Here is a 65149-nt window from a genome sequence, read left to right as displayed (position 1 = left end):
AGCGGCAACGACTGGGGACGGTTGGATGTTCACTTTGGTTCCGCTGAAAACGATCGTGGCCGTTGGATTTGGGTCGGATTGCATGTAGGAACGGATAGAGCTGGCGGCTTTTTCTCCGACGCCGGTGGCCGGAAGGAGGTGTGCGTCGGCGACGAGCTCTTCGCCGTTGGCGGCGGTGTTAGCTAGTATCATGCCGGCTCCGCCGGCTTCTCGGACGACGTACCCTTTTTGAACCCTTGCGTTGATGCCACGGTCGCAGAGGACGAGTTTCCCGGCGACGAGGGATGGGATTAGGGTTCCGGGCATGCAGAGGTTTCCGTTTGTGGAGTTTGAGACGTTGCCGGCGTAAACGAAAGGGAGAGGAGAGTCCGGTAAGGGTTTGCCGGAGTAGAGTGAGACACCGGAGTAGTTCTTGCGGTTGCCGAGAGAGACGTAAGCGGGGAAGTCACGGTCGAGAGTTCCGGCACCGACGGTGGTGATCCAAGGTGCGACGTTGGAGAGGGTGTTCGAGCTTGGACCAGCGTTGCCGGCCGAGCAAGAAACGAGGACCCCTTTCTCCATGGCCGTGAACGCACCGATGGCCACCGAGTCCCGGTAATAGTCCGACATCCCACCGCCAAGAGACAACGAAAGCACATGACAACCATCATCGACGGCGCGTTCCATGGCCGCAAGGATATCCGAGCTGAAACATCCACCACCCCAACAAACCTTATACACAGCCAAGCGCGCGCGCACGGCCATGCCACGAGCGTTGCCGGCGGCGTAACCAAGAAGACTAGCGGATGGCACGGCAGAACCAGCGGCGGTGCTCGAAGTATGAGTTCCATGGCCGTCATCGTCTCTCGGTGAACGTGACTCTTTGGTCTCATCCACAGGGCCCATGCTCGCTTCATAGCCTTTACAGAAGAACCGTGCGCCGATGAGTTTCCGGTTGCACGCCGCCGTGCTAAAGTTCGTACCTTGCTCACAAGCTCCCTTCCATCCGGCCGGCACCGGACCAAACCCAGCATCGTTAAAGCTCGACCGTTCCGGCCAAACTCCAGTATCAAGTACACCAACCACCACGTCAGTCTCCGTGCCAGACGCCGGCACCAAACCTTCAGTCTTATCCAACCCAAGAAACTCCGGCGTTCTAGTAGTATGAAGTTCGTAGCGGGTTTCAGGTAACACAGCTAAAACACCAGGAGTTTCTTCCAGAGCTTTAGCTTCAGCCGGAGAAAGCCGGGCGGAGAAACCATGGATAACAGTATCATAAGTGTAAAGCATCTCAGCAGAGCTAGAGATGGAAGTGAGTGAAGCTTCATACCAGTGTTGATGCTCTACAAAAGTATTTGGCATCTGAGACTTAGCCATGTGAATTATATACGTCTTCTTTATCATATTTGTTGGTGAGGAGAAGGAGAAGGAGAAGGAGATGGAGAAAAGTAACAGAAGAAGAATAGTGAGTAATAAGAGTTTGTTGTTATGGTCCATGGCTAGTATTGATGAGCTTATTCTAGTGTGATGGTGGTGTATATATAGCAATAGGAGGAGGGTGTAGTCTAGTCACATGGGAGGGTGGTGTTATTCAAAGTAGGTTGTAAGCTTTGTGGTTTTATAATGGAGTGTGAGTGTGGATGTGAGTGTGGGGTGGGGTGTTGTGGAGTGGTGGATGAGAATCTCTGGAGAGTTTTGTCGGGTTTTGGATTGGATGGGGAACAGTGAGAAAACAGAGTAGAAGGACAAAGATAAGAGTTGCAGAAATGCAGGTGGAGGTGGAGGGGGGTGAAAGATAGAGAGAGAGATGAGTGGTTTATTGGGTCACGGGTAAAGAGAAAAGAGAGAGAAGAGGATGGGGCATGGGAACATACACTTGCTTTGATGATTGTGATGAAGGACGAGGGAGTGTTTTTTTTTGTTTTTTTAGGACCATCCTATATGATTTACTCGTTTGGAAAATAAAGGACTAAATTGAGATGTTTACAATTTTTAGAAGTTTTTTTAATATAAATAAATTATTTTTAAAAACATAAAAATCATCTTATCCAAATGGTTAATGTGTTAGTGATGAGAGTTCGAATTTTTATTAAAAAAATTAACTCACTGATGATTTCATAAGTCATACATTTGTTTGGATGATTGTGCTGAAGGACGAGAGAGTGTTTTTTTGTTCTGGAGGATAATTATATATAGTTTATTTGTTTGGAAAATAATGGACTAAATTGAGATGTTTACAAATTTTAGAGTTTTCTTAATATAAATAATTTTTTTAAAAAAACATAAAAATCACTTGATTCATAACTCACTGATGATTTCACAAGTTATACTTATTTATTATAGAGACAAGTATTTGTCTTTTTTTAAAAAAAATCTAGTAATGATGATTGTAGCTGAAGAGATTTGGGTAAAATTATGAATTTGATTCTTTAATGTTGTGGTACGTGATTTGTTCATATTTTAAATTTATTTTAATTATATATTTTTTAAAATTTTATTGGTAAATAATAATAATTATAATATATTTTGTTGAAGGTTTGGGTGGACATGCTTTTTGGATATCTTCAATGAATGAGGCGTGTTACACATAGAAAGGGTGTGATTTTGTAACATTCACAAAGAATATCTTCTTGTTGGTTAAGCTAAGCATCTTTTATCATGATTCTAAGCACTCTTTTTTTCCTTTTTCTTTTTCTTTTTATCCAATTTGCTCTTTTTTCTCCACATTAGATATGTCACTTTATTTGGTTTATTAATATTATTATATTATTATTATTATTTTTATTTTTAGCAGAATTAAAATGGAGTTCAAAAGGCTAGAAATATAGCCGTTAGGCGCGTTTCCCAGTCAAATCAAACACGTGTGGCACGGGAAACGAGGTTGTTTATTTTTACTTTTTTTCCATTCACTTTTCAATTAATTTAATTATTGCAACAAAAGAAAAAAGTAATATGAAAAGATTATTATAAAATTGATTTATTTATTATTTCATTGTTTTGCTGCAACTTTCATTGACATTATTATATATTATAAAATATATTTCAGTTGTTTAAAATGTGTATATAATTATGTAAATAACTGATAATAAAATATATTAGTGCGTGTACTTCACCGTGAACCATTACTTTCACTCGTAGCATTGTGATGATGTGATTGACAGTCAATTTTTTTTTTGTTATTGTTTAAGAGTGTAAGAAAGAGGTTTTTTTTTAAAATAATCCAAATTTTTATTTAATTATGAAAATAGGTATATTTTAAATTATTTATGAATTTAGATAAACTGTAAATTTGATACGGTTTTTAATTATTTATAAAGAAAAACGGGATCATTTACACCGTTTTTAGTTGAATTTGCTAGAAAACGATAGTAATCTACCGTTTTCAATCATTACTACCATTTTCTAACAAATTCAACTAAAAACAATGTAAATGATCCCGCTTTCTTTTATAAATAATTAAAAACAATATCAAATTTACCGTTTTACCTAAATTTGTAAATAATTTAAAATATATTTATTTTAGTAATTAAATAAAAAATTTGCATTATTTAAAAAATGCCTAAGAAAGACTCTCCCAATTTTTATTGGTAAATATTTAAATTAATTAGAAAAATAATTGAAGTTATTAGGAACAATGACTTGGAGGAGTTTTGGTCGCTTTAAAAATATACATTTAAATCAAGTTTTCAATGCCAGTAAGTCGCTCTAATTTTAGATTTATATTTTAACATTCTCTTTTTTTTAATTAAATTACAATTTTACTTTAAATATTTTTTGTAAACTCAAATATTGTTTTGTGATGGTGTACATAAATATATATGATTAAAGTTTTTAATGAGATTCCTACTTAATTTTTACACAATTTATTTTATTTTTTTCTATATATTTTCTGATTATTATAAACAAAATTATTGAGAATAAAGGAATTATCGCCGAACTATGAATATAATTAATGAACAAATTACTTGAAAATTAGTTTATTGTCACATTGATGACTAGAATTAATATGAACGGATCCACCATAGACCAAAGTAATAAAAGATTATTTAAGATTAAGATGACACATGAACATCATTCTCATGTAATTAAACACCGCACTTAAGTATTGGAATTTTGAAAAAGATCATTAGCATGGAGGAATAAGTGTTTTGGAATTGGAAGATGTTATGTCTTTTTTTTTTCTTTTTTTTTAATTGAGTTTATTCACTTTACTGTTTTGCATTTATTGTGTTTGTTTTTCTCTGACCAAGATGATTGATGATAATAACAACAATAACATTATTATTGACAATATATTTTATTTAAAAAAAAATATGAAATAATATAAGAATTTTAATTTTATTTTGTCATTATTTGTTAAAGTACTAGATTGTATGAATTGAAGGTACATCATGCAAATATATATATATATATATATATATATATATATATATATATATATATATATTAATAAAAATTTAAATCATAATTTTATCTTCACATACGTACTATATAAATTACCATCTTTATAACAACCACAACAGGGTTAGTATTTTATTTTTTTCTAATTTAAAAATTAAGTGTTTGATCTAATCATGAGTATTACATAGAATGTTGTATTTAAAAAATAAAAAATAAAATTCCAAAAAGGGTTGGTTGATAAAAATTATGACAAAAAATTTAGAGTTGAATAAAAAAAAAGCATAATATACATATTTTAAAGTAAACCAAATATTTGATTGTGAATTGGAATGCATTGACTTGCAAAAAACAAACAAAGAGATTGCATGGTGGAATACAACCACTCACGTATGCATTGCCTAATCTATATGCTGTACATATCTAGGGGAAAAAAAAAACCCTTTCTAATAATTATATTTTACATTCAATAAAATCCAATATGAATATAAATGTAAATTAACAAAACTAAATTTTCATAGATAATGACATTTATTTACTTAGGGGAAAAAAAAGGGAGAGAAAGGGAGAGATTTTGGATAATTTATGAATGGAGAATGGAGAGTCGGTGATCACATGGCTTGCAATTTGCAAACAATGAAAGGCTGTCAAAGATTGCAGAGAAGGAGCAAAAGAAGAAGATAATCTTTTAACAATGGTTGGTTTGAAAAACAATGAGAGACAGCTGACTACATGCATTGCTGCTTCAATGTATTCTTGTTTCCATTATATTGATTTGTCACTTTCTTTCTTTGACTATTCTCTTCATTTTTTTATTTTAATTATAAATAAAGCTAAATATAAAAAAATGGTTATTATAAATAAATAAAATAAAAATTAACTATTTTTCATCCTTGAGAGAAAAAGAAATTTTTTATTATGTCTTTATTAAAAAAAATTTGAACAAATCACGTGTTAGAGTGATCACAAGCGGAGAGTTATTACATCAACATGTTTGTGTTCTTATCTTGTGTGAGCTGAGATTCAAATCAGTCTCCTCACTAAAACATGAGCACCTTATATCGAAAACCCAATATTTATAGATCTGTGTTTTTTATTATCATTATATGTATATATCTCATGATGTAGATATGCATGTTATATTAGTTTATTGTTATGCTTATTTGTGTAGAGGTAGAATAGGTTTTAGAGGTAGGATATGTTTCTTTGATTATTTCTATTTTCGATTGTAACTATAAACTATAGATTCAAAGAGAAAAGACAATGTGTGGGGTTGATGGAGAAATTAAACTGTGCTATGATTGTGGCATGATTGGTGATAAAATTAGTAACGTAAATAGAAATATAAGTCGTTATCTTAGTGGCCAAGATTGTTTTAGAGATTAGCATTGACCAATCTATCTAGTCAGTGTGAAATGAAAGACAACAAAAATGAAATCAACGTGATTGATGAAAAAAAATTAGGCGTGAATTCTCGTAATCATAAAATTATTTTTTTTATAAAATAAATAAATCATGTTAAAAATATATACAGACCATGGGTTCAAATATCTCTTCCGACAATGACCGCTTATCGTCATGCTTTATACATTGTTCAGTATGGGATTACTATCTTACTCATACATGTACATCCGGATTTTGAGATCTGTTCACGATCTTTGTTATATTCATATAAAAAGCGACGTAATATCTATTATTAAATAAATAAATATATATATATATATACACAGACGACGAGTTAATATTTCAACTCATCAGTGTCTTTATTCTATGTAAATTAAGATTAGAACAATTTTGTTTTGATAAAATTATGAAATACTCTACATAAGTGACCTGATACTAATGAATTTTAAACATTGATTGTGGCTAAAATAATAAAAAAATAATAGTTATCATGAATGAATAGGTTGTTCACAGGAAAAAAAATTAAAAAAATAAAATTTTTTATTACATTAACCTTTTCATTTATTTATGTATTTCTGAAATTTAAAATTTTAGAGAATGCCAATTTTCAAGTTATTTTAATTATGTGGGGCACTAATTATGCATGGAGAAATTAAGCTACGCTACAATTGTGGAAAGATTGGTGATAAAATTTTTTATATTTGAATTTTTGTATTAGTCATTTCATTTTAACATTAGCTTTGAAGAATTTATTTGAATCAATAACTAGAAATGGAAGAAGGGAAGAAGACAAAACTTAAAATTATCCACGTTGTAATGTGAATGGTGACAAAATTCTTGTTATTTTGGATATGAACCTAGACAATGTGAATAGTGAAAATTTTGTTTTTTGGATATGAACTTAGAGTCTTAGACTATCCATCTCAAGTGGTCAACACAAAAGAAAAGTAAACAAAACAAAAAACCAATGTGATTAAAAAAAATTGTGAGACATGAATTTTCCTGCTCATAAATCATTTTGACCATTTACTTCCATTGATCAACCTAAAGATTTGAAAAAAAAACAATGAAAATTAATGAAGAAATTAAACTATATTATATCCCTAAATTGATTACCAAGACTAAAATTATATTCTCAATAAGACCAAGTGAAAGAAAGTTTTATTTTCAAGTTGAATAAAATTCAAGAACTGAAACATGTGATTATATTTATTGATAGACACTCTTTGTGATATTTTATATAATTATATCCATGTTATTAAAATCTAATTAAGTACTATATCACTAATATGGCGTTAGAACATCACTTTGTGAATCAAAACTATAAATGGACTAATTCATATATTTCATTAATAATAATAATAATAATAGATATCATGGATTTTGTGGATATCTTCAAAAGAGATATGATGTATTCATGGAGTTATTTAGGTAACTAGTCATATAACTTTCATTAATACCAAAGATATTTTAAATGGACTATTAATCAAATGATGTTAATTAAGGTAGCATGTGGATATGAAGATGGAGTCAAATGGAATTCAAATTCATGAAAAAATATTTTAAAAAGAAGGAAAATTGAATAAAAACTAATTCATAAGTCATGACACTTAAAATCCTTCATTGAAAGGGACTACGTGGTGATGTTATGGATTGCCAACCATGTCACACATCTCATTTTCCACCGACTTTAATCTAACTAATTATTTTTATCAATATATATGTATATATAAAATTAGATAAACAGCCAACATGTATTAAAATGGAAAGAAAATATGAAGTACAAAGACATGCAATATGGATACATAAAGAGTTTGAGTACATGGATAAATATAGAATGTAGTAAAATAGAGTTGGAATCACATAGAATTGTTGAAAAATATTAAATGACCCTCCAATAATTAACGAAGATATGTGTTAGTATGACAAGGTTTTTTTTAGGAAATGATTGCTTAAGAAAATTATCTATCTATGGTCACTCTGTCAATTCCGATCAAAGGTCAAAGATTTTTAATCAGGTTCTTGATCGTTATGAGGAGAGCAACCACTAATATTAGAAAAAATATAAAAAAAAGTTAAGATTGTATTTGTCAGTCATCTCAGAATTGTTCAGTTTAAATCTGTTTGAGTTCGAAGCCTATGGTAAATATGTTTAACAATTTTTCACTTAAAAAAATAATATATATGTTGTCAAATCTTCAATAAAATATATGATATACTCTTGTAAATAATTATTTATAAAATCAAAGGGATTCTTATCTAAACACTATTAACCAAATAGTATTAAGATATCATATTATACCTACATTTTTTTTGTCACTATCTCAAGAAGATATATGATACATTGTTACAAACATTTATTTATAAAATCAAAAGAGATTCTAATCAAAAGAGACTATTAATGCAATGATGTCAAGATGTCATATATATGACTCATGTAGATGAGAAGATAAAAACTCAATATCACTTAAATGCATGGAAGGTAAAGAGTTCTTTGACTTGATTGTGAAGAGACATAAGGACTAAATGATGAATGATTTGGCCATCTTTTCTTCAAATGCTAGCTTGATTGAGAGTGACAATAATACACCCACAATTATTGGAGAGATGTAGAGTGGCAGTGTTCTTGTGTCTAATCACTTTTTATGTGTGTTAGTGTTTTTTAGATTGAGAATATTTTATAATTTCAAAGAATTATTAATTTGTAAGTGAAGCATTAATCAAAGGGATATAGTTACATTGAATTATTTATTTTTAAAAATAGAAATAAAAAAAAATTATAAACAATTAGAATGTTAATATGTGGAATGATATGCACTTGTCACCAAACCATAATTAAACCTTGCATTGATGATATCTTTTTTGTTAAAGAAAATTATTAACAAATTTTTATAAAAAATCAAATTTACTTATATACCTATGAAAAAAAATGTTTTGTTTATGTATATATATAATTTTATGAGCTAAAACAACTCTAATTTTATGAGAATTAATAAAGACTTCTATGATAGTATAATATATTTTTTTATAAAACTATTAATTGATTTTCAGTCAATAAAATATATAAACAAATATCATTTTTATAGAGGTATAAAAAAATTTATTTTTTAATTTTGATAGTTAATTATCACCTATGAATTATTGGAGGGGCCACAAAAGCCACATTAAATCAAGGTTAGGAAGGAACCATGCTAACAAATCTTTATTGTCTACACACCCAATTGGGCAGACCAAGAGTTGTAGAGGACTAGCCAACATTTATGAAGGTGGCTAAAACTAGTCAATCATCTTTTTTGGGTCCATTTGCATTTGTTGCCAAAAAAAAAAAAAAACATTAATTAATTCCTTATAGATCATTTTATTTATTTATGTGTTTGTTTATTTATTTAATTTTTATATTTAATTTAATTGGAATGATATCATGAAGGAATATGTTTGTCATTATATTCTTATCAACTTCATATGAGTCCAAATGCTCATGATATAATTTTGCTAGCACAAAGGATTGAGAAAAAGTGAAAGAATTTTTATCTTTATTTTAATTGTTGAGAATATTATGATTCATGAATGGATTTTAAAACAAGTTAAATTTGTCTTTGGCCATAGATGTTCTACTTTGGAAGATGCCAATATGCATGATTCATTCTTTAATTGATTTAATGTAACTATATAATAAATTATTCAAAAGCAAGAGATGTTGTAGTCTAAAGTGTTAAAGTGAAAACAACATTTAATTCCTTATCTTTTTTGACCAAAGCAATTATTTACTTTAAAAAATTGAAAAAAATCAATTCAAATTAAATTCAAATTTTTTTTTCTCAATTTTAAAAGATATGGATAAACCAATAATATCTTGATTTACTGAAATTTCATTCCCTGTGAGTTTAAACCTAAACTCACACAGGATAAGAGTAAAAATATATTGAAATATTAATTCTATATTTGTGCAGACCTCTAACATGATTTATTCACATCTCGTCAAATAAAAATAAAGATGTGGATAAACCATGTATTAAATTTTTAATCTCTAATTAAAGAGTAGTATTGGATATAAACTCCTTAGGTCGAATCTCTAATTAAAGAGTAGTATTGGATATAAACTCCCTACAACGCTATGCCTATAGACTAAATTCATGACATGCTACATAAATTTTTAAATATTATTTTTTTTTATTTTACATGATAAAGAGATATTTTATATAAAAAATTTATATAATACTTATACAGGCTTATATACAAATTTCATTTTAATTTTTATATCTATTGAAAAAATAAACCAACCATTTGCATTAATAAAAATAATATACAATATATAAGAGAGAAAAAAAAATACACCACAAAAACAAACACAAAACATTAACATTCACATAAAAAAAACACTAAATAACTTAAATTTTAGCAAACAACAGTTGACACAAAACTTTCAACCTCTTTATCTTGAATATATGAATAATTTTAGCAAATATTTTTTTTAAAAAAATATATTTATCAGCTAATTGCAAAAATTAAATTTAATTACTTTAATTAATGAGTGTAAAAATTAAAAATTAAAAATGGTTACAATCTACGTGGCGCGATCCCATGAACTGCCACGTCATCATATCAAGTTCGATGATCTCGAGATATTTTTCGTCTGAATTGAGCGCCTGCGAGTTCGAGCCGGAGCGTAGAGGATTTTCACCGGCGGTGATGGACGGCGGCGAGGAGTTCAGCGGGAAGAGCGCCTATGAGGTGCTCGGGGTCTCGGAGTCCTGCTCCGGCGCCGAGATCAAGGCCTCTTTCCGGAGACTCGCGAAGGAGACCCATCCCGATGTCTTGGCTTCTCCCGATGACTCCACTTTCCTTGAAATCCTCGCAGCTTATGAGGTTATTCGTCTTGTTAATCATCAAATTTTGAATCTAATCTTCTGATTGTTTATGTTCGATTTCATTTTCTAGTAACCCTAATGAATTCGATGCATAGTTGAATGGGAGTGGTTGAATTTCGTGTGTTTCAATAAAAAAAAAAAAACTCCATTTTTATTGAGATGTTGTACTGCCTTATTTGTGAAATGGATTAGGGTTTAAAAGAGCTTCTTTTGATAGTTTATGTTTGAGTTTACTGATAATTCTACTTGGTTGTTCGTCTTTTTTCTCCTATTTTCATTATATCAGAGATTACATCATGTAATCCTGATGAACATGAGGCATTGGTGAATGGGAATGGTTCAATTTTGTTTTGATTCAGTGAAAAATCTTCATCTTTATTCAGATGTTACTCTGCTGAATTTTTTTTGTTAATTGTGCTTCCACTGTGGGGGCAAAAATTTGTGACATAATTGATGTTGGTTTGCAGATTCTTTCCGATTCTGAGAAAAGAGCATGCTATGACAGGTATCTGCTTTCTAGGAAGGAGATTCTTCTGAAGAAATCGGAGCTTGGTTCAGCTATGTATATGTTTAATTCATCCTCAACGATGAGAAAGCAAATTGAGGCCGTGGAATGGTTGAAGTGGTATAGATCTGTTATTAATGACATTGTTAACCAGAAGAAGGTTGTCGCTGGAACTAGTTATTTAGATAGACTTGAGAATGAATTTTATTCAGCAATTTGTGCTGCATATTATGGCCCATTTATTGAGTCAATGGACCTTCTTCCAGATTGTTTTGAAGCTGAGGAGAGGTCTGTGTATGATACTCCTGAGGTGTTGCACTTGGTTTCAGGACGTGACCATTTTGGAACTGTTAATATAGTCGATAAGGTTCCTGAATTGCCATCCATTTATCATGAGAAACTTAGTCATTTTCATTCCACTGGTTCTAGATTATCTAAACATGCCAATGAGAAAACCACAGGACATAATTTTGTATCTACAAACAGGATGATCAACGATAATCTTGTAAGTCAAGGAAGCGATAATTTGTCAGATGCTTATAAAGATCTTGAACTACATATTTCAGGACGATTTGTTGCCATGGCTACAAGAGATCATCCAAAAAGTAAAGAGGCTATTCAACAGAAATTAGATTTGGAGGACCATATCAATGTATATGTTGCTCTTAGTGAATACAACACATACATGAGTGAGAGAACATCAGTACAGTTTGATTCTGCTCATTCTTTGAGATCAAGGATCTTGCTGGGAAGAATTAGTGGTTTAGGAACCAGTGCAGAAGAAGGATATTGCTCCATTTATGACAGAAGTGGGACGAAGACTCATTTGATCATGAAGCATAGGACATTAATGGTTTGTGTAATCATTTTAATCTACAATTTTCTTTTCCATTAGGTGCGTGCTGGGCTTTTGTTGGAGTTCAGTTCCAATCTGCCTTTCTTCTTTAGTGGCTCTAATAATTTGCTTATCATGAACTTTTTCTTCTTTAATGGGTCTGAAAATTTGCGCCTCGCCTGCCTTTTCTTCCTTACTAGCTCTGATAATTTACTTATCATCGGCTGCCAAAGTACTTAAATCTGCTGATTACCATCATTGTGTCATTTTGTTTGACTTCTACTGAAGATATGCTTAAACTTCATAACATCCACATAGTTGTATGCTGTTTATAATGGTGGCATCCTAATTGACTAAAATAGTTTCATTGTTCTCATTTATGCATCAATCTTTTCTTTGATCCACTTTGACAAGCTGATGGAATTCTCTGGAGGAATACAAGGAAACTTTTCTACTTTTTCATTTTTAATCTATTCATTTTTTTTTAATTATATACACCTATTTTAAAACATTCTTCTTTCATTACCTTGTTCTTAGTTTAAATTGGAAATGCTACAAGTTTTATTTTTTTCAATAAATATTCCTAAATCTGACTAAAGAATGTAACATACATCACTATAGTTATGCTTGTAATATATGCTGAATCTTTTATCTGCATAATCTGCTCATTGTTCATTTGTTTATTAGTGTGATAAACAGTTTGCTAAGGAGAGATTATTTGTGTTGCAGGACCTTTTGTGTTGTCAAACTTTCTATATTTGGCAATAATGTGCTCTATTACATTCCAGGTGAATCATATGCATTGGTATCAAGCGGGTCATGAAGTATCAGTCTGCGAATGCAGATGTAGCAGAGCTCGCTTACCACCTAGCAAGTTAGTTGAGTTGATATTCTTTTCTAATTTTATTTCTGCAATGCATGGACAATAATCCAGGAGAATTTCTGCAGATTTTGGCTTTTTGAGCCGCGATGTAGTTTGCATGACATTGGTGGCTGGTATATTGAGACATTTGGTCGAGACAAGAAAGGCAGGACAGTCCTTTCTCAAAGAAAATGGGATAGCATAACCGAACATTCAGAAAAGTAAGTTCACATGGATGAATTATTTGCAATTGATCAATTTCTTCTATTTACTTGAAGATTAACAAGTGTGGGATCTAAATAATACAAGTGATATGGCACTCAGGTAACTTGATACCTTGCAACAAATTCATAGGCACATTATTCTTATTCAACACATATCCATGATCAACCAATGACACTTTTGATTTATCCATCCAATGAGGAACATTTTATACGTCATTTTATCGGCATTGAGCTGTACTCGATTTATCATTCTGTCATCGTATGGTTTCTCATTTTCTTATCACTCTAAACTATACTTGATTTTAGGAGACTACATCCTGCGATGTATTTGATGGCTCTTGCGTATAGAACTCTAGATCTTGAAGAGGCAAAAAGGAGGAAAATAACATTTAGGAGTGTTCTGGAACCAAAACTAAATAATATTCTTCAGTGGTGTAAGAAGCTTTTGTGACTGGTTGTACTACTGTACATATACCTGGTACACTGATTTGCCTTTGCTGCTGATAAGAAGTCCACCCTTTCACTAAAGAAAAGATGGAGAGATATTATTACAATTCAATGGTGTCTCGCTTTCTGGTTTCAACATGAGTGTTACAGAGTGTTAGCTTGAAGTAAAGAAGTTACTGTTATGGAAACCAGTAACAGAAGCCTGATTGATCATCAGTCCTTGGTATCTTGAAAGCTTAGAAATATTATGGATGATCTACTAATCTTTTGATGTTGATACCAATGAAGGGTGCCTTTTCAATATGTAAGCCATGTAATCTCCTGTGAAAGGTTTGCCATCCGGCAATCAGCATGTTGCTGTCACAAGTATGATCTCTAACTTTGGCCTGTACTCTATACTTTATGCTCTTGCCTTGCTCATACATGATTTCATCTACTACCTTTGCTTTTTCATTCAGATCAGAATGTTACATGGTTCGACAAATGCCAAAAGAGAGTTCGATTGCTTACGGGGACATATTGATGCTTGGTGGATTGAATAACAGAAAATAAAACACACTGATATGCTTACTATGACTAAGATCAGCATCGTGGTCGGAATGTCATTGGCAGACGCAGTTAAAATCACCAAAATAAAATTGAGCACTTGATACCTTCAGCTGTTGTTTTGAAAGCATTGTCTATTTGCAAGGTGGTGTCATTGCTGTATCTTGCTTCTATGCTAAATGCTCTGGAAGAGGCATGAGACTCCCAGCTTCATAGTGCCATTTATGTACCATTTTTCCCCCCCAAATGAGCAGTTAGGCCACTTAAAAGGCAAGGCCGTGCATAATCTTTGGTAGAGTTGGCAAAGCTAAGGTCCACGTATATGCAGGCACTGGAATCACCTGTCCACAACCAATACTCACATTTCCAAAAATATTCTTTTATTCGCGGATTGAACACTTTTCATTTATGAAGCGTTCTTGCTGGGATCGGGGTACCAATTGATCTCTCAGTTATTGGTACAATTAACTACCTTGTAACTGTAATTGCTAAGGTCTATCTTAGATGTGTTTCATATATTATTTTATTTTATTTTCTCTTTTTTCTCCTTGCAAAAGTGTTTGTGTTTATATTGAAGCATAAACGGTTTTGATAAATTATTTACAAAATAAAAATTTTAGTATTGCTTTCATAAACATTTCCAAATGAGTCTTAATAATAAAATCTTCAGTGCTAGCCTAGTAAGAGCATATGGATAATAATAATAATAATAATAATAATCTATTTTAATTTTATGCTTTAGAAACATTGCCTTACAAATAAAAGCGGGTTGTTTATTATTAATAAATTATTATAAGATTCATATTTTGGGTTATTTACATAAATTTTTAAGTTCACATAAATTTATTTTATTTTCCCAAAATAAAAAATAGCAAGTATCTATTTATTCAAATGTAAAAACTGGTATTCTTTCTCTTCTCGGCTACATTTAATCTAGACCGTCAATCACTATCCTGCAAATGATCAACGGCAGTGAATGAACACGGCTCCAGAGCTACCGATTTCTAAGACAAAAGCTCATATACATTCAACGAGAAAACCAAGCATCGTCATTTGAGAAAGCAGCGATCTCAGCTCTCTGGTCTCTCATGAAGGGCGTTGGTCATCATCGAGAGAGGGCGCTAATGGCGATAGGGAGAACCAAGCTTGGGCTCCCTGCTGTCCTTTTTGGCTTCCTCTTCTTCATTGCTTTGCTCTTGGGACCCGTGCTTTTCATCTTCAAGGACTCATCTGGGGATGCGGCCTTGACGCGATCCAGGCTGATGGAGATGAGCGATGATGAGACTGAGTTGCGAGCAATGCCTCATGGGTTGTCCGGAGAGTCTCATGCCTCTTCAATCCCTTTCCAGGTTCTTGGATTTCTAAATTCGATTCGGTTATCTAGTGTATTTTTGGAATTTTTTTTTAAATCTTTTAGTTTTGGTTAATTCAATTCTAGGGCTTTTTGTTAGCATCTCGAGTTTCTTAAATTAGAAATTTTTGAATTTAAGGCCTTGAGGAAGCTGATTTCATTTCCGAGTTCATTGATCAGATCGCATTATTTGAGAGGTTTATTTGTTTTTTATTTTTTTTTCTCTTTTTTTTTCCGGGTGGGATGAGAAAGGCGATATCTTGATGAGAATAAAGGTAGGTGATTGTCATTCTGAACATTGTGGCACTTTGTGAATATCACACCCTTGCTTTTTTAGGATGTTGCTTGCTGATTTTGTTTTGCATTGATCTGTTTGAATCTTGTGTGCAAGTTATTGTCAACTTTATTCTTGCTTGGGTTTCTGATTATTACTGTAAAAACGGAGTTTTGTTTGTGGTTCATGAAGCAGATTTTGAGCTGGAAACCTCGTGCATTGTATTTTCCAAATTTTGCAACGCCAGAGCAATGCCAAAATGTTGTAAAGCTTGCAAAGTCGAGACTTAGGCCATCTACCTTGGCTTTACGAGCAGGTGAAACTGAAGAGGGTACCAAAGGAATAAGAACAAGGTAATTTCTTTCAGATTATGTTGAAGACAAAAAGAAAAAAGAAAAAAGAAAACATGAATGGATAATGTGTACATTCTTTTTCATAGAACCTAGTTTCTTAACTTGCAAACTAGTATTAGCTTTATTTTGATTGATTTCAACTTCCCCGTGCTGCATGATGGTTGATATTTTCAAGCAGCCCTTTGCATCAATATAAATTATAAAATTAATCATTAGGTCTATAGAAAAATCATTTTCAGTAATTTTGTGAACGTTTAAGAAATTTGGAACTGTTTCATCTTGGGATACTCTTATCTTAAAAGAAATGAGAAAATTTAGCAAATATTATAACATTCAGTAGCAGGATCAAGCAGCTTATTAAAATTTTACGATGCTTCCATGCATGATGCTCCTTCTTGTTCAGATGAGTCAATTGCAAGGTGATGGATGTTATTCACTTGTCCTCTTAATTCATTTTGTTTTTCAGTAGTTGTTAGGACATGGATAATGTAAAGCTGCAAAGTTTGGTTTTATCACTTTTGTGTTGATCACAGGGTTTATCACTTTTGTGTTGATCACAGGGCATGTATTAAAATGGAAAAATTATTTGTGAACATATATACCTGAGGTTTGGTTTTTGTTCTTGAATTCTGTAAGAATTCTGTATAAGTATTGCTGAATATACACATGGTTATAAAGTACTATAAGATATTTTGTCATATGATTTAAAACCCTTTCACTTTATAACTTAGAGGAATGCAATTTACATGCTAAAACCTCATATTAAAGTTTCAGCAATTTTTATGATAAAGTTTAGGATACCATTGTCATGGAATGAACACCTATCTTCGTTGTTTTCAAGTCCTGTTGCCACATGAGAAGCTCATTTAGATCCAGAAATCTTCGAGTATGCTTATGCTTTATTGTTACCTGCATCTGTATTGAAGTAATTGTTTTACCTTCTACTGCCAGTTCAGGCACCTTTATAAGCTCCTCTGAAGATTCAACTGGGACCTTGGGTGATATTGAAAACAAGATTGCAAGGGCTACAATGATTCCAAGAGATCATGGAGAGGTATATTTTGTTAACATGATTGTTTGAAGGATCTCTCCTTTGTCTTGTATGGTTCCTACAATCTCTTTGTTATTCTAATCTCAGGAAGTATATTATTTGGTACTATTCTCGTGTTGCAGGCATTCAATGTTCTCCGCTATGAGATTGGGCAAAGATACGCTTCTCACTATGATGCGTTTAACCCAGCTGAATATGGACCACAAAAAAGCCAAAGGGTACATTCTACTCGTTTGACACACTTTGGGCAGAAATATGCTGCTGTGAATAATTTTCTATTTAAAAGCACGAGTGAATACTGTTAATATGACTGGCAAGGACATCTCTATTATATTTAGTTTTCGAAACTGCAGTAAGGGCCCCATCTTATGATTTTCTTCATTTACATTTATTTATTCAACACGCTGCATATACAAAGAGTTAAATTGATTCCTCGAGTTATTCAATTATGGATTCATGTGACCAAGATTGACTTGTTATATGATATGTGCATGATATCTCAGCGCAAAATTTGCTATCCTTTCATAAATTTATTTTCATATGATCATCAAATATTTTCTATAAACGCTTCTTTGTTATTTTTTGACTCTACCATAATTGTATTTTCAGATAGCTTCATTTTTATTATATTTGTCTGACGTTGAGGAAGGGGGAGAAACCATGTTTCCTTTTGAGGTTAGTGAAATGGAAAAATCATGTGGTATGGCTCATTTGATCCATGATTCTCCTCCGTTGGGTTTTAAGCCTTGAGGGATCCATTTTTGTTTGCAGGGTGGATCAAATATGAATATCGGCTACGATTATGAAAAATGCATCGGCTTGAAGGTGAAGCCTCACCAAGGAGATGGTCTTCTGTTCTATTCACTCCTGACAAATGGCACCATTGACCCGGTATCTTTCCCCAAACTTTTAACTTAATTTTCATATTACCATGAGTAAATAATTCTGCCCATATAGATTAAGTCAAGCTGTTATCTTTTCTGATCATACAGAAAAGTGGTTTGGTAATTATTATTCAAACAATAAGACATGATAGGTTTACAAATTGTCTGATGTCAATAACAACTTGAGCTATCGGATGCTAATTCGAAGTAGTTTTGCATTTTCTTATTAAAGCTATACATATATGAGGCGCCATGAATTTCTGTTGCCATGGAAAACATGGAATTCTAAATTTTCTATTCCTTGTATGATGTAAAATTTTACCTTGCCATTTATCATCTTTCTTGTTATTCATGAACTGAGTGCATTTATGTAAGAACATGAATTCCTTTTTAGGATCATCTTCGTATAAAATGCTTCACTCTTACACTTCCAATAGAGAGCGAGGAGATTATTAATTAAGAGTCACTGATATATATTGATTTATGTTGTTCCCCCATCACTTGACTAAAAACTGATGTTTGTTAGACGTCTGTGTTAACAAGCAGCCGCACACCTACTCAGTCGAGACCCAGTGGGCATACAAGGCCTTTTAACCTAAACAGAGTAGAAAACACAATATATAAAACACATGGATAACAAAACCACAAATTCTTGACAACTAAAAGTTTAACGTTTGATACAAGTAAGGGTTTAGTATATAAACAAACTACCACAACAACCGGTACTAAAAACACCCACCACCCAAAAGAAATACGCGCCACTTGAATAATATTTTTAGATTAACCAGAGATACTTTTTGTATGCAGACATCACTTCATGGCAGCTGTCCAGTGATCAGAGGTGAGAAATGGGTGGCAACCAAGTGGATCAGGGATCAAGGCCAAGGTTTCATTTAATTAACCTTTGTTCATTGATCTAATTTCTTCACATTTTGTAGGTATTAATTAAACTCTTTTGATACTTTATATTTGTACAAATTAGAGTATTAGTTTAACCCAATGACTCAATCCAGATGTTTCATGGATGCAGTCTTGAGTAATATGATGTTTTTGTAATGTATTGGATTATTTTAGAATTTTTATTATTTTATGTGAGACTATAAATGAGTGTAAGAAAATTTCTCTTTATTATAGATTTTATTTTAATTTTGTAATAATATTTGATTGGTATGTTAGTGTAGTATGTAGAGGATGAGTTTTCAATTATTATTTTTCAATTGTTATATAAAACTTGTATCTATACTTTATGAACGAGTTCAAGAACATTTTTATTTTTAATGTTGATTTCACTATAATTTTGCAATCCATGTGATTTTATTTAAATTTTGCAGTGATATATTATTATTTTTCTTCCTAAATTGATTTCTCAATGGTTAAATCAGTGTGAAACTTGTTTTGTATTCTACAAACTATTGGTTGGATTTTTTTTAATTGTTATTAATAGTTAAGTTTTTAAAATTAATTTTAAAGAAAAAAATGGGTTCCGAGTCATGTCAAGTTTTACAAATTCCAATTTTTGGATTTGGATTTGGTTTCTGGCCCATGACCATGCTAATAGGCCAGTGGGAACACAAAAGCTCATTTTTAAATTGAAAGCCTAAATTGAACATTGTTAATTTTATTTATTTATTTTGGACAAATCTGACAAGCGTACTTAGTCAGGCATGTACACAGATCGGGAATTAATTATTCAGTAACGCGGAGTTTTGCATGGACTTACACGAGTCCTGTCACTATCACATTTGTCTAGCTAGAATTGAATGTAAAACACTTGAAAGTTTCACATCATATTTTTTAAAATGGGGCTAATACTATTGAGCTGAGAATTTTTTGGTCTAATTTTTTGGTGGAACTTAAACTCGAGACATTTGAAAATTTCACACAGTGGAGCTTGTACCGTTAAGTTAGAAACTCTTGGGGGCATCTTTTACCCCATTGTTTTTCTTTTGCAAGCTTTTTCTTTTTAAATAAATTTTGAGAAATAGTCAAAATAATTCTTTATTTTTTTTAATATTCCCTATCAATGCTATTTTCTATAAAACGTTGCCTTAATATTATGATTAAAGAGATTTCATACAAACAATGGGATAACAAAAAATATTTTTTAATCCTAAGTTAAAAAAAAAAAAAGCAAAATTGTTCCTGAATGGGGCGACATGTTATTTGTGACAAGTGAGGGAGTGGAAAGTAAATTTTCTATCTTTCAGCGGTGTTATATAAAAACACCTTTTTTTTAAAAAAAATAAAAATAAAAATACTAAAAACTCTACTACTATCTTGATTCAGATCAAATACTACTAGCCTCTACATAAATTAAAGTTTTGAAAATAAAAAATATGTTAGAAATTTCATAAATTTGAACATTTTTCCCGGGAATTAAAAAGTTGGAGGGATGTTTTACAAATTTGATAAATTTAAAGGATTTTTACTGGATTTAAAAAGTTGTAGTGATTTACTGTTATCTTTATTTTTACATCCTAGCCCTTAATTATTGTAATAATTATGGCAACGGATAGTTTGTATTTGAAATAGTTTCTATAAAAAGCTCAACAACGGACACTCGTTCTCTGAGAAGCGTTTCATTCTCTTCTTTGGGTTTCCATTGAATCTCTCGTCCTTTGGTTCAATCTCGTTGAGCAAATCGCCATGGAATCCACCGTGGAGACCTCGCCGGATCTGGAGAAGAAGACCTTCTTCTTGGATGCTGAAGCCTCGCCGAGGAATTCAAGCGCAAACTCCAGAAAGGTTGATTTTTTTTTCCCCTATATTAATCTCTAATCAGGTTTTTTTTTTTATATATATATATTTTCACTGCTTTTCAAGATTTGGTTTACTGTTGTTGATCTTGTTTTTATGGGTTTGTGGTTTTCTTTTTCTTAATTTCTTGCATTTAATTTAGAAATTTTGTTTCTTGTTTGGTTTGGGATTCTAGGTTTTCGTTTGATTTTAGTTGCATTTTCTTATATATGGGATTTAATTTGTGTAGCTAATTGCTGAAACGCAAATTTCAGTGATGTATGAAATCTTCAAGAAATTATCTCTGTGTGTTTTTTTTTTAAATTTCTTGCATTTAATATAGAAATTGTGCTTCTTCCTGGATGCAAAAGCATCGGCAGGAAATGCAAGGATGAACTCTAGGAACGTTGGTTTGCTTCCAATATTAATCCCTGATTAGGGTTCTTGATCCTCTGTTTTTTTCTTATGTTCACTTTTTTTTTAAGATTTGGTTTATTGGTATTTATCTCCTCTGTATTGGGTTTGGTTTCTTTTCTTTATTTCTTACATTTAATCTAGAAAAGGAATGTAATTTATGAAGCTCATTGCCACAACCCAAATTCCAGTGATGCTTGATTTCCCCAAGAAATTATAAGCCATGATCTTCTTTTATTTGATTTCTTTTGACTAGATAAAACGTTTGTTGAATTGTAAGTCATCAAACTGAATTATGGTTTGGAATGAACTTATTTGTGCAATGATATGGATTCCAGTGATGCTTGATTTCCCCAAGAAATTGTAAGTCATGATCTTCTTTTAGTTGATTTCTTTTAATGACACAAAATATTTGTTGAATTATAAGTCATCAAACTGAATTATGGTTTGGAATGAACTTATTTGTGCAATGATATGGATTCTCCAACAAACTTATTGATATTTCCATGCAATCACAGTTCAATGTATTTGTGTGTGTGTGAGTGTGTTTAATAATATAATTGTTTTAAAAGATTTTTGTCTTGCAGAATGTTGGTTCAAGAGAGTCTGGGAATTCAATGCTGAATTCTGTGAACAAACAAACTCCACAAATTAAGAAACCCCATCGTAGAAATGGTTCCCCTCTCTATTGGTTTCCTAGGAAGAAGACAGACTCATTTTTGAAGAGAAAATTGAGACGTCTGCAGGTATTGCTTTTATCTTACCTTTTTATCATTTTATCTTTTATGCTTCTAGATGATAAGGTGTTTTTGTGAAATTATCAGGAAGCTGGGGGAATGAGCTCAACTCTGGAGGAATTCCTAGATAGTGCCAACCCTCATTACTCGAGGATGATGAGGGAAAAGATTGCCGCCAGAGAGGCAGCAAATAAGGCCATGGAAGCTCGTAAAGCTGCAATGATTGAAGGTTCTTGGTGTCGAATACTGCGAGCAGCCAGGTGACACCTATGGGTTATTTGAGCTTGTTATTCTATAAGTTTAGAAACATTGAAATACTTACTCTATTGAAGTACATTCATTTATCCAGGATTCAAAGCAAAGAAGCAGAAACTAAATTGGCTGAGGCAGAGAAACATGTGGCAGAAGCTTTTGAAGCAGCAAAAGCAATGGGAGTAATGATGTATGATAGGCCTGATTGTCCAAGGGGGCCATGCAAAATTCAGACATCCTCAGCCATTGGGGGAAGATCCACTCATACAGTCACTGCCTCTTTTGAGACGGCATTTGAAGTAGACAAGGAAGTTGCTGCAGCAGTGAAAAAAGCATTTGTTCGACTAGCCAGTTGTCCCTCCTCTTCAAATAAAGAGGAGTTCAGAAATCTGCTTCTTAAGATTAGCCAGAATCCAGATTCTATTGAGGCTGATCAAGAAATCTCAGAGGTGACTTCAGAGTGTGAATTTGATCCTGGGTCAGAACTAGAGGTGGATGTGCAAAATGCTGGAGGCCTTGCTGTTGGTGATGTATGTAGGAAATCAGATATTCAAACTAAAGAAAGAAGATGTATAAACGAGCATCCTCCAACTGATCATGATGAAATTCACTCTAGTTCATCCCAAGATCTCGTTAGTGAAATGCTGGACAGGCTTAGATGTTTACAGGAAGATCAACTTGCTTCTCTTGCAGTTATCGTTGCCACTTGTGGCTTGAATGCTGCTCTCCTTGAAGCAGATAGTGGCAAAGATCATGGAATAGAGGCTGTAACTGAGAGCATTTCAGCTTCAGTGATTCCTCGCCCCAAAAATATGGCTTTACTTGGGACTAATGGAAGGCGATATTCCAGTGTAACTAAGTTCATTGGTGGTGATACAAGGAAAGAAGCTGAAGCAGAATTGCCAAGCTTAGACAAGTTTTTGGTCAAGCATGTATCTAAATTTGAAAGAGAAGTCCAAGAAGCGAGAAAGAAAGAGGATCATAGAGCTTCAGGAGCATCTGTGTTGCAGGTTGTTAAGGAACGGGAGAAAGTTCACACATCTGGCAAGATTACATCATCAGATTCCATGTCTGATCTTGGAAGTATTCTTGTAAAACATGTCTCCAGACTAGAAAGAGAAATCCAGAAAGCCAAGTCTCAGAATAATAGTCAAATGATTGCAAAAGGAAAGGATGCAGAAGGTGCAAGTGTTAAGGATGTTATGGTTGCACCCGCACCTGAAGGCAACAGAGACTCTGGAGGAGTCCTTGTAGAGCACTCCTTAAATGGGGAATTGGACACTGAAAGGGGAGGGTGCAAACAGTCAAGAAATTCAGAAAGATTGACTGAAAAATCAGAACAGCATGACTTGTTTCACGAAGCACAAGTAGACAAGGAAAACATGGACTGTAATATTGAAGAGACGCAGATGTCACGAATTCAAGGAGCTAAGGTGGAGGCACAAAGAACATTAAAAGCTCGAGATGAGCTAACTGGGCTTGAAAAGATCTTAGTAAAGCCTGTTCATAGGTTGGAGAAAGATAAAATGCAAGCCTTGGAAAAAGGAAGTCATTATATCATTAAGAAAGAGAACAGGAAGCATGGGCATGGTGTTGCAGCTTCAGAGAGTTTAGATAAGATCTTAGTAAAACATGTATCCAGACTTGAGAAGGAGAAACTGGCCCATTGCAAGAGTGAGGATTCGGTGACTGTGAAGAAAAGAGATCAGTTTGCTGACAGGAATACAGAGAGTTTAGATGAAATTTTGGTCAAACATCAATCTAAACTAGAGAAGGCCAAGATTGCAGTATCTCAACAATCAGCAGATGACCGCATTAAGACTGTGGATTCTCGTAAGCAAGCTCGGGAAAAGGAATTACTAGAAGCTTGGGGAGGATTGAGTTTAGGAAATTCTATCAGACCTCATCTTTCAAGACTTGAGCGAGATAAGGTAAGAACTTAAGATTATCATCTTTCTTAGTATTGGCATTGATTGTCATAATTTAGAACAATTGGCAAACTCATGTACACTAACTGATAGGCTGCTTGGAGGAAGGCAGAGGAGGAAGAACGAAGACAAAACACCACAATGCAGCTCTGAATCCATTGACATTCTCCACTGAACAAAATTTTTATTTGTAAATTCTCTGCTTAATTTTGTTCAGATTGACATTCTTTTCTCCTGATTGTTCTTTACATAGACAGCAAGTTATTCCAATTTCATTTCCTGTTATTCTGCCAGTTGTTCTTTGCTGCTGTTCAGTGATTTGCCTTTGAGAATTTTTGTTGCCTATAATTTCTCTGTCACATCAAAATTCTACCAGATTTGGTTCTTTTCAGGGCCACTTGATCTGTTGAAACCAAAGAGTCTAGCAAAAACAAAAGCAAATGGCCACTTGATCTGGAAACCAAGGTTACAAGCTGACTACTTTTCCAGGTAGGTATCAAGTTCTTTTCACAAAGTGAAATAGTCTTCACTGCAATGTTCTAGCTAGTAGCTACTTACATTAGTACCTCACCTTGTGGACTTTGTTTCTCATTACCTTAAATGGAATCATATACTGGGAATTTGCATGGAGAAAACCATGGGTTCAATAGATGATCTATAGTTTGTCTAGTGGCATTGAAGTTGACTAGTAACAAACATCATCCACCTACCACCATTCATTGTCAGAGGTGGGAAGCAGCTAATTTGTTAATTAACTTCACAAGTCATAAAGTGATAAAGAAGTGGAAACCAGCTGCCACTTTCTCTTTGAAATATGCCATTCATTCCCAGGCTCCACATCACCATATCTGCAATTATATCTTTTTATATATATATATATATATAATTTATAATTTTTTTTATAAATGTCTGATAAATAAAAAATTATAGACATCTAATTATCAACTGTTGGATATTGATAAACAGTATTTATTAATAATAATACTGTTTATTAATGTCAGCCATTGAATTATGACCTAATGGTTAATGAATGTCCACAGAAAATTGGTCCTCATATATATATATATATATATATATATATATTTATAAATGGATTAAAATTGTTGAGATCATTGCATCAAAATTTTTATTCAGATTTATTATTGTGTATAAATATATGTTGAAATTAAAAAAAAGGTTTATTATTGTGTATAAATATATTTTGAAAGGAAAATTTTTTAGTTATAACATAATATGTTGGAAAATTAGATAAAGGTCGGAAGCGTGACCTTCTTGTTAGTGTTCAGGTGTGATTTCTGGTTTTACAGGGGTGTATAACCAAAAATTCGAAAAGCAATCTTGGGCTTAAGAGAAATTTTTAGTTTCAATTGGGTTAAACTGTAAAAAGCCATTGGACGATATATATAGCTTTGCTTTGCCGTGTTTTCTTGGGCACTGGGCCAAGGAAGCGAGAGAGAGAGAGAGAGAAGGGGGGAGGGATCATGGGGGGCGGCAATGGCCAGAAGTCGAAGATGGCTCGCGAGCGCAACTTGGAGAAGAACAAGGGTCCCAAGGGTATTCATCTTTTGATTTAATCCGTTGTTTTGGGATGTTTATCTGATGATTTGGCTTTTCTTTGCAGGAAGCCAGCTTGAATCGAACAAGAAGGCTATGTCGATTCAGGTACTTTTCAATTTTGTTTTTTGGAGTGGATTTGATTTGATGTCATTGATTGGGTTTTGATCGGCTTGGAGTTGTTGATCTGGTTGTTAGGGTTCTGTGTTGCTTGTGTGGATTTTGGTGGAATTTAGGGCTGTGGATAGTGATCTTTATCCAGATGGTTTGTTAGGAGTTGGATGATGGGTGTTGTAAGGGTTTGGAATATTAAAGAGGTGGTTTTTGGTGCGAATTGTTGATTTTGTGATTAGGGTTTTATTTCCTTTAATGAATTGTCTTTGTGGAAATTGGGATGAAACCAAGGTTGCTGCAGAAGCCAATGATGTGAAGTAAGAAGGGGGTTTGATTTGAGGGTTTGAGTTGTTGATTTGATGGTTAATGATTAGGCTTGTATTCTAGCTGAGGATTGTCTGGATTATTTTGCATCTTTGTAATGCTTGAGAGGTTAGGTGCTGGGATGAGAAGATTAGGTTTTTCATTTATGTCAAGCTTCTGCAGCTGGTGGAAATTGTTCTTTGATGAATAAGCTTGTATTATTTCTTGATTTAAGATCTTCTTATTTTGGAAAGGGTTTGGAATGAAAGTAAAGAATTATTAGAAAGGTTTAGGAATGAAAGTAATAGTGTTGATTAGCAGATTATTGAAGAAATTTTTTACATTTCCAATATGACATAGTGTTTCTCTGGGAGTGTGTTTCAGAAAGAATTTGGACTGAAACCAAAGAGCTATTAGAACGGCATGATCTACCTTATATTTCCTATGTAATGTGGTGTTTATTGAGATTGTGTTTGGTGAGCTGGTAACATTTTTTTGTGTGGTTTTTAGTGATTTTCCACAATGACAAAGCAATCAGTTCAATAGAGATTAGAATCAATCAACCAAGTTCATTTAATAGATTTTGTGGTGGAAGTAAGTAATCAGTCTGTACTTTCTTGACAAAGCTCAGGATCAGGATGATTTGTCTGTTCATTATGTTTTGTAAAAAGTCTGTGTGTTCACATATACTTGTATATATAATTTCTATATTTACCGTGTTTCTATTGAACTCTCTCTCTCTCTCTATATATATATATATATTCACACAAGCACATATGTCAGGTTTGTTATATTTACACATGCTCTCATGTAAATGTGGTGGCACACACATCCAGTTTGCCATATTTAATATGTTTTGCTTGAATTCATCAGTTTTGCTATATTTATGATGTTTCTCTTGAATTCACACACAAACTTTTTATGATGTTTTTCTTGAATTCATCGGGTTCATATATTTTTGATGTTTCTATTGAATTCACATGCATGCACGCACACGCACTCTTATGATTTTTGATGGTATATACATGCTATAGGTTTGCTATATGTTTTATGTTTTTACTTTTTCTTGAATTGACAACAAAGACAATGTGTATATGTAGAATGAGAAAATCATCTCTCGCGCTTTAAAGGAAAGCATAAACATGTCAATGCTCTCTTTTTAGTTCCTTTATTGCCTCCTATTTGTCTAGTGCCACTGTTTCCTCAGCTTGGTCTGGGTGTTCAGGCATTTTCTTTTTCTTTTGGGTTGATCTTTCTCTGCATTGTCTCTCTTCCTTCCTTTGTAGCTGTAGGGAGCATCATGTATTAATTATACTTGATGCTTTGCTTGGGATAGGTTCCTCTTTGCTTAACTTGGTCTACTCTGGTTGAGCGACCTGTGCGCACATGCATGCTCCTTTTTGCTTCATTTATTCTGTTTTTTCTTGAATTTATTTACACATCAGTTGTTTTCTTGAATTCACACAACCCATATGTCAGGAATGCTTTATGTACACACACCCAAGTGTAGGTAGTTTCACACACACACCATCAGGCTTGCATATTTACGATTTTTTTTCTTGATTAAACACATGCATATCAGGTTTGCAACATCTGTCATGTTTTCTAAAATTCATATAAACACATACATTATGCTTTTTGTATTTGCACGTGCTTGAGCGCACACATATATCGACATTTGTGCTCATGCACACGCCAGATTTGCTAAATTCATGATGTTTTCCTTGAATTCACACAGGCACGCCTGCACACACATGCTTGCATATATCATTGGGTTTTGCTATATTTATGAATTTTATTTTGCTTGATTATATATATGTACACCCATCCGATTTGCTGTATTTATGATTTTTTTCTTGAGTTCACACACATCAGGGTTGCTATATTTATGATTTTTTTCTTGAATTCACACCTATCTGTGCTGAATTTACATTCACCATTCAGCATTCGCCTGCACACGCATCTGGTTTGCTTTATTATGATGTTTTCTTGAATTCATTCTCTGTTCACCATTCTCCATTTATAGTGGTTCACTTACACTTTGGGTTTGCTATTTTTATGATGTCTTTCTGGAATTCACACATATGAACATACATCAGATTTGCTGTTTATGATGGTTTCTTTGAATACACCCGGGATATATACACACACATCATATTTGCTGTTTATCATGGTTTTCTTGAATGCACAGATGGGGGTTGATATATATATATATATATATATATATATATATATATATATATATATATATATGCACACATGCATCAGGATTTTGCTACTTGGGATGGTTGACTTGTGAAGCGAGCAGGCTCGCGTTTATCTGTATATAATAAATCCATTAGGATTGCTATATTTATGATGTTTTTCCGTGATTACACACGAATGCCTTTATAGACACACTCAATCATCATATGTTTGCCATATTTTTAATATTTTTCTTGAATTCAAACAATCGCAGCTTTTTATATTCATTAATTTTTCAACACACACCATTTTGTTATATTTATGATGTTTTCCTTAAATTCACACACTCATACACACACATAGTTTTTCTATATTATTTTCTTCTCTCTTTTTGAATGTGTATTTTCACTGTATATGGCCAACCCTCTAATAAAGGTTGTGTATATATATATATATATATATATATGTATGTATACACGAATGCAGTGTAAGGTGTGTATGCAGACTTTCATCTGCACAACATCGGAAGTGAAATGCAGAGAACATGCTGAAGCAAAACATCCAAAATCAGATGTCTACCAATGCTTCCCCCATCTCAAAGCTTAGTAGAGCACCTGGGAAGCTGTGATGCACCACCCTCACTAGTTACTTTTGAATGTGCTAAGTTTTCATTTAGGTGTAATATGATGTTGGGTTTGCCCATCGGACTCACCATGTTATGTACTACTCTTTGTAACTATATATATATCTATTATGAACTGTTTTTATTAATTTAGAAACCTATTTTTAAAAAATTCAATCTACTATAATTTGGCTTTCTGATTGTTTCAAAGTAGTTGAAAGCCAAAAAATCTCCTATTAATATAAAATGAGAAAACTTAGATGAATTGTGATTGGTGTAATTTGTGTAGGTTATTATTGAATTTTTGACGTTTGTCTTATAATAAATAATTTAAATATATAAAATATTATATTTTAATATATTTTTGTTATGTTTGTCAAAAGCTATTTAAATTGACCTTTAAAGTAATAAAATAAAAAACTATGCATTTTCTGAATACCATTCCCCACACCGACCTGTGTTAATAAAACAAAAATCAATCAATTAGAATTTGGTCTTTTAAGTGATTTAAAGATATTCAGAGTAAAAAACTCCTACTACTAGTAAAATATTTGGTATGAGTTTTATAATATTATTATACCCCATCGATCTATATTTTACAAAGTGTGTTATATACTTTAAGCCAACCTTACACACAAATAAGAGAATAAATATAAGGTAGACAGACTGTAGCATTATACACAAAGGGTTTTTAATCATTAACAGGCGGTAACCAGCAGTTTAAACTAAAGAAGAACATGACAACACTTTAAGAACACACACGTCTGTAGCATTATAATATTTGATGATCAAATGGCTAGAGAAGATCATAATCCTTTGCTTGCAGAGTCAATCAAACACAAATTGGAAGTATGACATAATTCTTTTATTGGGTTCGCATCCTGCTGTTTTCTGCAGCTCTGACTTGTTGGAAATAAGGGTGTGCCTGCACAAACAAAAACATTTCAATCCAGGATTAACATTCTTCTTGTCAAAATCACCCAAAACACAAAAGAATGTCTAATATGCTACAGCCACAATGAATTATCTATTTGTCGAATATGCCAAATCAACTGTAATTACAAATTAATGCCATTTTGTTATATATTACATGCACTTTGTAAGTTTGTGGGTTCTGTTTGAAGAACTCTTTCTAGTGGTTGATTTGTTGATCTTTGCTCAAGGGTTTTCTTAATCACTTTGCACCCAAGAAAATAAAAAAGGCGCGAGTTGATCAAGCATTAATTTAATTAACACTAATTAAAATAAAATAATTTAAAATTTTTAAATATTTGCTAAAGAGTAAAACAGTTGAGCATATGACTTGTTAAATTACCATTGCTTCCCTGGCAGTAAGTCTGTCCTGGTGATCGTAGCGAAGAAGCTTATCAAGGAAATCTATTGCCTGCATCGAATAGAAAGTTGTGATGAGCCACCATTTGAATAGCCACAATCAATCTCTTGACATGCTTTTTATTAATAAAAGAAGTAGAACCTCAGGAGAAACAAGATGTTGGTTGTCTGCATTTATGAATTTAGACCAAGGTTTCCTACTGTGCCTGTAGGAAAATAAACACACAACATATGATGTGAATCTAGCCAGGGTAATCCTAGTCATCTACATTCTAATAAAATACTCGCCCTCGCAATCATTTGTGCAGGACAGAACTGCTAAAAAATCACATGAAGTCATTGTACCTTCCAACTAGGGCATCAAGTTGGGGATCAAGCTCCAAGCGATACTTGTTCAAGTATGCATTCAGTTCATCTGTTCCAAGCACCTGGAAAATGGGAGAAAACATGTCAGAAACTAATTCTGTTTCAATCTATGAATGTGTATGCTCGGAAAATAGAGTCCAAGAATCAAATCGCATTTCACAAAACATCCAAGTAATTGTTCCATGCTGAAATTATATTATGGAAATCTCTGCTGATCACTGCAGCCGAATTGCAAAAGATGGATAGAAATCAACATAACCACAAGTATAAGTACCTTTGCAATTTTAACAAGTTGATCATGGTTGTCATGACCATAGAAGAAGGGTTCTTTCCGAAAAATCTGCAAGCAAATAAAGATAATTTGAACAAAAAATTTTGCCAAGTGCCAGTACGGAAAAGGATATGAGCCACTTTTCCACAAGAGTGGCAAATTTTAGACTTCACACTAAGTCACTAACTTCAAACTAATTAACTGAAGCCTCAAATGGCATATCATGCTCCACTAAGAAATAAAGACACTTACCATACCAGCAAACATGCAGCCAAGACTCCACATGTCCAAGGAATAGTCATAATCTTGCAGATCAACCAAGAGTTCAGGCCCCTTGAAATATCTGGCAATATTGGAAGCAGTGGTCAAGCTTCTCTAAAGATGAAACAACCCGTACCTTTCTGCATTCTAGCGCATGGCATAGTCGGCCATGCTTCAAAATTGTCTGGGATTATGCATATTACAGATATTTGGAAAATGTAATAATGTTACATCCAACATTCACAACACTCACTTTAGGTAATCAAAACTTAAGGCTCAATAAATAATTAGCTATTTCTTTCCAAATAAAAGAAAAAGGGGTTTCATTTTATCAGATACCCAAAATTTATCATTTTATGACTCAGAAAAACTACTGAAAGATGACAAGTATGCCTGCTACAAGGCAAAAGAGTAGACATGATTTATTTATAATAAGTAATACAAAGAAATCAAAGATGAGATTAGATGGATAAATAAACAGAATGTGACAGGAAAACAATAAAACAATTTTAAGCATGTGTTATAGGCTAAACAATAGTCTTTGGGCAAAATTGAAACCAAAGGTGAAGAAAGATACATACCACAAGCCAAACAGTGCTTATGAACTGAATATGAGATGCACAAATGTCTCCATTTAATGTAATGTAGTAGGTCAGCAAGCTTTGCAGTTCCAAAATTATCACCCCCAATTGAGTATCAATGCTATGCTAGGGATCTAATCTAACCACTTAAATAAAGAGTAGATGCTAAGATCATAAGACAGATAAAGAACAGATCTAAGCTAGGCCAAGTAATTCTGATTTTGTACATGGTTCAAGAATACAACATATATACTCGCAAGATGAACAACTGATGAAGATATATATATATATCGATTCTTCCCAAACGAAGCCATAAAATAGTTCATATCTCTCACACCTTTGGATATCTTAAATCAAAAAATCTCATGCTGTAAGATTGAAACTGTTCATGAAAACATTTTACCTTGATGCTACACGAACATTATATTCCTTCCCTGGATGATAAAACTCAGCGAGCCCCCAATCAATCAAGCGAAGTTTCCGAAGCTCATGATCTATCATTACATTGTGGGGTTTGACATCTCGATGCATGATCCCTTGTGAATGACAGTAATCAAGTGCCTGCAGAAAAGTATGTGAAATATTACAAGCTCTTATCTGCTCCATCCAAAATAAAACTCAAACAGGTATAAACCAACAAGACCAAAACAACTGTACAATCTAACTTATTGTCAAGATATGCATGCCACTTGTATCTGGAATCAATATATTGTCAAGGCATCAGATTAGTGCTGTCAAATATCTAGAATTACAGCAATTTCTTTTTTTAAAGCCTTTTTTTCTTTCACATTACCTTCATCTCCAGTTCATCCATCTATATTAGAAAACTAGAACAATGTCTTCATCAATCAGTTTTAACTTTACCCAATAGAGTCAAGAAACCAGACCTAACCACAACATATGTTAATCACTATCTTTGACAGAAGTATACTCAATAATTATTATCTATGACTAACATTTCCAAGTGATATTTGATTAGCTATCACCTGCACAGATTTAGAGCCAATAACACACAACGAACTGACAGGATAACTTAAACCAAGTGAACTCTTGAACCTATCACATATTTGTTGTCTATTTGTGTCTGTCATTGACATATGGGCTAAATTTTGATCTACTAGTCAATATATAACAAATTAATCTTATATATCATTTTCTAGCTTCAATTTAGACCAACTAAATCATTCATGATGTTATCTACAATTCAAGTATATTTTTAATGCATATATCAAGATAAATGCATAAGAACTATGAATTTCGATCTTTCTAAAGGCATATAATGAAAATTAGCCCTGCTTTAATGCTACCCAAGAACATAATAAAGATCGCGCTTGTAAGTTTCTCGATTAATTCACAAAGAAAAACCTTGAGAAGCTCATATATGTAGTATCGAATGTCATAATCAGTCAGTGTGGGATATAGAACTTTGAAATCTGTGCTGTTCACAAATTCAAATATCAGGCTGGGAGTTTTAGAATGTTGATCTCTGACAATGTCAAGCAGCTTCACGATATTAGGACCTCCACAAAGATTCTGAAGTATTTTTATTTCCCTCTTTATCTGCAAAAATGACAACAAATGATTGTTGAAAAAATTTATATCAAAGAGCCTCAACAGGAATAACCATGCTATTAAGAATGCAAGAGTCACTACATCATTAAAAAAAAATAATAACAATAGGTAAAACATAGCATACAGGTCACATGAATCGTAAGAAATCTACAAGTAAAGCTCTAATGGCAGGCTCACTTCCCTAAAATGTTCAAAAGCCTGTTTTTTCAGCCGAAAAAGTAAATATAAGACTTTAACTAATAAGATTGCATTGAAAACATATTGGCATGCTGTGGGGGTGGATATGAATATGATGGCCAAAAGTTTGAGAATGCCAACCATAGCCAAAAGTATATAAGTATAATATTACTAGGTACTCACTTCTCATTAAAAAAAAAGTTAGAGCTTTAGCAGAATAATTTACAATGGTAGCACAGAACTAGCTAAATCTCAAACAAGCAACCCAATGAAACTCTCGAGCATAATCAAACAGAATATAATTCAACTGTGACAAGTCTTAAATCAGGATTGCCTACCTCTTCCAGAGACATTTTTATTAAAGTGCATGCATAAGCATCTTATTTTCAATCATCCCATATTATTTGTATAAAATAAGAAATCAAATGATGAAGTAGCATGTCAAAATTCTAATACAGATTGGTGTCATTATATCCAACCAATATCAAATCCAGTTATAAAGATTTGAGCCGCAGTCCAGACACACATCCAGATGGAATATTTTATGTAGTCCTAATCAAGTATGGTTAGTGCCATTAAATGTCTAAGTAACAACAATTTAACACATGCACACACAAAAAATATCCAACAGTATTAGGAACTCTGATCTCACTTCATGTGATACTCCTAAAATATAGAATAATCATGCATGCATCCGAAACGACATTTTCATGAACCAATACCATATCTTAAAACAGATACCTTTTTTTTCTTCACAGGCTTAAGGATTTTGATGATGCATCGTTCATTGTTGGAGACATTTACACCTTCAAATACCTCACTATATTTCCCTCTTCCAACTTTTCGCACAACCTCATAATCATCCTGCTCACTGAACTAGAAGTATTCTAGGTCAGAGTTCCATTACAACAGTAATCTAATAAACCACATCAAATGCAGAACTGTAAGGAAAATCACTAATAAAAGGAAGAGCAATAGATATCAGATTTTATTGCAATTTGTCTGCAACTTGATATTGTGGTGTCAGCTCCCCAACACCGCAAAGTAAAAGACAAATGTTGCACCAAAAATGCAGATGATTATGAACAATTACAGAAGTCACAAAAATAAATAAATATGCTTTTAAAGTCTATACCTACAATAAAACTTTGCACTGAATTCATCTTTTGCATTGAAGATCATCTTGGATGTGAATTCATGTCTTCCATCAAAGTATGCCTTGAATCAAAGGTTTTATGCAACAAACAAATATCCTGCTTAAAATACCCTCTTGAAGTCTCATTGAAGAAACAAAGAGTCTCACTCAGAAAAAAAAAAAAAAGGATTATTTCACTCTATGAAATGGCTCATGTTGTAAAACCTAGTATTCATTTTAACTTGGACATGAATATACTCTATTGGATCAACACCACTATAGTGCATGCCAAGATTTGCCTGGTCTAAACCTAATTAAATCTTGCCTCCCAAAATTTATTTCTCGCCATTCTTGATTCTTATCCAGTTTTTACCTTTTCTTTTATTAAATAAAAAGAATAAATCAAATCAAATCTAGAGTTCCAAATTTTATTTCTTAACATACTCGATTCTTTTCAAGTTTTTATAAATCAATACCCAACACAGACAACTCTTCTGCCAAAAATAAAAAGGATGAAATCAACTCTAGTCTCTCCAATTTCATTGCTGATCATTCTTGATTCTTCTCTAGTTTTTACCTATCAATACCCAGCACAGCCGATTCTTTTGATTAAAAAAAAAAACTAGAATACAAAACCAATTTTCCCAAGAATTATAAAATCCAACCTTCAAGAAAGAAAATAGAAGAACAAAAATATAAAAATCGAATCTTGCACACAAAACCACAACAAAAATTTAGATAAAAGCAAAAGAAAAACCGAAAAACAATCTCACTCATCACCGCAAACCAGAAAAATCAATACCGGGAATCGATCAAAAAAACACACTAAACAAAAAGAAGAAATCATCCAAGAATAGAGCTAAGGGTTTCGATATCAGTCTTACCCCCACTGCAAGGTGAGCGACTCGTAATCCCAGTACTCCTTGGGACGGAGGACATTGACATCGGCATAAACCCTGGCCTTCGACATGGGAACACGCGAGATCTTAGCAAAAGAATCACCAATTGGATAGCTGGCGTTGGAGCTCGGCGAAGACAGAGGAGGAGGAGGAGGAGGATCAGAGGGGAGGGCGAGGAGAGCAGTGGCTAGGGCAAACGCAAAGACGAGGCGACGATCAAGGCCATGGCTCATGAACTCATCATCGCCATGGATCGATCCCGATCTCGATCTCGATGGGAGAGAAGGAATGAGGGACGAGGGTTTGAGCGAAATGGAGAAGGAGAAGAGATTTTATTGCTCCCTTTTATCGATTTCGTTTTCGGAAAACGATATTGAATCTTTAGATCGATTCGTTTTTGGGCTTATGGATCAGAAGCTGATATTTTTATTATTGGAATTGGACTGGGCCACGGTCAGATTCTCTTGGCCCAGAAAAACACCCAATAATTGTTTCCATCCTTGTCTCTGGATGCTTTATTAAAGTTAAAAAATAAAAACAAAAACAAAAAATTAAGTAATTATATATGTATATATATATATGAATTATTAAACTAACTGTAACTATATTCGAATTTTAGTTGTCGCATGAAAAAAATTATCAAATATAAAATGGTAAAATAAAATAATATTAGCATAAGTCTATTATTATTTTTTTAAATTTAAACAATACTATCGAAAAAATAAACATTATCATAGAAATACTATGTAATGATATATATATATATATATATATATATATATATATATATATATATATATATATATATATATAAATGTGTATTAGTCACAACTCCCAATCATTATTGTGAGAAATGAGAATAGTTGAATTTTCAACCTCTCACTTAAAGGGGAAAGTGAGTTTTTACTCACATACAATATTTCATTCTCATGCGGTTGTAGAGATGATTTTTTTTTTTAATAAAATGATAAACCACAACTTTATTGAAAAGAATAGAAAAGAACAGGATAAAAAAAAGAACTACAGAAAAAAAAATAATAATAATAATAAGTAGACTAAAATCCTCATAGGGGTAAGGAAGACAGCGTACAGAAGAAAGTAACAACACAGAGAAAAAAAGAGGAGAGGCTGGGTCAGCGAAAACTACCGTCTTGTAGAGATGATTAGTTATATATAAATTTCAAAATACATGTATATATATATATATATATACATATTATAATTTAAATATATTTGGGTGAGATGGATACTCATTATTTTTATATTTTATGAAGCATGAGTATTTTTTAGAAATCAAGATAGGCCTAGGTTTGTCAAAAACATAACCTAGGAAATTTAACAATTTATTCTTTCCTGCATGTTGAAGAACAAATCTTGTGTAAGCTCCTGGTAACAAAAACAGAAAACAAACTATTTGTTGAGGTATCACCTGGTAAAGATTTGATAATGGACCATTAGGAAACTTGAACTTGCATTGTTTCACTGATTTCAGTGTGATCTTCATCACCTGCAATTAAACATTAAATAACCCATCTTAATAATAAAGAAAATAACAAATCATAGAAAGTGTGAAAATAATCCAATCAGATCACTCAGCAATTTCTAAACTGAGAATCAAATGCTTGGATAAAGTATGCAACAAAAGAGCTATTTCTTTCTCATATACAGGCGGTAAAGGAGAGTAGATTTTGACATTTGTGGTTCCCTCTCCAGGGCTGCAATCACATCATTGATAGTAATTCTATGGTTGATTTCTGGATCAGATATTACTGCTGGACTTTTGGCATTATTCAGTTTCCCTCCTTACAAATTTATAAATCAATGAAAACAAAACAAAAGCATGTTAGATTTGCACTTTAAAAATTTTAGCATAAGAAAACATACATATTCTTTGAAATGTAGGTAGATGATTATTTATTGGATAGTAATAGGAGAGTTTGTGGAAAGAATGATACAGTAGTAGTGCCAGTTTGTGAGACATGGGAGCCTTTTTCTAGACCAGTTTCTTCGCTCTGTCGAGCTTCTTCGGCCATTAATTGCCACTTTGCGCACACATCATCGATTCTAATAGCAGATCGGGTGAAAGAATTTGCAGCCGATATTGAATGTGTCCTGTTGATCAGCTGGATTTAGCAGGTAGATATTGGAAAAGAATCAAGAGAAATGGGGACAAATGTGCCACTGAACTATCTTGGACCTCGGATATCTGCACATTTTTTCCTGTGTTCTTCACTGTCTGCATTTACAAATATATGTGATTTCAGATCATCTACTTTGATTTATGATTGTTCACTATAGAACTAGATTGACGGTGAAGAGTTTTATAATTCATGGTTTGAAAACACATAATGAGAATTGAATATTTGGCTGAAAATCTATGAAGACACATATAGTAGAGACTTATTAAATACAGACGCATCACCATTAATTTTTGCTGTGTTGCTTGCAAAATGGTAAAGCAAAAGGCATATTTAGCCCAACTAAAGGAACCAAAAAAAAAATCTCTCCGGAAAATGATGCAAAAAACCAATAGACATTGTGTCAGTGAGGCTAGCAATGTCAATTAAAATTGAAGATAAAATTTTTCTTTCTTTTTTTTTTAGTCCATTAACCAAGACCTAAATTGCAAAGGAGATACTTGTGAAACAGATTGGGAGGTGCATGTCTAAGGTTGCATGTGAATAAGCCATGTGCCACATGCATTTGGTGATTAATCTATATGTTCAACATTCTATGTTGATGGAGGGCAACAGAAGACTGTAGGAGTTAATAACCTGACTGCAAACTAAATACGATGAAAATAAAAGCATTGTGGTAGTGTTCCCCTTCCTGAGCTACAACTCAAGTTCGCCATCATGTGTAAAAGAAGGGATAAAAATTAAGCCATTCAGAGAAAAAAGAATTTAAGCCATTCAAGTTACTCACATCTGAAAGTTCTGGGATCTTCTCAACTGCTTCATCCTGCTCATTCGCGTAATCTTTCTTAGCTTTTCGGTTCTTTGAAAGAATATAGTTTCTAACATCTGATGTAACAGCACACTGATGCCTCGACTTCTCTATATCAACCCTCTACAAACACATTGCAAAGGTGAGTTATTGGTAGATAGCATGCGAAGAAAAGTAATGAGTCGAGTTTTCACCTGTTTGGACAGTCTTATCAGATTAGACATTAATTTCCGCAACCGTTCCTCCACACACTGAAGAACAAGCTTGCTTAAGTAATTTCTCTATAAAATCCATCCAATATATATATATATATATATATTAGCGTCTCACCATGGATATGCAATGTTCTACATCATTGACTATATTTGCTATACCACATCTTGTTGCTGCCATAGAAAAAATAAAAAATTTCAGGTTTAAAATTACATTCATGAAGTTAAAATATAGTTCTGGAGAAGAGTCTAACTGATTTGAGATAGTTTTTCTGAAGGAGATCCTTTTCTAGAATCGATATCTCTTCTTCCTTCTCAAGTCTTTCTGTAGCTTCCATAAATTGGCCTTCAATGTTAGCACACAACAGTTTCTCCTCCTCTTCCTGTCACAGTTAGTGTGTCAAACACATTATTAGATCAAGGTTATTAGAGTGATAGCATTGTAAGCAGAGTTTCATCAAAGGACCACTTCATGAAGCAAATCAAACAAAAAATTATACCTTCAGATCAATTGCACAGGAAGTGACTACATCATTGAGCATTTCAATTGGTTGGTAAGCTGAAGATCCAGTAGTTCCCACCTTCTTTATGCGATATGAAACCAAGCAATTAATAATGGCTATCAGTTCTAGCAACTAAGGAAAAGAGTAAAAATTATTCAGGAAGCCTATTACACAATTAAGTTAAAGGACAGGTTTTAAGTAATACATTGACTGGGATATGGGAGTATCCAGGGATTCAAGTGGTTTCTTTTGCAAACGACCAAAACGCTTCATTAGGGTAGTAATCACAGCAGTTGCAGTTGAAGATCTTCGAGCTCTTCGAGTTTTAGGTAAAATTTGAGAAGGTATCTGTTCATACAAGTGACCAACATCCTAGATAAAGCAGGGCATGCATATTTTGTAAGATGCCTTGCTGCATGAACACAATCACCAAAATAGATAGCCTATTCAAAGAAAAATGCATACCATGGCATCGGCAAATTTCTAACTAGTGGATCAACAGATGACAGATTGGCAATTGTAAAAAACCTTCTTAGTATTGGCAGAATTACATGAAGGTTACATAGCAAAGCAACCAGACATGCCACAGGTTTTTAACTGTCATTTCATTGTAGGAAATGCAAACACAGATAAACATAGTTTGATTCTTGAAACTAGCTCTCTGCATTAAGGACCATGATTTACAATTCTTTGCCAACACAAATAACTATCAATTTTTTGTGAAATCCGAAATGCAAAAGTTGGTTACAAGTTTTAAACTACCCTAAAATGTGCATGACTTGCTTCATTTGCAAGCAATACAATATCATTCACATCCATAGATCAATGGTGAATTGCAGATGTATCAAAGAACAGGCATCATACAAAATCCCTTTTCAGTTAATGTTTCAGCTTTGAAAAGTTAATGCACCTTCTTCTTCGAAATTTCCCACGAAGTTATTCCATATTATGAAGTCTAAGAAAGTAAATGACAAAACGGTAAGCTAATAGAGCAAAAGGGCAACATTGGATAACATTGAGTTCAAAAGGAATATTGGGAAAACTTGACTAGCCCAAGCAGCGAGCTGCTTGACTGTGGCAAACAAAAAGATTGATTTAAAAAGACAACAAAGTTGAGTCAGTTCTAATAATATCATCAGCCTGCTCATACTAAGTGAGAAACATCACAAAGTTGGTCTTGCAAATCTTGCAAAATGATAATCAAGAACCACACTTCCAGGAGTATCAAACTGACTTTCTGTACTTCCTACAACATTTATGCAACTCAGTCCTGCATGCATCTAAGAGTAAAAAAGCAACAGCCTTTTCAAGAGCATCCTCTACAAAAAATTGTAGAAAATATACAGGATTAAACTAGCCCTAAATTTTAGTAACAAAAAGACAATTCAAATAAACTATACTTCATCCATGTGAACTATTTTGATAAACAGAACTCACCTGGTTTCCGCTGGCTGCATTGTCAACCATAGTAGATGTGCATTTGTTAAGTATTGGTTGTGATAGTTGGAGTCCTTTGTCAGATATAGAATGGATAGGTTCCATCTGCATCAGGCAATTGTCATCTCGTTTAGCATTTGATACACACTGATTGATAAACTGCTGCTGTCCCTGATGAGCTACCTGCTTTGAACATAATGGATTTTCAGAGATTATAGACTGATTTTGACCAACATAGGAGCTAGTTTCTCCCTGATGTTGTTGGTGGACCCATGAAAATGATGGAAATTGTAGCTTATCATGCTCCAATTGGTTTTTCAAGCGTTGCAACTGATCTGCAATGGCCAATATTTTCTGTCTGTATGTTGAGTTCTCTTCCAATAATGGAAGGTTTTGAGTTTGCCTGAAAAGATTCTCATCCTGATGAGAAGCATGTGATTGTTCACCACTCTTTAACTTCTAATCCCAAGTTTGGCAAAATCATTCAGCTGCAAACAAATGGAAGAGTAAGCACAACGTGAAACATTGCACTGGTTCACATTTTCATCGTCCAGTTGTTTATTCATCTAAAAATTAAATTTGAAGGAAAAGCCATTACGATGACAAAAGAACGTGAATTCAAAAGCTGTAGAGTTGTAACACTAAAAACAGGATTATCTAAGTTTTCTAACCAAATTCAACCAAGTACCAAGCAACAAATCTTCACAAGGAAACGTCAAACTTTATAGAGAAAATGGAAGACCTACAACTTTCTATGTAAAATAAGATGAAAATATGTGTGTGATACAAGATTGAGATAAGAGATGCATAAATAAAAAGATAATCTTGATATATAAAAACCTGCATTCAAAAGCTGAAGAGTTGTAACACTGGAAACAGGATCATCTAAGTTTTCTAACTAAATTCAACCAAGTAACCAAGCAACAAATTTTCACTACAAAGAAACATCACACTCAATTAAGAAAATGGAAAACATACAACTTTCAATGTAAAGACAGATGAAAATATGTCAATGATATGAGATTGAGATAAGAGATGCATCAATAAAAAGATAATCTTGATATTAACAGGCAGCAGAACAGAACATTCCTCTAAGGTTTTCATAGAAGGAACCACTTATTTAAAATTTCATCAATACAAATACAAATTTTCAAATGCATATACCCCATTAACCAAGAAGACTGAGAACACCAAATCAAGAACAAATCAGAGGCTTAAAGCACAAGTAGGAAGCCAGAAATGATACTTTTACCATCGTCTTCGCTGTAGTTACCCGAGCATACGCATCCAGTTCAGCTTCGCGGTCCTGAAAATCTAAAAAACAAACAGAAATCTTAGGCTTTCTAATCTTGGATTAAAAGAAAGAAAAAGAACAAGAAAGGCCAAGAAAAGGAAAGAAATCAGTACAATCATTCCTGATTTCTTTTCTTGGCTTTGCTTTCTCTCCAATCCGAACAAACCTTCAAGAAATTGGATAAGAGATACAGGTGAGAGATGAGGAGAAGAGAGAGATACCTGATCGTCTTGGAAGAAGCTCTTCAACTCCCAGAGATGATCATCAATGGCGGATTGATGAAACCCTAAACGCTGAATCGAGAGATCGAGAAAGAGGGACTCGGATTTTGGCGCGAAGAAGTTTCGAATCGGATATTAATAGTATTACTCATAGAGCATCACAGCCGTCCATCACGCCTAGGATTGCGTCATCCATGATTGCTAACCCCGAGGCCACCAAATTATTTTTATTTTTATTTTTATTTTACTTAATCTAATTTTACTTATTTTTCTAATTAAATATACTGAAATTTAAGCCAAGTACATTATAACTGTTGTTTTTCCTAATTTTATTTTTATCAAAATTTAACAGCAATAATGTAAATAATATGAACATCATATAAATTAAACATTTTTAATATATGACCAAAAAAAAAGAAAAAATAGACTATAGGAGTTTACACATGCTAGGACACTGGTCTAGGGTAAAGTTTATTGCATTCCATTTTCATAGTACCTCAACTTCCTACACCAACCTATCATTTCAATTAATTAGGGCACTAATTAATTGTCATTTTTATCATTTTTTTCATCGGTTTAAGATAACTGTTCATTAAAGATATTTATTTACAATCATTGGTTATGATCCAACTATTGTTCATATATATACTATACATATTTATTGCACATGATTACTGTGTAACACTGTATAACATCAGGCTCCAATAGGCTACCACTCGTGGGCAATCGAGGGCTGCCATGGACCATGCGCAAAAGATGATTTTCATTGCTGCCAATGCAAAGTTAAAAAGACGAGATTTCTTGAATGAAAAGAAAAACAGGATTTACATCACTCAATCAAAGAATACGGTACCATATAGATACTATATATATTTATTATGTATGATACTATGTAACATTGTATAACACTATTTAAAATTATTTATGAATGGATTATAACTGTTGGATTATAATCTGATGACTACTACATACGTTTCTAAATTATTAGATCTTATATATATATATGTTATATATATATATATATAACATATTAACTTGGAAAAATTAATTTAAAAAAAAATGCAAAACAAAACGAATCAAAACACGTCAACTCTGCGTGGTTGGTGGTGTTGAATACAGTTAGCATGTCTAGATAACGTCTTCACTTACAACTCTAAATTGAGAGCTGGACTATGATCATGATCATAAATAATTAAGTACAAAGTTCCAAGGCATTTATTCCATTATCTCACTTTGGTAGGTAGTGCATTGCGTGATGAAGAGAAAAAAAAAATTGAATAATGACTTCATGTTTTTTATTTTGTGGTTTTAAGTTGACCATTCATTTTATATTCTTATTTCTTAGTGACAATAATGTAATTGCCACATGTTTGATAATACTATAAAAATATATTGTTTTCCAAGAAAAATAATAACTAATTTTTTTATATATAAAAACATATCAAGCCTTGTATAAAATTAATTTGCCATTATTTTTGAGATTCCAAAGGTCTCTTCTCTTCTAACATTATGATTTTTAATTAGTTGATTTGGAATAATAAAATTTATACTTCAAACAATTTTGGTAGATACATTTGGAACAGTTTGCCTATTGTTGTATGCTTGCTTTATTGTCAAATATTTGGCCTTGCAAGTTGCAAGGTATCACATCTTCTTAATAAAAATATAATTATATTAGAAACCATGCTCCCCACATGTGTGATACTTCAAAAAAAACTCTCATTCGGATTATCTTGTAAAACAAATAGTTAAAATGGTATAATCATATCTTCAATAATAGTTTTCTCATTTTTCTTATCTATAATATCAAACTATAAGAGAAACATATTAGAAATTTTAATATTCACAATCAAGAACAGTTTTAACTCCTTTACCACTCTTTTTAATTTATGAAAGTATATATATATATATAGATAATATTTTAAATTAAACAAACAAATAGAGTTTAACACATGGGTTGATTTAAGGACTTAATTTCTCCTCGGCCATTTATGATATGAATAGTATAAGTATTCTCTTTCATATCTTCCATTCTCTTTACAATATATATTCTAATTTTTAGTATATGTATTTGTTTTTTGTATTGTAATATACTCATGATTTATTCATTGTTCTCAACCAAAAAAAAAAAGTTTAGCAGTTACAGTATACGTTCTAAAATAGATATTATTAAATCTATAACCCATAACTATATATCATGCATTTTGTATTCTTTGGGACAATAATGTAACTACCACGTGGAGAATATTATAAATACATATAAAAAAACAATTTCTTGCACTGAAACACATGAAACCTTGCATATATATTGTGTTTAAGATATATAAAAAAAAAATTCTTAAGAGATTAGTACATGCATGTTTCATGATATATATCGTGTTTAAGAATATTATAAATATAACATTTTGTCAAAAAAAAAAAAAATGAAAAGATTTTATATTAAACGTATAAAAACCTTGTATATAAAGAGTTTGCAATTATACATATTTTTAAGAGAAAATTTCAAAAAAAAAAAATGGTTGGTTTTATAGATTTGTAAAAGAAAAACAATAATTTTTTCTTTTTTATTTTAGGATATATGGTTTATCCTATTAAAGAAAGAAAAAAAATTTGTTAACGATGTCGATTTTTTTTATTTGATAAAGATAATTAAGTTTGTCAATTCATAAAAAAACCTTTTGGCAAATGCGGTGGTTTACCATGATATGAACAAATATAAGTTTTTGGAGTTAATCTAATTTAGAGATTTTTGACATGTATTGTTCACTAAAGATGATTTTTTTTAAAAAAAAAATGCAGTGTGAGCCAATTTTTAAATGGATTGATAAATTTGCACCTGTTAAATAAGGAATTGTCAATATTGTTAATGATTTTTTTTTTTGTATTAAAAAAAACATTTTTTTTAAACAGGAAAAACGGAAAGCATTTTCTTTGCAATTCTTTAAAACTACAATGGGTTTTTTTTCTTATTTTAAAATTAGAGATTATTATATGTGTACTTTATCTTTAATATATATATATATATATATACATAAGCAGTACGGTTTGAAAATTAATACTTAATTATTAATTACTGTTGTATTACGGTGTTGCGTACTTTAAGTGCTAGTCAAACCTTGTAATTAGGACTAATTCCAATGTTAATTAATGATAATACAGAGTTTATAATAAATTTTTCAATATGATTTTTCAAGTTCACTTGAACATGTCCTATCTTAGACTGAGCCAATTAACACTTGTTTGACTGATTAAACTTGATTTTTTTTTTTTTTATATGTGTAGATAAATAATAATTTTTTAAAACTTTAGGATTGGGACATTTGTTACTAAGTGGATCATTAATGAGTGGAAAAATACATCCACTTAAAAATCATGTATTAAAAAAATAATTTTGTAAATTATATATTTCACATAAATTAGTTTAGCTTTCACATCAAATATAAAGAAATAGCCAAACCAAAACACCAAGCTTTGTCATTTATTATAAAGTTTGATACTTTTGACTATCAAATTTTCTCTAAAATTTAAATTTATTTATCAATTGACTTCATTTTCATTAATACATCTCTACCTAAAATCTCAGTAATAATACTTGGGAGTTCAAACTTTAACATCATTGAAATCTTCTATATTATCTTGATTATTTATTTATTTATTTATTTATTTTTAACAAATATGTAGCAAACCTCACTTATTTAAAAAAATCAGAGATATCTACCGATATAGATCGAGGCTGAAGCACAGCCACAAATTAATAAGCATCTCTACCCTTATAAGTTTTGAGGTTTGATCTCAGATCATTTCCAAAATAAATATCTTTGCGAAAAATTTGATGTAAATTTTGGCAATCATGATTATTTATCAGCATCATTAAAAAAGTATATATTTATATATATAAATAAATTTCAGTTTCAGACTCAGTATTTAATTATATAGTAAAAATAATTTCTTAAAACCCAAGGGGCAAAATATAATTTCAAGCAACAACAACGAGAAAGTGTCCATATAAATTCTAGCTGTAAAGCATTAGAGAGGATTCCAAAGCAGAGACTTTTTCAAAGCCTAATTGTGACTTTTGATAGGGACGTGCATGCAAAAAACCACTTTTTTTTTTTAAAAAATACAATTTAAAATATTATTTTAATAAATTAAATCAGAAAATTCATCCCAAAATGATACTAATCCAAAATAAAAAGTTAAAAGACCAATCAAGTTCAAAGAATTCAGATCATATAACAAGTTATTTTAAAAAAAATTATTAAAAAATGATCAATAAATAATAAATAATTATATTAATTTTAAAATTGAGTGTCTTCATAGTTCATACAAAGAAGCCTCTTCACCACCAACTAAATAATAAATGAGGTGGAGTTTTTTGCTTATCAACCCCCACAAAAAGTGGTTTTTAACAATAGTTCAGAGAAAAATGCTTTGCAAAAATATAATTTTCAAATATTACACAAATTCATATAATTCCACTGAAAATTTTAAAGAGTAAGGATAGTTTTGAAAAATAATATTTTTCAATGGTATATATGCAAAGAATAATTTAATAAATTAATAAATTAAAGTTTCCGGGTTTCTTTGAAAATTGTAAAGTAGAAGCAGCCAGCGGAGAAGTAGCACCTTGTTTGAGAAATCAACATTGGATCTTTAGTTTCATGAGCCAATGATTGATCACGGTTGTAACGACAGCCATGAAAAAAAAAAGAAAAAATTATTTATTAAAAAGAAAAGAAAAGAAAACATACCATATATTTAACCAATAGATTACTAAAGTAAATAAATTCTTTTATATAAAAAGAAGCAAATAAAGAACACTTAACGAGGGAAATAACAACAACAAACAAAAACCAAGACTAGCGAGTATAAAAATTAAAAAACACCACATAATTTACTAGAAGAGAAAAAATAACCAAAACAAAAATAAATTTTAGCTTAAAAGTGATACAAATATCACTTAAAAGTAAATCATCTATCTCAAGTATTCAAAGATAAAAGCAATGCCAGAAAAATTAAATCTTTAGTAGACCTTGAGATTGTCGCATCTTATTTAAGATAAGTGGAAGAATCTGTTTTTCCTGAGAGTGGAGATTACGAGGCCGTTTATTTTGGAAGAAATGGAGAAAAATAAAGAAAGTGATCTGATTTTCCTCTATTTTTGGTGTTCTCTTATTTTAAAGTTGAAAAAACAAGTTATTCTATAAAAACCAACTTCCATTTATGGTATTTTTTTTTTGAACTAATATAAATCCACTAAAGCTTGAATTCTCTAATTTCATTATTACTTTGAACTAATAGAAATCCACTAAAGCCTAAATTCTATAATTTCATTCTCACTTTCTAATAATTGAATACTAAAAATATTTAAAATAATATCACTCCTCTCACTTTATAAAAATAACACATCCATATTTCCCCAAAAGTAAACCAAAATAAGTATTTCATATTTAAATAAAATATTAATTTTTGAATCTAAAATCTATAATAACCAAACATTTTTTGAGGCAAAACAATTACCAAAAAACAAAAATGTGTTGTTTGTTTTTTTCTTTATCTTGTCTCTGTTGTTTCTCTCGGTTGTTCCCTCACCACTTCTTGTGGTGTTCTGTTCTTGTTTTTTCTTTAATGAATGCGGTTAATCTTTAAAAAAAAAGGACAAAAATGCAAATAAGTCATAAACATGGGTTTAATTGAAAATATAAAGCACGTCATTTGAAAAATCAACACCAGTTCTTTGTCGTCATGAGGCCATGATTGGTCATAGAGAAGATAGCAATGGCCGCCACGAACTCTCTCTCTCATTCCTTTCTCTATATATCCCCCTTCCTCTTCCCATCTCTCTCACCAATCTCTCTTCCCTTTTCTCTCCAATGGCCAACCATCATCTAAAGCTGGCATCTTTCTTGCTTCTTCTTCTCAACTTCACAACCTTAATCAACGCTCAGCTCTCCCGGAACTTCTACTCCAAGACCTGCCCCAACGTTGAGTCCATAGTCAAGCAAGCAGTAACAGCAAAGTTCCAGCAAACCTTTGTCACTGTCCCTGCAACTCTGCGTCTCTTCTTCCATGATTGTATGGTCCAGGTAAAGAAAAGCACTCTTTGATTTGTTTGTTTTCCAATGCTTGTAGTGGGTCATGTATGGAAGATGTTTGATGTTTTGCCTCAATGAGTTTCAGGGCTGTGATGCTTCAGTGATGATAGCATCAACAGGGAACAACAAGGCTGAGAAAGATCACCCGGATAACCTCTCATTGGCCGGAGATGGTTTCGATACCGTGATCAAGGCTAAGGCCGCCGTCGACGCCGTCGCTCAGTGCAAGAACAAGGTCTCTTGTGCCGATATTCTTGCACTCGCCGCCCGCGATGTTGTATCTTTGGTAAGAATACTAAAATTTATCCTCGCTCGCTCGTTATTTAATCATGCATTGAAAGAGAGTCAAATTTTAATTATTGTTATTTTTTATTATTTATATTTTTAATACTAATAAAATAAATTAAATAATATTAATATTTTTATTTAAATATTAAAATAACATGATATAAAATATAATAAAATAATTAGTATCTCATTTTTTTTCATTTGAGATGAATAGCAGATAATTTATAATTTTTTAAAATATTATATATAATAATTATTATAATTAATATAATGAAAGATGATTTGTAAATAATGTGGAATTATTGATGAAATAATAGGCAGGAGGACCGCATTATGAGGTGGAGTTGGGGAGATTGGATGGGTTGAGTTCAACCGCATCAAGTGTTACTGGGAAATTACCACAACCAACATTCAATTTGGATCAACTCAACTCACTATTTTCACAAAACAAGCTTTCACAGACTGATATGATTGCTCTTTCCGGTATGTTTTTTTTTTTAAATAATTGATATGCTTGTGCTCATTCAATGTACGGACATAGATTAGTTACAACGTTGCTATCAAACTTGCTTGAAAACCTTAACTTGGTCTCCATTTGTTAGATAATTACATAATTTTGATTTATTTATTAATACAATGATTATACATATAAAACAACAAACATAAATTTATTTATTTATTTATTCTATTAATTTATTTTGGGTTTATTGAAATAGTGATTTGTCAATTTTTATAAGAACAATTTTAAAAATTCGTCAACTTTTATGTTTTGTATTGTCTTTTTACTTTTTAATGAATATGGTTTATCCATTTTTTATAAAAAAAAAAATCTAAAAATTTTTAAATTTAAAACTTTGTTTGAGTCTTGGGAGAAGGACTAAGTCTAACAAAGATAAGGATTTGGTGGGGATCCAGCCTGAAAACAACTGGTTTAGATAGATGACATGACAGTGATTACTGATTACTTGATGAAACATCACAAGTGTGTTGAAAATCAAAGAAAAATAATAAAAGGAATATGTTTAATTTTCAACATATAATAATGTTATTTGGTTGTTTCTAGGCAGATGTGTAGGTAGTTTAGGTAGCATACCTTTCCCCTCCACATGTCACATGTTATGTCTTGTTTGAATTATTCCTTTTTCTTATTCATTTTAATTAATTTAATTTAAATATATATATATATGATGACCATTTTTCTATGGACGTCCATAGATAAAAAATCCATAGATGTTCATTATCAACCGTTAGATCTTGATCCAACGGTTAACATTGATAAACAATATTTACTACAGTAATATATACATTAATTACTATTTAAAACAGTATACTAAACAGTAATACTATTTATCATTGTTGGCCGTTAGATTGTGATCTAACGGCTGATAATTGGACGTCCATAAAAGATGTAAATTCTGTATATATATTGAGATGTCACAAATACAGAGCAAAATACAATAATTAGAGCTGCAATTGTATTGATATTTAGACATATTATTGGACCAAAACCATGCAGGTGCGCACACACTCGGTTTCTCGCACTGCAGTCGGTTTGCGAACCGAATCTATGGGTTCAGCAAGGCGAACCCGATCGACCCGAGCTTGAACCAAGCTTATGCGAAACAATTACAGGGTATGTGCCCTAGAAATGTGGATCCAACCATAGCCATCAACATGGACCCAGTCACACCTCGGACTTTTGATAACCAGTACTACAAGAACTTACAACAAGGGAAGGGTCTATTTACATCGGACCAGTCCTTATTCACTGATTCAAGGTCACAAGGCACTGTGAATGCATGGGCCCAAAGTTCGGCGACCTTTAACCAGGCCTTCATTGACGCAATGGGCCGATTGGGCCGGGTTGGTGTGAAGACCGGAAGTAACGGTAACATACGCCGTGATTGTTCTGTGTTCAATTAGGGGAGGGTGTAATGGTAATTTTGTAAGGGATGGGGATTTATATATTTTTGTTGATTGGAATAATTGCAGTCACGTGGAAAGCACGTGATTCGTGGTATTATTTGGATAACTCCTGTTTTAAATAATAATATTAATATTCTGTATATTTTCTTATTATTATTTTTGGGTGGTGTTAAGTGGAATTATGTGGTTTTTTTGGGGGAAAAAAAAGGAAGTTTTTAACAAATTTATTGTAAATAAAAAAATTTATTAAAAATGAGAATTTATTTATAACTTAGTTTTTTTTTTATAATATATATATGTTTTATTAATTTTATATTAATTGATACAAATGGAAATTAAGGCAATAGAAATAATTTTTTGACAATGTGCATAATATATCAATTACTGAAAGGTATTGATTTAAGCATATAAAATAAAATAAAAACTTCAAAATAATGAGACAAAAATAAATATCGCATAGGTGTGAAATACCTTAAAAAACATGTGGTGAAATCCATGCATGGGTTCCTATTTTAATAAATTCATGATTTATCTATTTTATTTAAAAAAAATTAATGCATGGGTTTGACTAATCAAACATTAATTAGATAATTATACAGTGAATAAAAGAAAACCACAAAGTTCTCATACTTAGAAAATTCAATGAATTGCCTCATTACATAATTATATAGTGAATAAAAGATTCCCTTACAAACTTACAAGCAATAAGAAAACAAAACAGCTGCACTTGATCATCAACTCCCCCACAATTAATTAGAACCAAAAGCCAAATATGTTTGGTTTTAGTTAGTTAGAATCATATTATAAAAGAAAGCAGCTCATGGAATGTGATTCATCCAAGTTAGTAAATATAATTACAAAATAAAATATCTAGTTCTATTTAAGTTATATATATATTAATATAACTTTTTTATATCTTGAATGATTCCCTAGTCAAAGATGGAGAAGAACAAGCCAAGATGCATTAATTGTCTTGAAACACATGGAATTAATAGAGTCTAATTAGTAGTAATTACTAATTATCAAGAAAAAGATCAATAAGATGTAAACCAAGTAATTAATCTATAGCATAATACAGTTGAGTTGAAGAAGAAATTAATTAGCCAAACTAAGCACATGCTTTTGTTTCTTTTGAGGATATTAATAAAAGCATTAAAGTTAGAACAAGAATAAAGATAGAAAAGCACTAAAGTTGAATGGCATATGCTCCTTTGCTTGAGTTTAAAGCGAAAGCCAATCTTGCTCTACTTTTCTCATCAACAAGAGTTTAGTACAAAGCATGATGCAATAATGGAATTTATTCCATCAAAGAATGCTTTATAACTTCTATTTATATATATATACTTCCTTTTTATCTGTAAATAAGCTTAGAGAAATTAAGCATGATTTATTCCATGATTAATTAATCACAGTAAACATAGTAGAAGAATTGAAGCTATTAACGTTCTCTCGATTTTTCATTAGAATACATGATGCAAAAAAGGGAATTAATGTTTAGTTTATTTCCACAAATTAATCACAATAATTAAACAACACAGTAGAAGAAGTTCAAGAAGCAGTCAATGATCTCTATCCAACACTTATATGATTTTGATGGTTTTTTTTTTCCTTACAAATAGACCACATCTGTTTTTGATGTAACAATGAAACTATCTTTTTTTCTTGAAAAAGTGGAACAGTGAATCTATCTATCTATCTATCTATCTATATCTATATATATATAAAAGTTTTTTTTTTTTTTTCTATTTTCTTATCTTTTCTTTTTTCCTTTTATTTTGTTTGAACCCTGCAAACTTCATTAAAATGATGAACCAAATTACATAGTTTTGGAGTGAGTGAGGAATCAAAATAACAAGAAATTAAGTGCACACACACACATGTACACTTCCAACAAAGTCTCTCTCTCTCTCTCTCTCTTTCTCTCTCTCTGTGTATTTACACACAAGGAACAATATAATATTTAATCCATTAATCACAGTAAACATATGAGAAAAGAAGAAGAAGAATAAGAAGAATTGAATTATACTCATCAAAGTTTTTTTATTTCCATGCTCTCTCTATAGATACATACACACACACAGCAAAATTTATTCCATTAAACACATAGTAGTAACAGTAGTAGAATAACAAGTAACCAGAGAGATCCAAAGCTGCTGCTTGTTTAAACAACAATGCATGCATGCATGCATGAATACTTCTCTGGAAAGACCCAATGGTATCTACAACAGTACCATAATACTGAAATTAAACTTTTTTTTAAATGCAAAATGAATCAGAAGCTCCTGCAAAGGTTATAAGGAGCCCAGTGAAATGCCACCAAAGCACTACCTGTACTACTAATCATGCTTTTCTTCTTCTTCTTGTTCTTCTTCTGCTTCTTCCTCTCAGGCTTGCTCAACAACTCCCACATGATTCTCACATCCTCATACTCACAACTCCTCACTTGTTGCCTTAATTTCCCCAGTCCTATATATATATATCACTCCATTAATTAGACTCTAAATATATATATATATATATATATATATGAAAATACATATGAAGATGATGAAACTTATAATGAAATCCTTTTATATTCTATATATATATATATATAGAATATAAAAGGATTTCATTATAAGTTATAATTACCAGTTTTCCTGATTCCCAGCCTTGTTGCCATGGCCAGCCAAACTCTCCTCACTGGCAAGATCACCACTCTATCCCACCAGTAGTACTCCATTAGAGATCAAGACACAAGAAAGAAGACACACACACACACACACACACACAGAGAGAGAGAGAGAGAGAGAGAGAGAGAGAGAGAGAGAGAGGATGAAGAAGTTGGGTTGTTCTTCACCTCAAGTGTCTAGAGAGGCCTCAATAGATGGGGGTTGATGGAGTTTATTATAAGGGATAACTATTGGAAAGTCCCTGACATTTTGCTAAATTGTTTATATGAGTCCCTCTGATTTTTCTACTCATTGGAGGTTTTTTTTATAAAATAGATAAATCATGAATTTATTAAAATAAAAATAAGTACGAATACAAATGACACAATAAACTAAAACATGAGTCCACTGGATGTGCAATCCATAAACGAAAAAAAGAAAACAAAAATATTTTATTATATGTAAGTTATTAATTTTAGTTCAAACATCAATCCATCTTTTTTAGTTCAAACATTAATTTGGAGGGATTATTGTATGTAAGTTCACTGTAAAAAGTGATTTCACCAATTCGTTTTTTTCTCTAATTTTTGATAATTTGTTATAAGTAGAGATGCAGTTGTCTGTCTTAATTTTAATTTTGTGCTATGTGAGTGTTTATGATTATTAAGTAATTATAAAAATAATTTATAACTTAATTTTATTATATACATAGAACATGGATTAAGTTGTAAAGCTCTTTTCACTATTTAGAATTTTTATTATAATAAAAACTTTTATCAATAAAAAAAATTTTTTTATTAAAATAGATAAACTACTAATCTATCAAACAAAAAAAATACAAATAAATATAAAAATAAAAAAGAAATTTCAAAATAATTTTTGGATGGGGAAAGGGTATATCCACATGGGACGGTGCTAAATCACCATCAAGTCTATATTTTTTAAAATGAAACATTAAAAAAAAAAAAGGAATTAAACGTAATTAAGCAAGAAAAAAAAAGGATAACAAAGAAAGATGGAAAACTTCTAGGGACTGTCAAGTAATAAACAATAATTTTAAAAAAGGAACACAAGGCCGGCAGTGAAAGTGACTACAGTGATGCGTGGCTGACTTGGCGGCTTGCCACGTGGCGATAACGTTAGGTCGTTTTAGAGCGTGCCGACCAAACACATCCATTCACTTGGATGCTGACACGTGGACTTTGTCGCGTCATCGAACGGCTGAGATGTCGTTTTCGTTAGTTGGTCATTGTCTCGTGAACACCCGTCCTAGATATTTGTCATGGAACTTCATGCGTCATGCGTGGAATTTTTACACGGTTTTCATAAATATATATAATTTTAATTATATATATATATATTATTTATTTATTTAATTAAACTCCAACTTGGGCTGATTGCACAACCACTCGCCGGAGAGAAATCTAGCAAGAGATATTGATATGCTTTTTTTTTTTCTTCTTAAATTTCTTTTTTAATTGAATAATATTGTTCATTTTGATATTTTTGCTTTAAAAGAAAAAGAAATTTGGTTATAAAGCTTTTGAAAAGTTTATAATTCAGTAAAATACATTATTATTCTTTTATTTCCAAAATCATTTCAATTTTTGAAGTAGTATGAAGATAAAAAAAAAAATTATCTTATTTTTCTACATTCATTAGTATCACACGTTTTATGTAATTTATTGTTTAATAAAGATAATCAAGAATTTGTAATAATTTCTCTTAAAGGTTCATGCCACGTTCATTATAATGTACTTAATATTCGAATTATTTTTTTTAAAAAAAGCTATTTTAATACTATTTGTTTGCATTTGTTTGCAAGTTTGATGATTATTATTTTTTTTTTTTAGTGTGGTTGTTTCTTTTTACCTCTATGTGAAGATAATTTATATTTTTACTTATATAGCGTTGAATAAAAATATATAATGTATTAATACATATTGTGACAAAGTTTAATATAATAATAATTTACATTGTGTCAAATTAAAAATTTAAATAATTATATATACATACAAATAAAATATAAAAAATAAATAATTATTATTAAATTAGAAATTTATTAGTCAATGTGTTTTTTTATTTGTTCAATTTTAAATTTTTTTAATTGTTTTAAGGTATATTTAGAAAATTTATAAAACATTATATATTATTTTCTTAAATTTACTTTTTATATTAAATGTATTTCTACAACTTTGAATTACTCATATTTAACTACAAATTTTATTAAATTATATTTTAAATAAAAGTAATCTTAAAAAATTAATATATTTTTTTTTTATAAATTTTAGATTACTAACAAATTTTAACCAATTTTTTTAATTCATATAAATTAGTTAAAATAGATAAGTAAAAAGAATCCGAGGGAATATTATTTATATAAACGCAAAACATATATAATAATAGTTATTCCTATAAATGAAGCTATTTTGATTTTGTGGCATGGCACCATAATATAGCATTTTCTTATTTTTTTTTTCTTCTAAATTTCAATTTGAATCAAAATAATCATCGAATTTCAAATTTATTTTACCATGTGGTCATCGAAGAGATTTCGTTTTTTTTAATGATGTCAATGCTAAAATTTTTTTGTTAGGACATACATGACACCTTGTTTATCAAGTTGGCAATTCTATCTCATTTGTTGACAGATAATTTTCATAATTAGATCATAAAAAAATAAACTAGATTCTTTCTGATGACCGCCCAGTCAAATAAAATTAAATTTAAATAACTATTTTAATTTAAATTAAAGTTTGGGTGTTAAAATAAAAAAAAAAAAAGTCATAGTTTGGTCTCCAATCAAAAAATTTACCCAAATTTTTTTTTTTAAAATAATTTATTTTAGTTATTTATTTTGTTTTGATTGTTAAATATATTTTTTTTATAACACAAATAAATCTCCATTAAATCTTATATTTTTTTACAAGAGTCAAACATATAAGGGTTAAATATCTTACCGCTCACAAAACATGATAATAAATCAGAAATGCCTACGTCGGCATGCACACTTGCAAGGGTAAACATGTGAAATTCCTATAAATCATAAATTAATTATATAAATAGTGAAAAAAATTAATTAAATTTTAAAACTAATTGATTACTCCTCGGTCAAAAGTCAACGTTCCCATATCATCGTGGTTAGTGTTGGAAACTTGGAATCTCAAAGCCCTTTCCATTCCTCTCTAAGCCCAATGGGCCCAAGTCCAGCCCACAATCGGAAACCATCATCTTCTCCGGCGACGAAGCTCACAACGCTCCCTCTCATTGCGCTCATCTTCTACGACGTCTCCGGCGGCCCTTTCGGCCTTGAAGACTCCGTCCGTGCCGGCGCCGGAGCTCTCCTCCCCCTCCTCGGCCTTCTCCTTTTCCCTCTCCTCTGGAGCCTCCCTGAAGCTCTAATCACCGCCGAGCTCGCCTCCTCCCTCCCCTCCAATGCCGGCTACGTTCTCTGGGTCTCCTCCGCCTTTGGCCCCTTCATGGGCTTCCAAGAAGGCTTCTGGAAGTGGACTAGCGGCGCCATGGACAACGCTCTATACCCCGTTCTCTTCCTCGATTACCTTCGCCCATCCCTCCCCTTCTTCTCCTCCGGCGCTGGCCGATTCCCCACCATCTGGATCCTCACCGCCGCCCTCACCTTCCTCAACTACCGCGGTCTCCACATCGTCGGCATCTCCGCTGTTGTCCTCACCGTCTTCTCCGTTTCACCATTCATCGCGCTTGTAGTTCTGTCTCTACCACGCCTCCGTCCTCGTCGATGGCTGACGGTGGATCTCAAGCGTGTGGATCTCCGTGGTTACTTCAACTCTATGCTCTGGAATCTCAACTATTGGGACAAGGCGAGCACGCTGGCCGGGGAGGTGGAGGATCCAGCGAGATCGTTCCCGAAGGCAGTGTTCGGCGCGCTGGTATTGGTGGTGGGGTCGTACTTGTTGCCATTACTGGCCGGGACGGGAGCGATGGAGGGGATGAAGGCTGGGGAGTGGGGGGATGGGTACTTCGCAGAGGTGGGGATGAGCATTGGTGGGGCGTGGTTGAAGTTGTGGATCCAGGCGGCGGCGGCCATGTCCAACATGGGATTGTTTGAGGCGGAGATGAGTGGGGATTCGTTCCAGCTTCTGGGGATGAGTGAGATTGGGATGCTCCCTGCTTTCTTCTCTTCCAGGTTAGTCTCCATTCCTTTGATTGTGCTTCAAATTTTGCATTTTTTGAGAAGAACCAATGGAATTATATTGTTGTTGTTGTTGTTCTTCTTCTTCTTCTTTGAAACCAATCAAAGTTTGCATTTTTGTGAAGTGGAATTAGATTTTTGATTGTGCTTCAAAGTTTGCATTTTTTGAGAAGAACCAATGGAATTATATTGTTGTTGTTCTTCTTCTTCTTCTTCTTCTTCTTCTCCTTCTTCTTCTTCTTCTTTGAAACCAATTAAAGTTTGCATTTTTGTGAAGTGGAATTAGATTGCTTCTTCTTCCTATGCTCATGCACTGAATGAAACCAATCAAAGTTTGCATTTTTTTTTTCAGATGATTTTTAAGCTGCTGAATTTATCTGAAGCAATGGTAGCATTAGATTGTTGCTCATCTCTCATACACTATTGGTACACTGAATGAGGCTTTGTAGCACCTCAAGTGGCGCTTGCTTTATTTAGAAACCATGCAAAGTTTGCACTTTTTTTGAGGATTTTAGGCTGTTGAGGCTTTTTTCCTGAAGAACTAGTAGAATTAGAATGTTCTTCTCTCTTGGACTCGCACACTGAATGAGGCTTTGGCACTTTCTGTTGAGATGATGCTTGTGCATTTAGAAATGATTAAAAGTTTTCTGATGATTTTTAGGCAACTGAATTTATCTGAAGAACTTGTTGTATTGGATTGTTGTTTGTACACTGAATGAGCCTTTACTCACTGAACTTAGAAGCCGCGGAAGTATGTATTTTTTTGAGGATTTATAGTCAATTGAAAATGTCTTAAGAATTAGTAGATTTGCTTTGTGGCTTTTCTCTCATATACAATAAATCAAGTTGTTGTTAGTGCATTCAGAAACCATTCATAGTTTGCATCTCAAAACTTGAGAAATTTACTATAGTTCAGCTGCTGATTTGTAGTCTCTTGCATGAACTTATTCCTTGAACTTTCTCATCCAAAATGCACACCGAAATAAGAATTGAACTGTCTTTTTGAAAGTTTGGTGATTTCTCATTGTAAAACAATGCTTTTCTAGATCCAAATATGGCACTCCAACAATCAGCATCTTGTTATCTGCAACTGGAGTCATATTCTTGTCATGGATGAGCTTCCAAGAGATCATCGAGTTCCTTAATTTCTTGTACGCACTAGGAATGCTTCTTGAATTCGCTGCTTTTATACAACTCAGGATAAAGAGGCCGGACCTTCACCGACCATATAAGGTTCCGGTCGGGACATACGGCGCCATTGCCATTTGTATTCCTCCGGCACTCTTGCTTATTCTTGTAATGTGTCTAGCCTCCCTGAGAACATTCATAGTAAGTGGAATTATAATGCTGATAGGATTTGTTCTATATCCTGCAATCCAGCTTATGAAGAACAAACAATGGGTTCGATTTATCGATCCATCTGAGCCTGTTGAGAGTTACTTCGAAACAACTGCTTTGCGATTCGAAAATGTTGCAGATGAGGCTTCTTTAAGTTTATTGCCTGAATTTTCATCTATCAAACATGAGCTGCCGGAGAAGGAACCCGATTTGGAGACGAAATTAGAATAGAGTGATGTTATACTCGACACAGTGAGATGCGTACTCAGGTATTACTCGAACAAGATCGATACGAATTTATACGTCTTGATTTATATAGAGCTTTGTTAGATGTATTTCAGAATGAAAAGCTAGATGTATTGTTCTTGTGATACTTGTAGTAATAAAATATCAAACAAATGGATCAAACAGGTGATAAACAGTTCAATAGAAACTTAGCAGTTTGGATATGCACTTTTACACCTTTGGCATCAGATAGAAATAAATAATGATCTATCTAATTGTAATGCAGGGTTTATTTATTTCATTGGTTTTACACAAATGAAGAACATTCAAATGATAATACATTGTAATAATTTTATTTATGTTTTAAAATTAATAAAACTAAAAATAAAAAATATTTTAATAATATGAAAATTTTTTTTTTTTTTGGGGAAGGAGCTCTATGAGCTATTTTATTGATAACAAAAAAGAGTTTACAAAGAGTTCAATATTACAGACCAGAAAACAGGAAATAACAAGAACTAACAATACAAACCAATAAAAAACAAAACAAAGAACACAGGAAAAAAATTAACAACTCACTCCAAATCTACTAATGCAATTCATTAGCCACTTAGGCAGATCCTTACCTTGATGGAAGAGAGAAATATTATGATGATTCAAACCATGAAGAGCAATAGAACTAGTTGCCTGGTTCCAACATCTTGGGATAGTATTCATCTTAGGATCTCCAAAATGAGCAAACAACTCCTTGATTGCAGAAACTTGCCAATTCAACCTCCAGCAATCAATAAAAAAGCCATGCTTGAATGCTTCAACCAGGATTTCATTCGACGCTAAAATAGTCTTGATATTTGTCCCTCCACTGCGACAGCAATGTAGTCCAAAGCAAAGGGCCATCAATTCAGCTTCCAATTCTGAGGCAGCAGGACACCAGCAGCTCCCCGCCATGATGAACTTAGCTTGGTGATCATAAACCAGGAAACCACAGCCAGCCGATGAAGTCTCTTCATTATAAATTACTGCAGAAAACAAAGCTGGACTATCAGTAATAGATATATTATAATTAATAAAGGTCTTACCGATATAAGATGAGGATGAGTAATGATACTCCCTGGCATAACCAATCGCCTGAGAAGAAACTACTCCAGAATTGAAAGGAGTATTGTTAAACACTTTATTACATCTGGCTTTCCATATGAACCACACTGTTGCAGCAATTACAGATTGAGTGTGACTATCATTCCCCGAATAATCTTGATTGAGCCAATTCCCAGAAGAGATTCCATTGGGAATATGAATCGGTTTCCTAATTGCATTACTGATCTGGATCCAGATTTCCTGAGTCTTATGACAAGAAACAAACAGATGCTCAGCTGATTCAGGATATAGATTACATAGATAACAAAGCCCATTAGGACCCAAATTCAGATTGTAGAGATACTCCTGGGTTTTCACTGCATTATGAAACATTAGCCACAAAAAATATTTAACCCTAGGAGCAACTTTAAGGCACCAGAGTGTGGACCAACCTGCCCAGAGATCATTCCCTGATTTAATCTGGTTAAAATGAGAGTAAATCATAGATGACAGCTTAGCTCCCTTAGACTTAGGGAACCAGACCCAGTTGTTATCATGTGCAAAATTAATATGACCATGGCACAAGATATAATCATGTAAACAATTCCCAAAAATTCTGTGAAGATAATTAATATTCCATCTGTTGTTACTTACCAGATCATTAATGTCAAAATTTTCCAGATCAAAATCCATGTTTAAAAAAGTTGGTTTATGAGACAAAGGGATTTCAAAATACCAAGGATCATACATAAAAGATGTTAAATTAGGATTCAAAGTATTGATCCAAAGGTAAGGTCTAATCAGCTTAGCATTTCTGTGCAGACCCCTATAAAACCAAGAGCAACATGCTGGTACAACATTAGTCCAGATTTTAAAGTGGCCATATTTGAGATTCATAAGAGATACCCACCACACATTAGCATTGTTAAGCATTCTGAAAACATTTTTGGCCATAAGAGAGATTTTAGATAAGCCGAGGTCCCGAATTGATAATCCCCCCTCAGATCGATTAAGTGTAATTTCATTCCAGCCCACAGAGTGGATGCCTTTTCTATTGCTATCCTTAGACCAAAAGAAAGTCCTGGCAGCTTTAGTGATCCGATCAAGGATATAATCAGGAACAGGATAGGCTGATAGATAATACAAAGGGATGGACATAATAGCTGAGTTAATAATAATGGTTTTTCCAGCCTGGGAAATTCTTGATTTCCTCCAAAAAGTGACTGACTTCTCAATCTTATTTACCATATTTGAAAAATAAGAGAGTGCCAATTTTTTTGGTGAAATAAGAATACCTAAGTAAGTGAAGGGAAAAGAACCAATCTTATAGCCCAAAATGCTAGAAATGCTATGTTTGAGTCTGCAATTAAAACGGGAAGGGAAGATAATCTCTGATTTAGCAATGTTCACATTTTGGCCAGTTAGGTTACCATAAATGGACAGACACAATTTCACATATCGGGAGGCTTTCCTAGAGGCCTGAGTAATGAGAATTAAATCATCTGCATACATTAAGTGGTTGAAATTATGGCTAAGTCTGGAATTAAAACCTGGAATCATATTGTTAGTCATAGCAAAATTCAACATGGAAGTCAGGTTCTGAGCAACAAGAATGAACAAATAAGATGAAAGTGGGTCACCCTGTCTAAGGCCTCTAGTGGACTTAAACCAACTAGTAGAGGACCTATTAATGAGGAGAGCAAAGGACACATTACTAATACAAGCATAAATCCAGTTAATCCATCTGCCAGGGAAATTCATTTTAGTTAAGGTTGCAAGAATTGCATTCCAACTCAGGGTGTCATATGCTTTCTCAATATCTAACTTAATCAACATCCTAGGGAGGGAAGATATATCTCTATCAAGAGAGTGGGCCACTTCTTGAAGAGTAATGATGTTATCAAAAGGAATCCGACCACTAACAAAGCCACATTGTTCCTTGCCAATCAAATTTGGGAGAACTCTTTTTAATCTATTAGCAAGAATCTTAGAGATGATTTTATAACACACATTGCACAGTGAAATAGGTCTATAATCCGTGGCATACTTAGGGTTAGGTTTTTTAGGAATAAGAGTAATAAAAGTCCTACCCCAACTGTTAGGCATAGTTGAATGCTCAAAGAAATGCTTAATCGCTGTAAAAAGAGTATCACCTATCTCATGCCAATAAAAACGATAGAATTCTGCATTTAACCCATCTGGACCTGGACTTTTACCAGTGGGGAGAGAGAGCAAAGCCTCATGAACTTCTTTAAGAGTGATGTCTTTAATCAAAAGCTCCCCTTCAGAGTTTGAAATTTGGGGAAGATCCGAGGGAAGAGCCTGTAAAATTCCCTGAAAATCACTAGTAGAGCTATTATGCCAGAGATCTGTAAAGTAATTGATAAAAACCTGATTTATATCCCTTTGATCTAGAAATACATTACCATCAGAGTCCATAATATGAGTAATGGAATTAATATGACTGCGAAATCTAACAGAGTTATGAAAGAAGGAAGAGTTGTTATCACCACAGTGTACCCACATTAACCTTGCCCTCTGTGCCCACTTGATGCTATTTTGCCTTTGCAAAGCTGAGAGTTTATTATACATGTTAGAAAGAGACTGAATGGAAGAATCATCCAACTCACCCGTATCATCCTTGAGTTCAGCTTCAAAAATTGCACTCTCCAGTTTATTAATATTAGTTTCCAGAGGATCAAGACCTTTGGATTTCCACTCTAAAAGCAAGGATCTAGTACGTGCAATTAAATGAGAGACAGTATGCATAGGATTAGATCGGGACTTAAAGAGCCAAGCTTCCCTGACCACAGAATGACAGCCAATGTAATTTAACCAGTAATTATCAAAACGAAAAATTCTTTTTTTAGTTAAATTACGAGGGAAAATCGAAAGAAGCAAAGGTGAGTGATCAGAAAGAAAACGCGGGAGATGTTTAACTAAACACGATTCAAAATGATTTAACCAGAGCGAGTTAGCAAGACACCGATCAAGGCGTGCCCACCGTCTGGCTAGACCATGGCGATTGTTACACCAAGTGAATTGAGAACCTACATACTCAATATCCAAAAGATTATTAGAGTTAATAAAATCCGAGAAAACACTAGCCTTGCGACTATAATAATAATGGGAACCACCTCTATGCTCATCCTGTGTAGTAACCGCATTAAAATCCCCCATAATAATCCAAGGCAAGTTCAGAGAATTCAAACCTGATAGTTCTCTCCAAAGGATATATTGACCCTGCAGAGTATTGGAATTATAAACCGTGGAAATAATCCAAGTATTGGAGTTACCTGTAGTGATGACTAGGTGAAGAACAAATTTAGTTTTAACCAAGGGGGTAACAGACCCAATATTTTTGTCCCAAATTACTATTATACCCCCCGAGTAACCCTCGGCGACGATCGCTGCCCATTTCCACTTGGATTTTAATCTATTGCAAAAACGATCCAATCTTTCATCATTGGCTCTTGTTTCAACTAAGCAGAATATAGATGGATTAAACTTCTTCAGGAGGTGAAGAACTCTGGAGACAGTATCCCTACTTGATATGCCCCTGCAGTTCCAACAAATCATCTTAGTAGCTTCCGTAATCATAATCAAACTATGGTAAAAGCGAAGACAAATAAAACCATGAACAACTGAAACTAGAGAAATAAAAGAAAAGTGAAAAGGAGAATCAAGGTTCATTTCCCTCCACTTCTACTCTCCCTTTCTTCTGAGGAAACGTCTGCACCTGGTTACTCTTTCTAGAGAGAACCTCTTTCCTGTAGACACTTTGATAATTATCAAGCGTCATGAGATCGTCCGGTTCCTCCATCTCTGCACCATCCAGAGCCTCATCCTCTTCATCCTCCTCCTCAGAATCACTCATTTCCTGATCCGAGACATCAGGTGAACGAGAAGGGGATGTAAGAGCAATGGAGACTTTGTCTACCATCATCGTATGAGGGTCTGACGGGGTACAAGAGGGTGAGGCTTCAGGGGCTGGCAAGGAGACTCGCAGTACCGGAGGAAACCCAGAAGGTTGCTGGGACTGTAAAGAGGCAACCCCCTTTCCTTTCTGGATCACAGAGAGTGTAGGCTTATCATGAGGCTTGACCAACTCGGTAATCCCTTCCTTTTCAACAATCAAGTTCTCCTCGAGAGACAAGGAGACCCCTCCAACACGCTCACTAGATTCCAGAGGGGGGCCATCGAAAATACCAGAGCATCGAGCGTTGTGCGCATCACCAGTGTCAGAGGGTTTGGACGCTTCCCCAGGACATTGAGCATAGTGCGCCACATCAATGTTAGAAGAAGGAGACAAAACCCCTGATGCCTCGCTGCGACCAAAAGACGCTACCCTGACAGTACCTCCCCTGCCTCGCGAGGAGCTCTTACCACGTGTCGGGCATGCAACAGTAGTGTTTGTTTTCGAGACGTTGGGGAGAGGAACGGTCAGGTCACGTGAAGTCGCATGCGCTCCACGTGATCCCGGACCCCCGAGACCACGAGCGCCGCCGCGACCTCCACCACGACCCCGCCGTCTCGAAACCAGCATCCAAGGACCATAGTCCGTATTTGGTATCTCCACCACATTCTCCATTAACTCCGGCAAGGACACCGGTTCTGGAGCCATTCCCACATCCATACCTTCACCCATGTGTTCATGAGAAACCCTGACCTCATGCCGTTGCTGATCATCCAGATCCTCGCAGCGGGGTTGAGAGGGCTTCTCCGAACAGACTGGGCTCTGGCGGTTGCAGGAATTTGAACCATGTCCAACCAGTCCGCAGAGGTAGCAAAATATGGGGAGACGTTCATACAGTACCACAACGAACACTCTGTGTTCCTCATCCCCTACCCAAAAACCCTGTTTGAGAGGTTTAGTAATATCTATTTCCACGCAGAGACGTGCGTATTTGGACCTGGAAAGAGAGGAAGTAAACTCATCAATTTTAAGCAACCTGCCGAATAACGAAGAGATGGATTCCAGGGCCTCCCCTTCCCAGAACTCAACCGGAAGGTTGTGGAGCTGCACCCAGAGAGCTGCTGTGGAGAGTTTCGAGTGCGCCGGCTCGAAGTAGGGCTTCCAAGGGACAAGCTGCAATACAGTGCCATTCACCGCCCATGGACCTTCAAAGAGCAACTTCTGCATTGCTTCGTGCGTGCTACACCGAATCAGTAAATATCCGTTCGGTAGGTCGGATATCTGAAAAGAACCAAGATCATTCCATTTTGCAGTGAGTATCTCCTTCACTTGTTCAAACGGTGGCGATTTCCCGAAGAACTTTCCATAAAGCGCCGTCTGAAATCTCATATGTGCTCTGGATATGGTATCATGGTCTAAGCGAATAAAAT

At 33.2% G+C, this 65149-nt stretch overlaps 10 protein-coding genes across 15 annotated transcripts in view; 6 read left to right on the top strand and 4 right to left on the bottom strand.

Moving 5' to 3' along the window:
* The window catches only part of LOC120277122 (subtilisin-like protease SBT1.7), a 2946-nt gene extending 1232 nt beyond the window's left edge, over positions 1-1714 (bottom strand). Inside the window, exon 1 of the mRNA XM_039283874.1 lies at positions 1-1714. This exon is cut by the window's left edge and continues 1232 nt beyond it. Coding sequence (XP_039139808.1) covers positions 1-1476 — 1476 coding nt within the window. The 5' untranslated portion in view covers positions 1477-1714.
* Positions 1715-10430: 8716 nt separating this feature from the next.
* On the top strand, positions 10431-14532 carry LOC120277887. Of its 3 annotated transcripts, none has more exons than XM_039284740.1 (6): positions 10431-10647; positions 11117-12007; positions 12778-12863; positions 12938-13072; positions 13382-13888; positions 13986-14532. In XM_039284740.1, the coding sequence occupies exons 1-5, from the start codon at positions 10471-10473 to the stop codon at positions 13524-13526; spliced, it is 1434 nt and encodes a 477-aa protein (XP_039140674.1). In that variant the 5' UTR covers positions 10431-10470; the 3' UTR covers positions 13527-13888; positions 13986-14532. The 3 variants fall into 3 exon arrangements, with proteins under 3 accessions (XP_039140674.1, XP_039140673.1, XP_039140675.1); XM_039284739.1 differs by having other exon boundaries at positions 13981-14532; XM_039284741.1 differs by having other exon boundaries at positions 10436-10647; positions 11155-12007; positions 13981-14532.
* A 582-nt stretch (positions 14533-15114) lies between these two features.
* On the top strand, positions 15115-19109 carry LOC120276780 (probable prolyl 4-hydroxylase 9). Its single transcript, XM_039283477.1, has 7 exons — positions 15115-15417; positions 15889-16046; positions 16998-17100; positions 17220-17315; positions 17707-17772; positions 17869-17988; positions 18789-19109. The coding sequence occupies exons 1-7, from the start codon at positions 15157-15159 to the stop codon at positions 18876-18878; spliced, it is 894 nt and encodes a 297-aa protein (XP_039139411.1). The 5' UTR covers positions 15115-15156; the 3' UTR covers positions 18879-19109.
* Positions 19110-20556: 1447 nt separating this feature from the next.
* Positions 20557-25439, top strand: LOC120277211. 3 transcript variants are annotated; one of them, XR_005541483.1, is made up of 7 exons: positions 20557-20726; positions 21704-21877; positions 21956-22128; positions 22218-24051; positions 24142-24238; positions 24441-24537; positions 25356-25439. XR_005541483.1 is itself a non-coding variant. In XM_039283965.1 (5 exons), exons 1-5 carry the CDS (start codon positions 20628-20630, stop codon positions 24199-24201), a joined length of 2325 nt encoding a protein of 774 aa, XP_039139899.1. In that variant the 5' UTR covers positions 20557-20627; the 3' UTR covers positions 24202-24328. The 3 variants fall into 3 exon arrangements, 2 of the variants coding, with proteins under 2 accessions (XP_039139899.1, XP_039139898.1); XM_039283965.1 differs by lacking the exons at positions 24441-24537; positions 25356-25439 and having other exon boundaries at positions 21719-21877; positions 24142-24328; XM_039283964.1 differs by lacking the exons at positions 24441-24537; positions 25356-25439 and having other exon boundaries at positions 24142-24328.
* Positions 25440-25462: 23 nt separating this feature from the next.
* On the top strand, positions 25463-28974 carry LOC120277213 (uncharacterized protein At2g23090-like). The gene is made up of 3 exons (XM_039283966.1): positions 25463-25602; positions 25670-25710; positions 28690-28974. The coding sequence occupies exons 1-3, from the start codon at positions 25530-25532 to the stop codon at positions 28807-28809; spliced, it is 234 nt and encodes a 77-aa protein (XP_039139900.1). The 5' UTR covers positions 25463-25529; the 3' UTR covers positions 28810-28974.
* A 399-nt stretch (positions 28975-29373) lies between these two features.
* LOC120277291 (casein kinase II subunit alpha-2) lies at positions 29374-35764 on the bottom strand. The gene is made up of 10 exons (XM_039284075.1): positions 35405-35764; positions 34127-34256; positions 33002-33196; positions 32040-32197; positions 31047-31137; positions 30798-30863; positions 30503-30585; positions 30300-30363; positions 30141-30209; positions 29374-29750 (listed from the first exon to the last, which is right to left on the bottom strand). The coding sequence occupies exons 1-10, from the start codon at positions 35650-35652 to the stop codon at positions 29691-29693; spliced, it is 1164 nt and encodes a 387-aa protein (XP_039140009.1). The 5' UTR covers positions 35653-35764; the 3' UTR covers positions 29374-29690.
* Positions 35765-47851: 12087 nt separating this feature from the next.
* LOC120278137 (peroxidase 51-like) lies at positions 47852-50481 on the top strand. Its single transcript, XM_039285058.1, has 4 exons — positions 47852-48118; positions 48213-48413; positions 48733-48898; positions 49932-50481. The coding sequence occupies exons 1-4, from the start codon at positions 47906-47908 to the stop codon at positions 50336-50338; spliced, it is 987 nt and encodes a 328-aa protein (XP_039140992.1). The 5' UTR covers positions 47852-47905; the 3' UTR covers positions 50339-50481.
* Positions 50482-52401: 1920 nt separating this feature from the next.
* Positions 52402-53210, bottom strand: LOC120277881. Its single transcript, XM_039284729.1, has 2 exons — positions 52973-53210; positions 52402-52807 (listed from the first exon to the last, which is right to left on the bottom strand). The coding sequence occupies exons 1-2, from the start codon at positions 53061-53063 to the stop codon at positions 52614-52616; spliced, it is 285 nt and encodes a 94-aa protein (XP_039140663.1). The 5' UTR covers positions 53064-53210; the 3' UTR covers positions 52402-52613.
* Positions 53211-55979: 2769 nt separating this feature from the next.
* Positions 55980-58962, top strand: LOC120276717 (probable polyamine transporter At3g19553). 2 transcript variants are annotated; one of them, XM_039283396.1, is made up of 3 exons: positions 55980-57157; positions 58210-58459; positions 58544-58962. In XM_039283396.1, exons 1-3 carry the CDS (start codon positions 56187-56189, stop codon positions 58730-58732), a joined length of 1410 nt encoding a protein of 469 aa, XP_039139330.1. In that variant the 5' UTR covers positions 55980-56186; the 3' UTR covers positions 58733-58962. The 2 variants fall into 2 exon arrangements, with proteins under 2 accessions (XP_039139330.1, XP_039139329.1); XM_039283395.1 differs by having other exon boundaries at positions 58210-58962.
* A 1033-nt stretch (positions 58963-59995) lies between these two features.
* LOC120276996 lies at positions 59996-65129 on the bottom strand. Its single transcript, XM_039283735.1, has 2 exons — positions 61957-65129; positions 59996-60070 (listed from the first exon to the last, which is right to left on the bottom strand). The coding sequence occupies exon 1, from the start codon at positions 65106-65108 to the stop codon at positions 63486-63488; it is 1623 nt and encodes a 540-aa protein (XP_039139669.1). The 5' UTR covers positions 65109-65129; the 3' UTR covers positions 59996-60070; positions 61957-63485.
* Positions 65130-65149: the final 20 nt, after the last annotated feature.

This window comes from Dioscorea cayenensis, chromosome 15, assembly GCF_009730915.1.
Source record: "Dioscorea cayenensis subsp. rotundata cultivar TDr96_F1 chromosome 15, TDr96_F1_v2_PseudoChromosome.rev07_lg8_w22 25.fasta, whole genome shotgun sequence".
Classification (NCBI taxonomy): Eukaryota; Viridiplantae; Streptophyta; class Magnoliopsida; order Dioscoreales; family Dioscoreaceae; genus Dioscorea; species Dioscorea cayenensis.
The sequence above is the reverse complement of the archived record's forward strand: the minus strand, read 5'-3'. Positions and strand labels throughout refer to the sequence as shown.

Coding starts and splice junctions, on each gene's coding strand:
- LOC120277291 (XM_039284075.1), bottom strand. CDS start 35,652: ATGAGCCATGGCCTTGATCGTCGCCTCGTCTTTGCGTTTGCCCTAGCC. Junction 30,586..30,797: donor AACTTGTTAAAATTGCAAAG/GTACTTATACTT, acceptor CCCATTTTCCAG/GTGCTTGGAACAGATGAACT. Junction 30,210..30,299: donor AACATCTTGTTTCTCCTGAG/GTTCTACTTCTT, acceptor TATTCGATGCAG/GCAATAGATTTCCTTGATAA.
- LOC120276780 (XM_039283477.1), top strand. CDS start 15,157: ATGAAGGGCGTTGGTCATCATCGAGAGAGGGCGCTAATGGCGATAGGG. Junction 17,316..17,706: donor GACCACAAAAAAGCCAAAGG/GTACATTCTACT, acceptor TTGTATTTTCAG/ATAGCTTCATTTTTATTATA. Junction 17,989..18,788: donor CAAATGGCACCATTGACCCG/GTATCTTTCCCC, acceptor TTTTGTATGCAG/ACATCACTTCATGGCAGCTG.
- LOC120276996 (XM_039283735.1), bottom strand. CDS start 65,108: ATGAGATTTCAGACGGCGCTTTATGGAAAGTTCTTCGGGAAATCGCCA.
- LOC120277887 (XM_039284740.1), top strand. CDS start 10,471: ATGGACGGCGGCGAGGAGTTCAGCGGGAAGAGCGCCTATGAGGTGCTC. Junction 10,648..11,116: donor AAATCCTCGCAGCTTATGAG/GTTATTCGTCTT, acceptor GTTGGTTTGCAG/ATTCTTTCCGATTCTGAGAA. Junction 12,864..12,937: donor GCTCGCTTACCACCTAGCAA/GTTAGTTGAGTT, acceptor GAATTTCTGCAG/ATTTTGGCTTTTTGAGCCGC.
- LOC120277213 (XM_039283966.1), top strand. CDS start 25,530: ATGGGGGGCGGCAATGGCCAGAAGTCGAAGATGGCTCGCGAGCGCAAC. Junction 25,603..25,669: donor GAAGAACAAGGGTCCCAAGG/GTATTCATCTTT, acceptor TTTTCTTTGCAG/GAAGCCAGCTTGAATCGAAC. Junction 25,711..28,689: donor AGAAGGCTATGTCGATTCAG/GTACTTTTCAAT, acceptor ACACGAATGCAG/TGTAAGGTGTGTATGCAGAC.
- LOC120277881 (XM_039284729.1), bottom strand. CDS start 53,063: ATGGAGTACTACTGGTGGGATAGAGTGGTGATCTTGCCAGTGAGGAGA. Junction 52,808..52,972: donor GCTGGGAATCAGGAAAACTG/GTAATTATAACT, acceptor ATATATATATAG/GACTGGGGAAATTAAGGCAA.
- LOC120276717 (XM_039283395.1), top strand. CDS start 56,187: ATGGGCCCAAGTCCAGCCCACAATCGGAAACCATCATCTTCTCCGGCG. Junction 57,158..58,209: donor CCTGCTTTCTTCTCTTCCAG/GTTAGTCTCCAT, acceptor ATGCTTTTCTAG/ATCCAAATATGGCACTCCAA.
- LOC120278137 (XM_039285058.1), top strand. CDS start 47,906: ATGGCCAACCATCATCTAAAGCTGGCATCTTTCTTGCTTCTTCTTCTC. Junction 48,119..48,212: donor TCCATGATTGTATGGTCCAG/GTAAAGAAAAGC, acceptor AATGAGTTTCAG/GGCTGTGATGCTTCAGTGAT. Junction 48,414..48,732: donor CCCGCGATGTTGTATCTTTG/GTAAGAATACTA, acceptor ATGAAATAATAG/GCAGGAGGACCGCATTATGA.
- LOC120277211 (XM_039283964.1), top strand. CDS start 20,628: ATGGAATCCACCGTGGAGACCTCGCCGGATCTGGAGAAGAAGACCTTC. Junction 22,129..22,217: donor CGAATACTGCGAGCAGCCAG/GTGACACCTATG, acceptor TCATTTATCCAG/GATTCAAAGCAAAGAAGCAG. Junction 24,052..24,141: donor CAAGACTTGAGCGAGATAAG/GTAAGAACTTAA, acceptor ACTAACTGATAG/GCTGCTTGGAGGAAGGCAGA.